Consider the following 72089-nt stretch of genomic DNA (forward strand, 5'->3'; position numbering starts at 1 on the left):
TACCTCCCAAAGTTAACCACAATATTTATTTCTAAATATTGTAGTATTGTAATCCCAGCACTTTGGGAGGCTGAGGTGGGTGGATCACGAGATCAGGAGTTCCAGACCAGCCTGGCCAAGATGATGAAACCCTGTCTCTTCTAAAAATACAAAAATTAGCTGGGCGCAGTGGGAGCGCCTTTAATCCCAGCTACTCAGGAGGCTGAGGCAGGAGAATAGCTTGAACTGGGGAGGCGGAGGTTGTAGTGAGTCCGACATCACACCACTGCACTGTAGCTTGGGTGACAGAGCAAGACTCTGTCTCAAATAATAATAATAATAATAATAATGTTTTTATCTGTTCCTGTACTTTGAAGAATAAGACTGACATAGATTTTGCTGCTGAATGTGTGCCTTCTCAGTATTTCATTTGTGAGTCATTTCTCATGTTGGCAAGTTTTCTGATTGTTTTCATTAATGTATATGGTATCTTATCATATGAATATATAATGATTAATTTATCCATTCCCTTGTTGCCAGGCATTTGGGTGGTTTCCCATTTAGGGTTATTATGTATAGTGCTGCTTTGAACATTTTGAAACGTATTTTTTAGTGAATATATGTCTTTTATTATTTCATTATGCTTTATAATGTAATTAAAACAATTTTAAGAAAGTAGTACTATATTTGTATTAATATTCTTTCATAATATATTACTGATATAAATGAAAGATATTAATTGAAAAAATAATTATCCATAGAAAAACACTAAGTGAAATAAAAGACTTAGAAATAAATATGTGAAATATCTTACAGTTCTAGGATCCACACAGTGGGGTATGAGATAAGCTGATTAATGCAAACCTGTCTGTCAATCACAGGAAAAAGGGAAGAATGCTCTTAGAATGCTAGTTGACACAATGAAGCTTAGAAAAACTTCCAGGGATGCAGCATTAGATTATGATAGGCAAGATTAACACAGAGGTATCGCCACTGAAAAATGTTATCAAATAGAATATTCATTGTAGCATATGAAGTCACTTGCCATATTAAATGAAACTGGGAAAATTCTGTGTTTAGCTTCTAAGAAGGAAAAATAATGTACTTCACTGACCTCTCAATAAGGGCAGTGATGCCAAATGAAGAAGGCATGCTATGAGTTTATGCTAACACTGGACTGTCACACACACACTCAGACACATACACACGTGTGTGTGCAGACATTTAATGCAAAAAATAAAGTCTTTTCAGGAATTTATATTTAAGGCATAGTTGAAATAAATCTGCTCATATAGAAAACCAAAAATTAAAAGAAGAAAAAATTTGCTCAAGAGCAAATGATCACACAATAAAAATGACTGAATATAGGAGGAAATTAGGTTGGAAACAGCTATGCCAGAGCACAGCATACAAGTATACAAAGACGGGGTTTGTTGTAGTTAATGGCCACAAAACATAATATAAATCTTTCTTGTATAAAATAGAAAATGATTTTGAAGTCAAATTACATTTAGTTTAAAAATTTTCTGGGCTGTTAGATAACAAAATAACTTCAATAAATAAATAAAATGATATTTTTATTAGAAACTCAGTGGATAAAACATAGTAGTGTTTCCTAACTAATCAGTGAATTCCAGATATCAACAAATTTACTCAAAACAAAGAAGAGAGAGACAAAGATATGGAAAAAGTTAAAGGGATATTAACAGACCTTAGAAATGGAATAAAAGGGAACAACATATGTCTACAAGACTTCAGGATTTATAAAATAGTGAGAAAATACATTTAAAGAGATAATAATTGACAATTTCCAGAACTATGAGAAATATTTAGAAAAAACATTACAACAGAGTAAAAGAGTTGCTTTCTAAAAGAGCCCTACAAAATATTACTTCTAATTAACAATAATTTGAAACACAGGACCGGGTGCGGTGACTCGCGCCAGCAATCCCAGCCCTTTGGGAGGCCAAGGAGGGCAGATCACCTGAGGTCGGGAGTTAGAGACCAGCCTGACCAACATGGAGAAACCCCGTCTCTACTAAAACTGCAAAATTCGCTGGGCATGGTGGCACATGCCTGTAATCCCAGCTACTCGGGAAGCTGAGGCAGGAGAACCGCTTCAACCTGAGAGGTGGAGGTTGCAGTGAGTGGAGATCGCACCATTGCACTCCAGTCTGGGCAAAAAGAGCCAAACTCCGTCTCAAATAAATAAATAAATATAAAAATAAAATAATTTAAAACACAGAAGACTAGAAGCCAGAAGAAAATAGAATTACATTTTTAAAATGCCAAATGTAAAATATTATCCTTGAATTCCATAGTTTTTCAAGAAAAGTGAAGTGGGGAGTCTTCAGTAGAATAAAACAAAATAAACTGCAATTTTAAAATGGCCAAGAATTTACTATACAGACACACTCACTTAAAGTAGTTGTAAATATTAATTTTTATTAAGAGGAAAGATGTTCCAAGAAGGAAAATTTAAAATCCAGGAAAGAATAGTGAATCAGGAAAATACTAACCTTATTTGTAAACTGAGATATTGTGTTAAAAATAGTACACATGTCTAATATATATAAGATGAAAAATAGAAGCAAGAACGAAAAACGTAGACCACAACATCATGTAAGTTGAAAAGAAGTATTGCTTAGTAGGAGAGAAAAGACACTGATTAAATTCAGACTTGGTAATAATAATGTACAGATAGATTTTTTGAGTAATTACTAAAATAGCGGGAGAGGAAAAGAGACAAAGAAATGTATTATTATTATTTTTTGAGACAGAGTCTCGCTCTATCACCAGGCTGGAGTGCAGTGGCGCGATCTGGGCACACTGCAACCTCCGCCTCCCGGGTTCAAGCGATTCTCCTGCCTCAGCCTCCTGAGTAGCTGGGACTACAGGCGCGCACCACCACGCCCAGCTAATTTTTGTATTTTTAGTAGAGACAGGTTTTCACCATATTGGTCAGGCTGGTTTTGAACTCCTGACCTTATGATCTGCCCGCCTCGGCCTCCCAAAGTGCTGGGATTATAGGCGTGACCCACTGCACCTGGCCAGGGATGTATTTTTAAAAAGAAACAATATCATTCCAAATAAAAGGCAAGAAAATAGGAAGGAAACATAAAAATTGGGCAGAAACAAAAATAAAAGCAAAAAATGATCATACAAGCCAATTAAAATATACAAGTTAAAACAAAATTAACACAATGAAGTAAATTCTTCAACAGAATAATGTAAATTATCATAAAGGTTTAAAATGCAGTTTGTCAAATGTGCTTTCACAGAAGATGCACCTAAACCATTGATTACACATACACACGAAAGTGAAACTGAAAGCATGAAAAGGATAAAGCAGGCAAATATGTTAGCATTTGAAGCAATATTGATTATTGTGCTTTAAATAATTAAATATTAATCGAATTTGCATGATAGAAACATTTACGAATTCTAACTTCGCATGGATGGAGAAGGATAGACAGAATTTGATCCAAAACCATCAAATGATCCAAAGCAGCATTAATAGACATATATAGAACAGTATAGTCAACAACTAAATTGAAGGAATTTATCATATTTTATAGTTAATTCTTCCACAGAATAATTCATTATAATTAACCTACCACAAATAAATTCTTCATCAGCGTCGAATAATCCACACCCCAATCTAGATCTGGGTTTTATACCCTTTACAAAAATTATCTTAAAATAGATCATAGACCTAAATGTAAAACATAAAACCGTAACATTCTTACAAGGTAACATTACAGAAAATCTAGATGACCATCAGTTTGGTGATGACTTTTTAGATATAACATCAGAAGTACCATCCTTGAAAGAAAGAGTCGATGATCTAGATTTTGTAAAATAACATTTCTTTGCTGTGGCAGGTAATATCAAAATAATGAAAAGACAAGCCACAGACTTGCAGAAAAGAGTGGCAAAAAAAATCTGATAAAAGACTGTTATCCAAAATATACAAGAAATCTTAAAACTGACAATAAGAAAACAAACAACATGAAATCAGCCTAAATGCCCATCAATGATAGATTGGATAAAGAAAATGTGTTATATACATACCATGAAATACTATGCAGCCATATAAAAGAATGAGATTACGTCTTTTGCAGGAACATGGATGGAGCTGGATGCCATTATCCTTAGCAAACTAATACTGCATGTTCTTACTTATAACTGGGAGCTAAATGATGAGAACACATGGACACTTAGAGGGAAACAACACACACTGGGGCCTTTTGGAGAGTAGAGGGTGAGAGGTGGGAGAGGAGCAGAAAACATAACTATTGCGTACAAGGCTTAGTACATGGGTGACAAAATAATCTGTGGAACAAATCTCTGTGACAAGAGTATACCTATATAAAAATAAAAAAGAAAAAAAAAATAGAAAGAAAAGAACCAAATTAAAGAAATAGGCTGAAGTCCTTAACGGACATCTCACCAAAGATGATATACAGATGACATGCAAGCCTATGGAAAGATTCAACATATTGCAGGTCACCAGAAGAATACGAATTAAAGCAACAATGATATACCAATGATATAACAGTATATCTATTAAAATGACCAAATCCATAACACTGGCAATGCCAAATGCTGATGAGGGTGTAGAGCAAAAGGAACACTCATTCATTGTTGTTGGGAATGAAAAATGGCACAGCCAACATAGACGACAGTTTAGCAGTTTCTCAAGTACTAAACATACTTTTACTGTAAGATACAGCAATTATACCACTTGGTATTTACCCAATAAAGAGTGAAAAATGTATGTCCATGCAAAACTCTGACATTCAGGTGCTTATGTTAAGCTCCTCTGCGTCACCAAACCTGAAAGCAACCAAGATGTCTTTCAGTAGGTCTATGCATAAATAAACTGTGGTATATTCAGACAATTAAATATTGTTCAGTACTAAAAAGAAATAAGCTATTAACCCATGAAAAGACATGGAGGAGACTTAAATGCATATTAGTAAGTGAAATAAGCCAATCTGAAAATACTAATAATGTATGACTACAACTATATGACATTTTGGAAAAGGCCAAGTTATCGAGATAGTAAACATGTGTTTGGGGTGTTGGAAGGATGAATAGGTGGAGTGCAGGCAATTTTAGGGGAATGAAACTATTCTATATGAATATTAGAAGAGCGCAGAGATGTCATTATACATTGTACAAACCCACAGAATATACAATACCAAGAATGAATCCAATTGAATCTCATTATAAAACCCTGTTGTATAACAAGAATACACCTTATGGACTTTCAATGATGATGTATCCATGTAGATTCAGCAGTTGTAAAGAATGAAACACGCTGGTGGGACAATGTTAATAATAAAGGAACTTATGTATGAGTAGGGCCAGAGGCAATATCAGAAATATTTATGCCTTCTGTTCAATTTTGCGAGAACTAAAATTTAGTGAGAAACTAAAAGTGCCCTAAAGATAGTCTGTTTTTTTTAAAAAAAAAAAAGACAAAAAAGAGGATAGAATGTAATACTATGCGAAAACATTTCTTGATTAGGTCAAAGTAATAAAGAAAATTGAGAAGAAAGTTATAGAGGAGACAAAGTAAACTGCAGTAATAGAAACTTAAATTCAAAAACCTTAATAACGTTAAATATAATTATACTACATTTAAAAGACAAAAGTTGTTACAGTAAACATTATAGGATGCTTTTCAACAAGCACTCTTCTGCAAAGGAAAATAATGGACTAATGATACACAAAACAGCATGATAAATCTCAAAAAAGTCTAGACACAAATGAATAAATGATCGTAATAAAGTTCACAATGGGAAAACTAAAATTGAATCATAAAAATCAGAAAAGTAGTTGTATCTGGGGGAATGAACTGAAAAGGGACATGACTTCTGAGTTGTTGAGTTTTCTACATCTTGAATTTGTTTTTTTGTTTTTTTGTTTTTTTTTTGAGACGGAGTCTTGCTCTGTCGCCCAGGCTGGAGTGCAGTGGCCGGATCTCAGCTCACTGCAAGCTCCGCCTCCCGGGTTCACGCCATTCTCCTGCCTCAGCCTCCCGAGTAGCTGGGACTACAGGCGCCCGCCACCTCGCCCGGCTAGGTTTTGTATTTTTTTAGTAGAGACAGGGTTTCACCATTTTGGCCAGGATGGTCTCGATCTCCTGACCTTGTGATCCACCCGTCTCGGCCTCCCAAAGTGCTGGGATTACAGGCTTGAGCCACCGCGCCCGGCCTACATCTTGAATTTGTTAGTGGTTACATGAATGCATACATGTGTCCAAAATCATCAAAGCATATACTTCAAAACATTACATTTCATTGTATGTAATTTTAACCTAGAGAAAATAATGTATTACAAAAAAGTGTTCATGTCTGTTCATCTCAAGAAAAATATGACCTTCAAATCCCACTTATAAGTGAGAACATGCCTTATTTGGTTTTCTGTCCCTGTGTTAGTTTGCTAAGGATGACGGCCTCCAGCTCCATCCATGTCCCAACAAAGAACATGATCTCATTCTTTTTTATGGCTGCATAGTATTCCATTGTGTATATGCATCACATTTTGTTTATCCAGTCTATCATTGATAGACATTTAGGTTGATTCCATGTCTTTGCTATTGTGAATAGTGTCTCAATGAACATATGTGTGCATGTGCCTTTATAATAGAATAATTTATATTCCTTTGGGTAGATACCCAGTAATGGGACTGCTAGATGGAATAGTATTTCTGCCTTTAGCTCTTTGAGGACTCACCACATTGTCTTCCACAATGGTTGAACTAATTGACACTACCATCAATGGGATTATCTTTAACAATGCCATGGCAAGTAAAGAAGCAAGTTACAAAAGACCACATATTGGATGATTATTTTTATGTCAAAAAAAGTCCAGAAATGCCAATCTATAGTGACAGAAAGCAGATTAGTGTTTGCCTAGAGCTAGGGGTGATGGTGGGAGAGAGGAATGAGGAGTGATTGCTAATGAGAATGGGGTTTTATTTTTTTGAGGGTACAAAGATGTTGTAAACTTAGATTGTGTTGATGATTGTACAACCTTGTGTATGAAACACCAGTTAAATTGTACACTTTAAATTGATGAATTATGTAGTATATGAATCATATCTCAGAAAAGCTATTATAACAAATGAATGTTAAATCTATTGATCATTTCTCTGTACTATTCTTACATATTTTATTAATTTACTGTCATTCTCCTATCACATTATATATAGCTATATTTTTTTATCCAAGAGATTATTATCATCAGATATCCTTCCTTTGCACACATTTCTGTTATAAAATATGGACATTAATATTCCATTATTTATGTATTGTATTTAGCATTTGTTCCAAAACATATTTTGAAACATCTCCTAGATCTCCAAGTACATTTTGCAAAGTAGGAATAGAAGATAGACTGACTTTCCCCACTACTCATCTAAATAACTGAGTAGCAGAATAGGGATTCCCCAAAGATGTTCTCATCTTAGTCCTCAGCACTTATCAATATATTTTGTTACATGGTAAGGTGATAAAGGCTGTAGATAAAAATTAGGTTTGCTAATCAGTGGACCTTAAAACAAAGATGTTATCTTGCACTATCCATGTGGGCTCAATGTATTCATAAGGTTTATTTAAAGTGGGAAAGTGAAGCAGAAGTTAGATTTGACGATGCTACACTGCCTGCTTTAGAGATGAAGGAAAGGGGCCATAAGGAAGCAGGTAGAGTCTAGAAGCTGGAAGAATTAAGGGAATGAGTTTTCCCCTACAAACTTCAGAAGGATTTATCCATTACAATGCCTTGATTTTAGCCCAGTGAGCCTCATTTTGGACTTCTCACCTGCAGAAATGTGAAATACTGACTTTGTATTGATTTAAGTCACTAAGCTTGTGGTAATTTGTTGCAGTAGCAACAGGAAACTAACACACTAGCTTAATCATGATGAATGTTTCCACAAACCTGGGCATAATTGCTTTTTTACTTCCTGCTCTTAATGGTTCACTCATTTCTTTTGCTAACTCCAGATAGTGAAAATGTAAGCAGGATCTCTTTGACATTTTGGATGTTGTTTGAAATAAAGAAAAATGTGAGATAAGGTAAGAAGAGTAAAGTAAAAAGTCAAGCATGGGGAAAGAAACTAATAGGAATAGGAAGAGAAAAAGCAAGATTATTATTAGTTTTCGTGAGTCAACCTTAAGGATTTACAATATAAAAGTAAATGAGTTGGGGTGGAGCAAGATGGCCGATTAGGAACAGCTCCAGTCTCCAACTCCCAGCGCGAGTGACACAGAAGACCGGTGATTTCTGCATTTTCGACTGAGGTACTGGGGTCATCTCACTGGGGAGTGCCAGACAATCGGTGCTGGTCAGCTGCTGCAGCCCGACCAGCGAGAGCTGAAGCAGGGCGAGGCATCGCCTCACCTGGGAAGCGCAAGGGGGAAGGGAATCCCTTTTCCTAGCCAGGGGAACTGGGACACACAACACCTGGAGAATCGGGTTAACTCCCACCCCAATATTGCACTTTAAGCAAACGGGCACACCAGGAGAATATATCCCACACCTGGCCGGGAGGGTCCCACGCCCACGGAGCCTCCCTCATTGCTAACACAGCAGTCTGCAATCTAACCGAAACGGCAGCAGCGAGGCTGGGGGAGGGGCGCACACCATTGCTGAGGCTTAAGTAGGTAAACAAAGCCGCTGGGAAGCTCGAACTGGGTGGAGCTCACAGCAGCTCAAGGAAACCTGCCTGTCTCTGTAGACTCCACCTCTGGGGACAGGGCACAGCTAAAAAACAACAACAACAACAACAACAAAAAGGCAGCAGAACCTCTGCAGACGCAAACGACTCTGTCTGACAGCTTTGAAGAGAGCAGTGGATCTCCCAACACGGAGGTTGAGATCTGAGAAGGGACAGACTGCCTGCTCAAGTGGGTCCCTGACCCCTGAGTAGCCTAACTGGGAGACATCCCCCACTAGGGGCAGTCTGACACCCCACACCTCACAGGGTGGAGTACACCCCTGAGAGGAAGCTTCCAAAGTAAGAATCAGACAGGTACACTTGCTGTTCAGCAATATTCTATCTTCTGCAACCTCTGCTGCTGATACCCAGGCAAACAGGGTCTGGAGTGGACCTCAAGCAATCTCCAACAGACGTATAGCTGAGGGTCCTGACTGTCAGAAGGAAAACTATCAAACAGGAAGGACACCTATACCAAAACCCCATCAGTACGTCACCATCATCAAAGACCAGAGACAGATAAAACCACAAAGATGGGGAAAAAGCAGGGCAGAAAAGCTGGAAATTCAAAAAATAAGAGCACATCTTCCCCTGCAAAGGAGCGCAGCCCATCGCCAGCAACGGATCAAAGCTGGTCAGAGAATGACTTTGACGAGATGAGAGAAGAAGGCTTCAGTCCATCAAACTTCTCAGAGCTAAAGGAGGAATTACGTACCCAGCACAAAGAAACTAAAAATCTTGAAAAAAGAGTGGAAGAATTGACAGCTAGACTAATTAATGCAGAGAAGGTCATAAACGAAATGACCGAGATGAAAACCATGACACGAGAAATACGTGACAAATGCACAAGCTTCAGTAACTGACTCGATCAACTGGAAGAAAGAGTATCAGCGATTGAGGATCAAATGAATGAAATGAAGCGAGAAGAGAAACCAAAATAAAAAAGAAGAAAAAGAAATGAACAAAGCCTGCAAGAAGTATGGGATTATGTAAAAAGACCAAATCTACGTCTGATTGGGGTGCCTGAAAGTGAGGGGGAAAATGGAACCAAGTTGGAAAACACTCTTCAGGATATCATCCAGGAGAACTTCCCCAACCTAGTAGGGCAGGCCAACATTCAAATTCAGGAAATACAGAGAACGCCACAAAGATACTCCTCCAGAAGAGCAACTCCAAGACACATAATTGCCAGATTCACCAAAGTTGAAATGAAGGAAAAAATCTTAAGGGCAGCCAGAGAGAAAGGTCGGGTTACCCACAAAGGGAAGCCCATCAGACTAACAGCAGATCTCTCGGCAGAAACTCTACAAGCCAGAAGAGAGTGGGGGCCAATATTCAACGTTCTTAAAGAAAAGAATTTTCAACCCAGAATTTCATATCCAGCCAATCTAAGTTTCATAAGTGAAGGAGAAATAAAATCCTTTACAGATAAGCAAATGCTTAGAGATTTTGTCACCATCAGGCCTGCCTTACAAGAGAACCTGAAGGAAGCCCTAAACATGGAAAGGAACAACTGGTACCAGCCATTGCAAAAACATGCCAAAATGTAAAGACCATCGAGGCTAGGAAGAAACTGCATCAACTAACAAGCAAAATAACCAGTTAACATCATAATGGCAGGATCAAGTTCACACATAACAATATTAACCTTAAATGTAAATGGACTAAATGCTCCAATTAAAAGACACAGACTGGCAAACTGGATAAAGAGTCAAGACCCATCAGTCTGCTGTATTCAGGAGACCCATCTCACATGCAGAGACATACATAGGCTCAAAATAAAGGGATGGAGGAAGATCTACCAAGCAAATGGAAAACAAAACATAGCAGGGGTTGTAATCCTAGTCTCTAATAAAACGGACTTTAAACCATCAAAGATCAAAAGAGACAAAGAAGGCCATTACATAATGGTAAAGGGATCAATTCAACAGGAAGAGCTAACTATCCTAAATATATATGCACCCAATACAGGAGCACCCAGATTCATAAAGCAAGTCCTTAGAGACTTACAAAGAGACTTAGACTCCCATACAATAATAATGGGAGACTTCAACACTCCACTGTCAACATTAGACAGATCAACGAGACAGAAAGTTAACAAGGATATCCAGGAATTGAACTCATCTCTGCACCAAGCGGACCTAATAGACATCTATAGAACTCTCCACCCCAAATCAACAGAATATACATTCTTCTCAGCACTACATCGCACTTATTCCAAAATTGACCACATAATTGGAAGTAAAGCACTCCTCAGCAAATGTAAAAGAACAGAAATTATAACAAACTGTCTCTCAGACCACAGTGCAATCAACTAGAACTCAGGACTAAGAAACTCAATCAAAACCGCTCAACTACATGGAAACTGAACAACCTGCTCCTGAATGACTACTGGGTACATAACAAAATGAAGGCAGAAATAAAGATGTTCCTTGAAACCAATGAGAACAAAGATACAACATACCAGAATCTCTGGGACACATTTAAAGCAGTGTGTAGAGGGAAATTTATAGCACTAAATGCCCACAAGAGAAAGCAGGAAAGATCTAAAATGGACACTCTAACATCACAATTAAAAGAACTAGAGAGGCAAGAGCAAACACATTCAAAAGCTAGCAGAAGGCAAGAAATAACTAAGATCAGAGCAGAACTGAAGGAGATAGAGACACAAAAAACCCTCCAAAAAATCAATGAATCCAGGAGTTGGTTTTTTGAAAAGATCAACAAAATTGACAGACCACTAGCAAGACTAATAAAGAAGAAAAGAGAGAGGAATCAAATAGACGCAATAAAAATGATAAAGGGGATATCACCACCGACCCCAAAGAAATACAAACTACCATCAGAGAATACTATAAACACCTCTACGCAAATCAACTAGAAAATCTAGAAGAAATGGATAATTTGCTGGACACTTACACTCTCCCAAGACTAAACCAGGAAGAAGTTGAATCCCTGAATAGACCAATAGCAGGCTCTGAAATTGAGGCAATAATTAATAGCCTACCAACCAAAAAAAGTCCAGGACCAGATGGATTCACAGCTGAATTCTACCAGAGGTACAAGGAGGAGCTGGTACCATTCCTTCTGAAACTATTCCAATCAATAGAAAAAGAGGGAATCCTCCCTAACTCATTTTATGAGGCCAACATCATCCTGATACCAAAGCCTGGAAGAGACACAACAAAAAAAGAGAATTTTAGACCAATATCCCTGATGAACATCGATGCAAAAATCCTCAATAAAATACTGGCAAACCGGATTCAGCAGCACATCAAAAAGCTTATCCACCATGATCAAGTGGGCTTCATCCCTGGGATGCAAGGCTGGTTCAACATTCGCAAATCAATAAACGTAATCCAACATATAAACAGAACCAAAGACAAGAACCACATGATTATCTCAATAGATGCAGAAAAGGCTTTTGACAAAATTCAACAGCCCTTCATGCTAAAAACGCTCAATAAATTCGGTATTGATGGAACATACCTCAAAATAATAAGAGCTATTTATGACAAACCCACAGCTAATATCATACTGAATGGGCAAAAACTGGAAATATTCCCTTTGAAAACTGGCACAAGACAGGGATGCCCTCTCTCACCACTCCTATTCAACATAGTCTTGGAAGTTCTGGCTAGGGCAATCAGGCAAGAGAAAGAAATAAAGGGTATTCAGTAGGAAAAGAAGAAGTCAAATTGTCCCTGTTTGCAGATGACATGATTGTATATTTAGAAAACCCCGTTGTCTCAGCCCAAAATCTCCTTAAGCTGATAAGAAACTTCAGCAAAGTCTCAGGATACAAAATTAATGTGCAAAAATCACAAGCATTCTTATACACCAGTAACAGACAAACATAGAGCCAAATCAGGAATGAACTTCCATTCACAATTGCTTCAAAGAGAATCAAATACCTAGGAATCCAACTTACAAGGGATGTAAAGGACCTCTTCAAGGAGAACTACAAACCACTGCTCAGTGAAATAAAAGAGAACACAAACAAATGGAAGAACATACCATGCTCATGGATAGGAAGAATCAATATCGTGAAAATGGCCATACTACCCAAGGTTATTTATAGATTCAATGCCATTCCCATCAAGCTACCAATGAGTTTCTTCACAGAATTGGAAAAAATGGCTTTAAAGTTCATATGGAACCAAAAAAGAGCCTGCATTGCCAAGACAATCCTAAGTCAAAAGGACAAAGCTGGAGGCGTCACGCTACTTGACTTCAAACTATACTACAAGGCTACAGTAACCAAAACAGCATGGTACTGGTACCAAAACAGAGATATAGACCAACGGAACAGAACAGAGTCCTCAGAAATAATACCACACATCTACAGCCATCTGATCTTTGACAAACCTGAGAGAAACAAGAAATGGGGAAAGGATTCCCTATTTAATAAATGGTGCTGGGAAAATTGGCTAGCCGTAAGTAGAAAGCTGAAACTGGATCCTTTCCTTACTCCTTATACGAAGATTAATTCAAGGTGGATTAGACACTTAAATGTTAGACCTAATACCATAAAAACCCTAGAAGAAAATCTAGGTAGTACCATTCAGGACATAGGCATGGGCAAGGACTTCATGTCTAAAACACCAAAAGCAATGGCAGCAAAAGCAAAAATTGACAAATGTGATCTAATTAAACTAAAGAGCTTCTGCACAGCAAAAGAAACTACCACCAGAGTGAACAGGCAACCTACCGAATGGGAGAAAATTTCTGCAATCTACTCATCTGACAAAGAGCTAATATCCAGAATCTACAAGGGACTCAAATAAATTTACAAGAAAAAAACAAACAACCCCATCAAAAAGTGGGCAAAGGATATGAACAGACATTTCTCAAAAGAAGACATTCATACAGCCAACAGACACATGAAAAAATGCTCATCATCACTCGCCATCAGAGAAATGCAAATCAAAACCACAATGAGATACCATCTCACAAGAGTTAGAACGGCAATCATTAAAAAGTCAGGAAACAACAGATGTTGGAGAGGATGTGGAGAAATAGGAACACTTTTACACTGTTGGTGGGATTGTAAACTAGTTCAACCATTATGGAAAACAGTATGGCAATTCCTCAAGGATCTAGAACTAGATGTACCATATGACCCAGCCATCCCACTACTGGGTATATACCCAAAGGATTATAAATTATTCTACTATAAAGACACATGCACACGTATGTTTATTGCGGCACTATTCACAATAGCAAAGACTTGGAATCAACCCAAATGTCCATCAGTGACAGACTGGATTAAGAAAATGTGGCACATATACACCATGGAATACTATGCAGCCATAAAAAAGGATGAGTTTGCGTCCTTTGTAGGGACATGGATGCAGCTGGAAACCATCATTCTTAGCAAACTATCACAAGAACAGAAAACCAAACACCGCATGTTCTCACTCATAGGTGGGAACTGAACAATGAGATCACTTGGACTCGGGAAGGGGAACATCACACACTGGGGCCTATCATGGGGAGGGGGGAGGGGGGAGGGATTGCATTGGGAGTTATACCTGATATAAATGATGAATTGATGGGTGCTGACGAGTTGATGGGTGCAGCACAGCAACATGGCACAAGTATACATATGTAACAAACCTGCACGTTATGCACATGTACCCTAGAACTTAAAGTATAATAAAAAAAAAAAAAAGTAAATGAGTTAAATTCAACCCATACTTACTCCAAGCATAGGCCAAACATGAACCTTATCCCACCTATTTCTCCATAAATCAGCATAGAATCAATTAAGAAGAAAAGCAATGTTCCCAAATAGCACAATCGAATATACTATTTTGTATTAAAATGTAGCTTTCAAGAAAGAACAATTACAATTCAATAAATAACATAAAACAGATATCTTAATATGTTATATCAAATATGGACTATTTAATGCACATAATGAAGCATATTAATTCAAAAAACAAGGTTTAGAATGATAAAATTATTACTTCTCTTTGCTGAATTGCTTTGGATTAGGGCCACAGTCATTAATATGAGAATTGATCGGTTTTTGTATTTAGCAATAATTTTTTAAATTTAATTTTAAAAAATTGAACAGACACTAGAATTAAAGTTCATTGGTAGGGCTGCAATTTGGTTTTGACTATGGAGGAAGACTTTGGGGAAAATCTGTCTCCAAGGTCATTTATCATTTTGCATCTTCCTCTTTAAATAGACCTATAAGAATAGAGAAAAGAGCATTTATTGTCAGAGACCCTGTGAAATGGCAGGTATCATTAGGCGAGAAAACCAGGAACAACAAAGACTCATTTCTACCAGCCTTTCAGTTTGAGGGGTCAGGTATTTTCTGGTACTAATTATTCACAAAGAATTCCTCAGACATCACTGTTACTTTGCTTTGGGCAGCTGTACCCAAATTAACTCAAGAAGAGATAGAAACATAAAGTGAACTCAAGCTCCGGAAAATACTGGTGAGTTTTTTTTTTAAACTAATACAGAATATTTGTGGAAAAAGATAATTGTTAGATTTTGAACATTTGTAATATAATTGATGGAGATTGTTCTTTGAAATACAGAGATAATGAAATTATTAAAACGATGATAGTGGAGATAATAACATGTACCTAAACATGACTATGGGGTAGGGTAGGATGGATACGAATAAGAAAATGTCAATAATTTCAATGACTCAAAGTGAGTCATTATGCCCAAAATACTCAGTAAAAGGAGGAAGGCATCCTTGTGATGGATATTGGCTTAAGAAGATAAACAGCAAGATGCTACTGCATCAGTTGGAGTCAAGAGAGGCCATGATTCAGGTTAGCAGCCTTTACTAGGATGCACATTCTGATAAATGGAACTTTAAATCTCAATCCTGCAATCAAGATAAATTAGTCCCTTAATAAAATATCTTGGTGAATGAAAAAAAAATTCCGCTAGAACATTGTGATATGGACGGTAGAGGAAAAATCCTCAGGCTTGTGTGCAAAAGCCCAGTTTCTTGTAGATGAGAGCCAAGCAACATAAATAATTGTTGCCCAAAACTGCTATGATGTGAGCTTCCTTAAGTTGAGGGGCTTTCTTAGTGGAGGATAGTATATTTCTTTAAATTCAGCAGGAAAACTGAAGAAGAATGAGCCTGTAAAAAAGCAGGGAATGTGCATCAGTCTGTACCTAAATCATATTATTACTATTACATTTATAATCATTATTTTGTAATGCACAAGAGATGGCACACCTGTAGTGACTACTGTGCCAACTCTAACATGAACACCTGAAGAAACGCAGCCCTGTAGTTTCCCAAAAGCTGGAAGTGTTAGCCACAATGTCACTGTACAGGGATAGCCGAGAGCACAGAGTTCAGTAGGTGTTGTCAGCATTCAGCTGGGTGGATCTTGAGAGGATCTACAGGTCTCTGCTACACAACCTGTAATTGGAGGAATCGCTTACATCTATGGTTGATTTGAGAAAGAGTCCTAACAGCTCCTTTAATCAAAACTATTCCACATACCCTTTTCCATCCAAACATACCAACGACCCCATTGTAGTGCCTGAAATTTCACCACTGAACATTGATCTATTTAAATAAATGTTGTGATTTTCCTAAACCCATTAAAATTATCATTCAGTGATGATCTCTTGCAGAACTATAAATCGAACAAACTGGGAGAATGAATACAGCTCGAATAAAACTTGAAAGATTAGAAAGATGTATGAAGCAATGTTGACATTAAGGGACAGTCTTCTCTTTTTTACACCCATTTTCTTTGTTTCAGTTGATAGACAAATGTTTAAAATACAAAGCAAAGTCAGTCCTGGAAAATCCTAAAGTATTCTGAGTCTGTACATGGAGAAATTACATAAGACTTCACTCCCCCTCCTTTCAAATCAAACAGGTCTTGCTTGCTCTCTAAAAGTTTCTTTTATTGCTTTACCTTCTCTCTGCCTTCCTATCAGGGTTTTATGAATATTTCATATTGACAGAAGTGATTTAATTTCATGGTTGAAATAACCATTAATATGATATGTAGTAGTGAAATTGAAACTGTCATTTCACAAATGGGGTAAGAGAATTTCTGTTAAGTTAAATAATTTACCTGGGGTTACAGCACTGTCATTTTAGAATCAAATTTGTGTAATTTTGCTCTTCTTTCTATAACGTCACACTACATCTTGACTATCAGGGCTCGAGACCACATTGGCGGAGGTGCAGACATCATGTGCACAAGGATAGAGTTTCATGAGAAGAACTTACAAAGCCCATGAGTAGATACACTTGCAGAGAAATTGCAGCGTATTTGTGAGTGGATGTGATAATCAGGCATGGCAATATTCAAAAGGTGAAATGTGGATGTTTTCACTTGCGGGTCTAAAATAAAGCAAACATTTCCAAATGTTTGCCGGTAGATAACACAGATGTGACCATATCCCAAAATACAGAAGTTGTTTCAAAACTCAATGTCTTGTACAAAATAAAAACGAAATAAAGTTTAGAAACAGCTAAATAAACATTGATAAAAGGTGAGAGAAGAGAGGCATATGGTAATATATATATGAGACTGGGGGTTTTACTTTCTCTGAATTTTGCTTTCTCACCTGAAGTGAATGAATGTGATTTAATCTTGAGGTAAGATGATCAAAATAGATGCACTACAATTTTGTTAAGTATGCATGCCAATTAGCATTTTTTCCCATTTTCAACTACTGTGATATTCCATTGGTTCTGTGCTAGAAATAGAAGAAATATAGTTCTTTTTATGTTTCCTTTTTTTTAGGTAATTTAATTGCCTCTTAAGAACTTGACCCATCCCATGGAAAAAATAAACAACGTAACTGAATTCATTTTCTGGGGTCTTTCTCAGAGCCCAGAGATTGAGAAAGTTTGTTTCGTGGTGTTTTCTGTCTTCTACATAATCATTCTTCTGGGAAATCTCCTCATCATGCTGACAGTTTGCCTGAACAATCTGTTTAAGTCACCCATGTATTTCTTTCTCAGCTTCTTGTCTTTGGTGGACATTTGTTACTCTTCAGTCACAGCTCCCAAGATGATTGTTGACCTGTTAGCAAAGGACAAAACCATCTCCTATGTGGGGTGCATGTTGCAGCTCTTTGGAGTACATTTCTTTGGTTGCACTGAGATCTTCATCCTCACTGTGATGGCCTATGATCGCTATGTGGCTATCTGTAAACCCCTACATTATATGACCATCATGGACCAGGAGAGATGCAATAAGATGTTATTAGGGACATGGGTAGGTGGGTTCTTACACTCCATTATCCAAGTGGCTCTGGTAGTCCAGCTACCCTTTTGTGGACCCAATGAGATAGATCACTACTTTTGTGATGTTCATCCTGTGTTGAAACTTGCCTGCACAGACACGTACATCGTTGGTGGTGTTGTGACAGTCAACAGCGGTACCATTGCTCTGGGGAGTTTTGTTATCTTGCTAATCTCCTACAGCATTATCCTGGTTTCCCTGAGAACGCAGTCAGCAGAAGGCAGGCGCAAAGCCCTCTCCACCTGTGGCTCCCACATTGCCGTGGTCATTATCTTTTTCGGCCCCTGTACTTTTATGTACATGCGCCCTGATACTACCTTTTCAGAGGATAAGATGGTGGCTGTATTTTACACAATTATCACTCCCATGTTAAATCCTCTGATTTATACACTGAGAAATGCAGAGGTAAAGAATGCGATGAAGAAACTTTGGGGCAGAAATGTTTTCTTGGAGGCTAAAGGGAAAAGTTGGACTTAATAATTTAAGCTAGATGATCTTAAAATTTCTCAGCCTTGCTTAACTCATCTGTGCAATGAAGGCAATAACAACCTCATGGGATTTGGAGTGGAAAAATGAGAGAATAACACATTCAAAAGAGTAAGGTATTATTTGTCATTATTATCGCATTTTTCTAATATTTCATAATTAGATAACTTCCTGACATATCTATGACAGAGAAACATTATTAAACATAGAATCACAAACATGCAGAAGAGAAATTCCTCCTGGCTTTCCATTGGGGACTGGTTTCGATTACCCTATCTTGCTATTCACTGGTCTTGCCGTCATATCCCGGAAAGCAGAAACTCACCATATGTTCAAAGTGGAGGAAATAAATTTTAAAAAATTTAGCATTTCCAAATGTGTGGGCAGTGTTTGCATATTTATGGGCTTAATTTTTGAGGTGTCAGGCACTATAGTATGACTCATATATTTCCTCCTAAAAAAAAAATCCTTTACCCTGCTGCTGCGGCTATGCATAGAGTAGTGGGGAATTGGTAAGATTGTAATGTGTGCTGGCTACTGACATCCTGGGAGCAGCGAGAGGAAAAGACCCCATAGTTCACAGCGTAGATTTCACTTATCCTTGTACATGCACGTTTCATCACTGTCCCCCACATTAATTCCAGGAATTATTTAGCTCAGTCTTTCAAAAGAATAAACCTCCAATCCTTTGTGAAATAATATAGAGGAATTCTTACCTGGCTGTGTAGAAAATGGCCCGTGGAAATGAAATAATTTTCATGTAATACAATGTATGTTTCACTCCTACATTCTGTAGAATCATATGCTACAAGCATTTAGCATCTCAGGAGTTTTGCAGGTGAACTAACTTGCTAGTTTTCTCCGTCCTTGCTCAGATGGCTGTAACTTCCCCCACAACACTGAGTCAACTACCTGGTAACACTGTTCTCTATTTTTCAAAAAATGTGTGAAAATCTTTCACCAGCTAATATTTCCTGCCTGCTTTTTTGTCATTGTGGATTAACATATAATTTCTATTTTACTCTTACTTTAACGACAATTCAGATGACAAAGGAAATATATTTTTGTGGACAGTTTACTATGTTTAACAGAAATTTTATTTTTTAAAATATGCACTTATTAGCTTTTGTCATAATACAATGACAAAAGAAAAGAAGAAAATGAAAAGTTACATAATATTACCATACAGATGTCTTATTTACATGAAAATATAAAGGAACACATGCATATTGAACTGTCTGAAAACTCAAACAGTTCAACAATGTAAAAACTGAAAGAAAAAGCATAATAATCACTTTCCTATCTTTTCTTAGAAACACACCATTGTTAGCAGTTTCTTATGATTCCTTCCATTAAAAATAATTTTATACCTATATTCACTTATAATTTCTATTTTATATTATGTTTGTAGTCACAGAAAGGAATAGTATAAACATTGACACATAACTTTTTCCTTTAGAGAATAATATGATCTGACCGTCTCTCCACGACAGCATTTACAAATGAAACCCCAGGGTCTAGTCAGATTGGATGTGGATGCTGTCGCCATAGCAGGTACACTGGAGACCATGCCAGAAAACAGTCCTCTCCCAGGGAAGGTCAAAGCAGCCAGCAGTGTGAGAGGGTGAGATGAATGAGGTAACAACCAGGGTTCGCAACTGATTGAGCATGTGGCCAGAGAGACTGGGAGGTAGTAATTGAGAATGTCCTTAGGATTGTGACCAGTCCTGTTTTCCGAACTAGACTTAAAGAAAAACACAACTGAGATAACTTCCTTAATGTTGCAGCAATTCCCAGAACCATAGCTGATAGAGAACATCTTCCTCTTCCAGCACCCATTTTCTCACCCTTGATTTCTTTCACCCTTGGCCAGCACTTCAGTTGGTTTGGGTTGTCTACCCTGTGGGGTGACTGAAAGCATTATTCGTAAGAGTTTGATCCCTAGTTGCCTTGTTCTTATTTACTGTAGTTGCTGCAATTGTCCAGTTACAGTTATCCCTGGTATGCAAGTGCTAAGAGAGATTCCACTACATTCTCTGTGTTCTGGATACAATCATCTCTGTCCTAATCCATTATGACAACACTAGCTACTCATAATAACCAGAAGCAAGTACTCTAGCCAAAACAGTAACTTTTTTTTTTCCCCTGCTGGTCCATTTGCATAAGGAGCACAAATTAGTGGTTCCTGCTGTGTTCCTGGAAAATATGTTTTTCTTTCTAGAAACCAGGACTTCGGTCCTTATGAATCTGAAGACTAAGAAAGTGAGTTTCTGGGAGTGCAAAAATTAGAAAACACTCTACTTTCACCCCTTGGATCTCAGAATGATGTATGGCAGGCAAATGGGGACTCCACACCACATAGCAGGCATCGGTTCAGCATTCAATGCATACGCTGAATCCTGAAAAGAGCATCCTGTCTCCTCCAGAGCTGACTTCTAGCTAGTCCCTTGATTGAGCGTTTAACAGTCCTTTCCCCTCTTCATGAAGCTAGATGCTTATGGGTGATGGGCTATACGGGAAGATCAGTGAATTCTGAGATCATGAGAACATTTTATATCTCCTTTGCCCCAAAATAGGTACCAGGTTCTAGGCAATCTTTAATGGATATTATGTCAATGTGTCAATCCATCTGCAAGCTGTCAAATATTGGTGTAGATGAAGGTACTATGGAGATGGAAGACAAATCTGCATCTACAGTGTTTATTGTTCCTGATTAGGACCAATTGCTTTCACTTTCAGGGTGGGAGAGGTTTTATATAATTAACACGTTATCAGGCACATGAATATTTTCCCAGAGACAGGCATCACATTGGGTGCTCAGGCATGGATTCTGCTACTGGCATGTTGGACACTCAGCGGGGGCAGATGGCAGATCAGCAGTTATGGTAAGGAGCTCGTTTCGCTGAGCCCAGGCATAAAACATCCTTGCCAGTATAGACACTCTGTTCATGGGCGTATTGTGCCATCACTGGAATATCCTTAGGGATGGACCATATCAGAGCACAGTTCATCCTCATTGTCTGGTTAGTTAAAGCCTATTCTCTTGTACATGCTTTCAAGTTAGGTCTAACTTCAATAGGTCTATTCACGTAACTCTTTTCCAGATCACTTGGTCCAGTCTTCTGAATTTCCAGGCACTTTATCAACAAACTAGGCATTTACCACTGCCTCGAGTCCATGTATATTTATTACCCAGGACTCTTCCCCTTCTACACAAAGTTGAAACCAAGAATATTATTCAGGGTTTTGTCCACTAGCAGAAATTCTCTATGCTACATACCTTTAAGCCACCATTTAGGGCTGGGATGTCCTTTTAGGTTAATGTCAATGTACTGTGGTGACTTGTATGTGAACCTGACCAGAATCCTTTCCTCCTCTGTCAGATGATCCCAGAGCCTTCCTGGTGAGGCCACATGTGTGACTTGAGGAAGAGGCACTGATTTAACAGAGATGAGTCCTATGAGAGTCAGAACTATCCATTTGTTCCTGAACCACTCTTGTCTTCTGATTTGCTCAGGCCAAGCTTTTACCAGTTCATGTATTTGTTGAATTCAAAAGATTGTTTTATTCCAAATACTATATTTTATATTTATTTCATATATTAACATTAAACCTTGAAAACATTTGAGTATTCATTTTTTTTTCCTGTTCCTTTCTCTAAATTAGTGTCAAGATTATCTCTTTTTGAAAGCAGCCTTCCCATGGAATATTGGAAAAAAATTTTTTTCCTGCATTTCAGAGGGAATACTTCAAGACATGATAAAAGGTATTAGCATCCTAGACAATATTATTCCCCAAAGTTTCCCTTATTTTGCAAATTGAAATCAATTCCAGTGTTGCAATAAATTTAACTTTTGGTTTGTCTATTTAGCCTACACAAACAGTAAGTTAATCTTCCTCATACTCAGTAATTAGATACAAATGAGGATGTGGAGGTGCCTCTAGCACACCAAAGATACGAGGGAAAAAGAGGAAAAATACAAATGGATGGTGGAGAGAGTGAGAAAAAACAGAAAGTCATTGGTTAAAGAAGATGTGGATCACCAAGAAATACTTCTGCTCCCACCAGTGATTTAAAGTTGCCCCTCCTTGCACTGGGAAATCAATTTTTCTAGCTTCCATAATACACTTATAATTTATTTGCAAGTAGTATGCAGGAAAGGAAGTATGATGTCTCAAAACAAGAGGTTCTACTCTGTGGGATATAGACATCTCCCTCCGAGAACCCTCATATTCATAGCAAGTGGTCTGAGGATTAATATGCACACCAAGAACTTAATCTCACTTTTTTCAACTTCATTTCTATTTGTTTTATTAACTCAAGTTAGTAAAATAACACTCATTACAACACATTTTTATTAACATAATTTTATTCTACCAAATATGTATTGAATGCTTTTTATATACTAGGTTCTGTTTATCACTTTGGAAAAGTTTGGTCTTTTAATCCCCATAACTATTCCATGAAGTAGGTAATAAAACCGAAAGAAAAATGAAACTCACAGAAGTTAAGCAGCTTGCCCAGGTTGCTCACTTATCTACCCTAAGAAAATGTTGAAAATGACAATTAATGGTCGGCATTAAATAATCAATTGCATATTTATTAAGTAAATTAATAAATATGACAAACAAAACCACATTGGAAGAGAGCTTGGGTAATACTTTATAATTAACTTTTCTGTAAAATTACCTATGCGACGGTTAAGGATGTAAATAAAAGATTCTTTCTGAACTACACTAAGACTACTCACTTAAAAGAACAGCAACGTAAGTGAGGTTGGGACTTGAGATACATCAAATGCTGCAGTAGAAATCTCTTTCACTGATACGACTTAGCACTTATAATCAACACACCAAATGAGATGTTGAAAATGTCAGGATTTGTCATAAATAGCTCTTATTATTTTGAGACATGTTCCATCAATACCGAATTTATTGAGAGTTTTTAGCATGAAGGGCTGTTGAATTTTGTCAAAGGCCTTTTCTGCATCTATTGAGATAATCATGTGGTTTTTGTCTTTGGTTCTGTTTATATGCTGGATTACGTTTATTGATTTGCATATGTTGAACCAGCCTTGCATCCCAGGGATGAAGCCCACTTGATCATGGTGGATAAGCTTTTTGATGTGCTGCTGGATCCAGTTTGTCGGTATTTTATTGAGGATTTTTGCATCGATGTTCATCAGGGATATTGGTCTAAAATTCTCTTTTTTTGTTGTGTCTCTGCCAGGCTTTGGTATCAAGATGATGTTGGCCTCATAAAATGAGTTAGGGAGGATTCCCTCTTTTTCTATTGATTGGAATAGTTTCAGAAGGAATGGTACCAGCTCCTCCTTGTACCTCTGGTAGAATTCAGCTGTGAATCCATCTGGTCCTGGACTTTTTTTGGTTGGTAGGCTATTAATTATTGCCTCAATTTCAGAGCCTGCTATTGGTCTATTCAGGGATTCAGCTTCTTCCTTGTTTAGTCTTGGGAGAGTGTAAGTGTCCAGGAAATTATCCATTTCTTCTAGATTTTCTAGTTGATTTGCATAGAGGTGTTTATAGTATTCTCTGATGGTAGTTTGTATTTCTTTGGGGTCGGTGGTGATAGCCCCTTTATCATTTTTTATTGCATCTATTTGATTCTTCTCTCTTTTCTTCATTAGTCTTGCTAGCAGTCTATCACAGCCAATATCATACTGAATGGGCAAAAACTGGAAAAATTCCCTTTGAAAACTGGCACAAGATAGGGATGCCCTCTCTCACCACTCCTATTCAACATAGTGTTGGAGGTTCTGGCTAGGGCAATCAGGCAAGAGAAAGAAATCAAGGGTATTCAGTTAGGAAAAGAAGAAGTCAAATTGTCCCTGTTTGCAGATGACATGATTGTATATTTAGAAAACCCCATCATCTCAGCCCAAAATCTCCTTAAGCTGATAAGAAACTTCAGCAAAGTCTCAGGATACAAAATTAATGTGCAAAAATCACAAGCATTCTTATACACCAGTAACAGACAAACAGAAAGCCAAATCATGAATGAACTTCCATTCACAATTGCTTCAAAGAAAATAAAATACCTAGGAATCCAACTTACAAGGGATGTCAAGGACCTCTTCAAGGAGAACTACAAACCACTGCTCAGTGAAATCAAAGAGGACACAAACAAATGGAAGAGCATACCATGCTCATGGATAGGAAGAATCAATATCGTGAAAATGGCCATACTGCCCAAGGTCATTTATAGATTCAATGCCATCCCCATCAAGCTACCAATGAGTTTCTTCACAGAATTGGAAAAAACTGCTTTAAAGTTCATATGGAACCAAAAAAGAGCCCGCATTACCAAGTCAATCCTAAGTCAAAAGAGCAAAGCTGGAGGCATCATGCTACCTGACTTCAAACTATACTACAAGGCTACAGTAACCAAAACAGCATGGTACTGGTACCAAAACAGAGATATAGACCAATAGAATAGAACAGAGTCCTCAGAAATAATACCACACATCTACAGCCATCTGATCTTTGACAAACCTGAGAGAAACAAGAAATGGGGAAAAGATTCCCTACTTAATAAATGGTGCTGGGAAAATTGGCTAGCCATAAGTAGAAAGCTGAAACTGGATCCTTTCCTTACTCCTTATACGAAGATTAATTCAAGATGGATTAGAGACTTAAATGTTAGACCTAATACCATAAAAACCCTAGAAGAAAACCTAGGTAATACCATTCAGGACATAGGCATGGGCAAGGACTTCATGTCTAAAACACCAAAAGCAACGGCAGCAAAAGCCAAAATTGACAAATGGGATCTAATTAAACTAAAGAGCTTCTGCACAGCAAAAGAAACTACCATCAGAGTGAACAGGCAACCTACAGAATGGGAGAAAATTTTTGCAATCTACTCATCTGACAAAGGGCTAATATCCAGAACCTACAAAGAACTCAAACAAATTTACAAGAAAAAAACAAACAACCCCATCAAAAAGTGGGGAAAGGATATGAACAGACATTTCTCAAAAGAAGACATTCATACAGCCAACAGACACATGAAAAAATGCTCATCATCACTGGCCACCAGAGAAATGCAAATCAAAACCACAATGAGATACCATCTCATACCAGTTAGAATGGCAATCATTAAAAAGTCAGGAAACAACAGGTGCTGGAGAGGATGTGGAGAAATAGGAACACTTTTACACTGTTGGTGGGATTGTAAACTAATTCAACCGTTATGGAAAACAGTATGGCGATTCCTCAAGGATCTAGAACTAGAAATACCATATGACCCAGCCATCCCATTACTGGGTATATACCCAAAGGATTACAAATCATGCTGCTTATAAAGACACATGCACACGTATGTTTATTGCGGCACTATTCACAATAGCAAAGACTTGGAATCAACCCAAATGTCCATCTGTGACAGACTGGATTAAGAAAATGTGGCACATATACACCATGGAATACTATGCAGCCATAAAAAAGGATGAGTGTGTGTCCTTTGTAGGGACATGGATGCAGCTGGAAACCATCATTCTCAGCAAACTATCGCAAGAACAGAAAACCAAACACTGCATGTTCTCACTCATAGGTGGGAACTGAACAATGAGATCACTTGGACTTGGGAAGGGGAACATCACACATCGGGGCTTATCATGGGGGTGGGGAGGGGGGAGGGATTGCATTGGGAGTTATACCTGATATAAATGATGAGTTGATGGGTGCTGACGAGTTGATGGGTGCAGCACACCAACACGGCACAAGTATACATATGTAACAAACCTGCACGTTATGCACATGTACCCTAGAACTTAAAGTGTAATAATAATAAAAAAATATAAAAATATAAAAAAGAAAATGTCAGGATTTTCAACATCTATTCTATTTCAGCACCTATTCTAGAGTGCACTATTTTTCATAATATAATATGGAATATAGTCTCAATAAGGAGAAAACATGCAATCTTTGGTGGTTATTTGTTGTTTTTCTGTACAATGTCTAAATACTTTTGCAGATGCATCCTGCCTGCCTCATAAGAATACTAACGTCAAGGTGTGGAAACTGTCTTGTTGGGCTCTGAACTCTCATTTTCCTCTAAGTAGCCGTAACTTTACCATTTTCAGCATATTTGTGTAATGTTTGGATTGTGTTATTTCTTCCCAAGTGTGTGAATATGACTCTCACTAGATTGATTATAAAATAAGTCCCCTAGGAGTTAATGATTGGATTGAAGCATTATTAGCAAACAAATGCAAAGTCAACACATTTTTCTGGAGAGGTTAAATGCATAGGTCAAGTGTTTCTCTAGTGTGTAATTTATTGGAGCCTTCACTAGTCTTGCCATCGTATCTGAAACCAAAAAGCCTCCATTTATGTTTAAAGTCTAGGAAATTAAAACAAACAAACAAATAAACAAACAAAACCCAGTTATTTGGAATCTCCAAATGTGTGGCCAGTGTCTGTATATTTTTGGTTTATTTTGTGGGCCAGCAGCCAGTGTAACAGTCATATATTTTCTTCTAGAAAAAAAATCCTCCACCTTCTTACTTAGCATATGTGCATAGTAGTGGAAAAATAAGGAGTTCATGATGTATGCTGGCTGCTGACATCCTGGGAGCAGCGAGAGGAAAGAGCCCCGTAGTTCAGTGTAGATTTTCACTTATTCTTGTACATGCTGCTGCATGTTTCATCACTGTCCTTTACATTAATACCAGCAAGTGTTTAGCTCAACCTTTCAAAAGAATAAACCTCCAATCTTTTGAAAGATAGCATAAAAGAAATATCACCAAGCTGTGTGGAAAAAGATCTGTGGAAATAAAATAATGGCCATGAAATGCAATGGATACTTCACCCCTACATTCTGTAGAACCTGATGGTCCAAGCTTTTAGCATCTCAGGAGTTTTGCAGATGAAATAACTTGCTAGTTTTCTCTATCCCTACTCACATGGCTAAAACTTCCTCCACCCTGCTAAATCAGTTACCTAGTAATATTCCTTGATGTTTCCAAAAGTGTGTGAAAACCTTTCACCAGCTGGTATTTCCTGTCTCGTTCATTTTGTCATTGTAGATTAACACATCATTTTCTATTTTACTCCTATGTTAATAACAATTTAGATGGCATAGGAAATACGTTTTTACAGATATTTCACCATATTTAACAAAACTTCTACTTTAAAAGTATATATTTATTAGTTTTTGTCATAATATAATGACATAAAAAGAAAAAAAACAAAAGTTACATAATGTTACCATGCAGATGAATTATTTACACAAAAATATAAAGGAGCACAGGCGTAAGTTTTGAAAATTCGAACATTTCATTAATGTAAAGAATGAAAGTATCTAATCATCTCTTTTTGATTCTTAAAAAGATACTCATTGTTAGCAGTTTCTTATCATTCTTTCTATTAAAAATAATCTTCTGCCTTTATCCACTTGTTTCCATTTTACACTGAAAAAAAGATAGTCTAACCCTTGTCACATAACTTCCTCCTGACTATCTTTCCAAAGCAACACTTAGAAATGAAACTCCAGGATGTAGTCAGTGGGTGCTCTGAACCCACCGCAGATACACTGGAGACCGTGTCAGAATGGGCGTGGTGGCTCACGCCTGTAATCCCAGCACTTTGGGAGGCCAAAGCGGGCAGATTACCTGAGGTCAGGAGTTTGAGATCAGTCCTGGCCAACATGTAGTGAAACCCCATCTCTACTAAAAAATACAAAAATTATCTGGGCATGGTGGCACATGCCTGTAGTCCCAGTTACTTGGGAAGCTGAGGCAGGAGAATGACTTTAACCCTGGAGGCAGAGGTTGTAGTGAGCCAAGATCACACCACTGCATTCCAGCCTGGGCAACAGAACAAGACTCAGTCTCTCTCTCAAAACAAACAAAGAAAAAAACACTTCAGGAGACCGAGGCAGGCGGATTGCCTGAGCTCAGGAGTTCAAGACCAGCCTGGGCAACATGGTTAAACCCCATCTCTGCTAAAATACAAAAAATTGGACTGGTGTGACAGCGTGCACCTGTGGTCCCAGCTACGCAGGAGGCTGAGTCAGGAGAACTACTTGAACCCAGGAGGTGGAGGTTGCATTGAAAGGAGGTGGCACCACTGCACTCCAGCCTGGGCGACAGAGCAGGACTCCATCTCCAAAAAAAACAAAAACAAAAACAAAAAAACATAGTCCTCTCCCAGGGAAGGCCAAAGCATCTGGTAGTGTGAGAGGACGAGATGAACGTGATAGCAGCCAGTGTTCTCAATTGAGTATGTGACTGGAGTCTAGGTGGTAATAATTGAGAATCCCCTGAGAATTGTGACCAGTCATGTTTCTCAAACGAGATCTAAAGAAGGACACAGACCTGAGATACGTTCCTGATTGCAACAATTCCCACAACCATAGCTGATAGAGACCATCTCCCCCTAACACCTCTCATTCTAGATTTCTCTCACTCTTGGCCAAAACTTCAGTTGGTTTGGGTTGTCTGCCTTGTGCGGTGACTGAAAAATTTGTCTACAGGAGTTCTGTCCCTTGTTCTTATTGGGTTGTAGTTGCTGCAGTTGTCAAGTTACAGTTATCCTTGGGTGTATAAGTGCTAAGAGATATTCCACTATGGTCTCTGTGTTCTGAATACACTCATCTCTGTCCCCATCTATAGTGTCAACCCTAGCTACTACTCCCAGCAACCAGAATCAAGTACCCCAGCCAGAACAGGAACTCTTTTTTTTTTTAATCTGCTGATTTACTTGTATAAGGAACACAAAAGAATGATTTCTGCTGTGTTCCTGGTAAATATTGTATTCTTCTCTAGAAACCAGGACCTCTGTCCTCATGAAACTGAAGACTAGGAAAGTGAGTTACTGGAAGTAACAACAAAAGAAAACACTCTACTTTTATCCCTTGGATCTCAAAATGATGTAGGTAGGCAAATGGGAACTACACACCATGTATCAGGGATCAGATCAGGATGCATGTACAGAATCCTGAGAACAGTATCCCATCTCCTCCAGAGCTGACTTCTAGCTATTCCCTTGATTGAGTTCTTAGCAGACCCTTCCCCTCTTCTATGAAGCTGGATGCTTAAAGGTGATGGGCTACACGGGAATATCAGTGAATTCTGAGATCATTGGAACATTTTATATCTCCTTTGCCCCAAAATGGGTACCAGATCCTAGGCAATGTTTAAGGGATATTACATCAATATATCAGTCCATCTGCAAGTTGTCAAATGTCGGTATAGATGAAGGCCACGTGGAGATGGAAAGCAAATCTGTGTCTACAGTGTTTATTGTTTCTGATAAGGAGAAATTGCTTCCACTTTCAGGATGGAAGAGGTCTTATATAATCAACCCACTATCAGGCACATGACTATTTTCCCAGGGAGTGGCATCACACTGAGTGTTCTGGCATGGAATCTGCTACTGGCAGGTTGGACACTCAGAGGTGGCAGAAGGCAGATTAGCATTTATGGTAGGGAACTCATCTTGCTGAGGCCAGGCATAACTCACTTTCTTGTTATACAGACACACTCTGTTCATGTGCCTTTTGTGCTGTCACTGGATATTATTACAATGGATAGATAGAGCACGGTTCATCCTGATCATCTGGATAATTAAATCCTACTCTCTTGTACATGTTTTCTAGTTAGTTCTCACTTGTATAGGTCCACTTACACAAGTCTTTTCTAGACCACTTTGCTCAGACTTTTCATCTTCCAGATGGATCAACAATCCAGGCACTTGCCACTGCCCCTGAATCAATGTACATCTATAATCCAAGACACCTCTCTCTCTTTATACAAGGCAGAACACAAATTTGTAATTAAGGACTTTGCTCAGTAGCATAATTTTTCCATGCTACTTATCTTTGAGACCACTTTTGAATTATGCTGTGATGGGCAACTGTTCCTTACAGGTTAATGCCCATGTGTTGAGATGACTTGTCTGAAAACCCAACCAAAATCCTTTCCTCCTCTGTCCATTCATCATAGAGTACTCCCAATGCGGCCATACACATGAGTTTGGAAAGAAGCATTGATTTAACAAAAGTGAGTGATATGAGAATTAGAATCATTCATTTGTTCATGAATTATTCTTGCCTTCTGACCTGCTCAGGTCAACCTCTTACCATTTCAGGCTGTGTATCCATCAGAACTTAAGATTTGTTGAATCCTGTAATATCCAGTTCATAATGTGTAAATTGAGGTTGCAAAGATTTTTAGCATTCCTGGTCGGTCACTCAATATCTTTTGTATGGCTATTTAAAAATGAGCCGATTTTGTCTTCTGTATTTATAAGGATTGAGAAGTATGCATTCACCTGCTGTCAAAATTTCTGTGATCAATCTAAATGCAAAGTACTCAGGAAAAGGAGCTGTGATTGAGACACCATCATTATCCACTATAGTCCATTTGGTTTTAGCAGAGACCAGACAAGTTAATAAAAGAGACAAAAGGTGATAAGACATCTCCATTGCAGAAATATACTTTTCATCCAAACACCTCCATTGCTCTAATCAAGTTCTTTTCTTCTGCATTATTTGAAAATGTCACTAAAATAATTCATATCTGTGTTGCAACTATTTCTGTTTCAAATCCTAAAATTATTTTCTGGGGTTATCACATTCCTTGTTTAATCTGTTAATATTATCAAAGTTCCTACCATCAACTTTTTGCACTCTTTATTTGTAACCCACATAAATATCTCCACCTTAACTTGAGCTATGTATCTTGTAGTCATAATAGCCCTCTCTTTTAAACAAATTACTATAATTGTTATGATTCAAGAGAAACATTAATGCTTCCCCAAATTAGAAGAGATTCCATTAAAAGTAAAAAGTAGATTTTACAAAAAGCATAATTATATGACTACAACTCTAGGAGTGAGAGCCTTCCTAATATCAAGAGCTCTTCCAGAAGGGTGAATTTTCTGTCTGGGTTCTGTCACTGTTATAGAAAGATCTAGGTAAACTTATGAACACTTATGATAAGATTTCAGTATACCTCTCAAGAAATTGAAAGGGAGATTACTTACATCATATATACTTCCCTTACAACAAGAAGTTTCTACACTTATTTAAATCTGGTACTTTCTGCTGAGTCAGGAACAACAACTAAGTTGGTCATCTGACATGACAAAACCAAAATATCTAATAAAGAAAACCATTCAGAAGAGGTAAAACTTGTCAGACTGTGAGTATATAGACGGGTAATTATTAGCAGGGAACTCCAGAAGAAGTCAACATGGAGAAAAACAGACAAACCTCAGACCAAAGCCATAAATAACATTTGGTAGTCAGGAGAGCCAGAAACATGGCAGTAAAGGAAATGAACTTTATGTATCTCTTTGTACCTCATCATGTCTCTTCCTCACATAAAACTGACTCAACATTACTCAATGTTATTTATCCACACTGTCTCTTTTCCTGGAGGAACTAACACTCATGCTCCAAGATAGAGCTACATTAAATCAACAATAAAGAGATAATATTCTCTATTGACTTCTTCCAGGTCATTCCAAACTATAATGAAGAATTTGGGACCTTCATTCATGTTTTTACATCTGAGATCAATTTCTTGCTCCACAACTTTCTCATGGCACTTTTCACTTCTGCATTCCTCAGTGTATAAATCAGAGGGTTGAGCAAAGGTGTTCCAAGTGTATAAAACACAGCTATCACCTTATCCATGGGGAATGTGGTTGCAGGGCGTGTGTATAAAAATATGCAAGGTCCAAAGAACAAGATGACCACAATGATGTGGGAGATGCAGGTGGAAAGGGCTTTCTTTCTTCCTTCAGCACTGTGGTTTCTCAGAGAATGCAAGAGGATGACATAGGAGAACATCAGTATGACAAAACTCAGTGTACAAATGGCCCCACTGTTGGAAACCAGGAGTAGGTTGACCACATAGGTGTCTGAACAGGCTAGTTTCAACAAGGGCTGCAAGTCACAGAAATAGTGATCGATCACATTGGGGCCACAGAAAGGCAAACTGAGGGCAAGAAAAATCTGAGCTAAAGAATGCACACAGGATCCCACCCAGGCCACAGCCACCAACACACCACACACCCGGTGGCTCATGATGGTCATATAGTGCAGGGGCTTGAAGATGGCCACATAGCGGTCAACAGCCATGAGGATAAGGATGAAGATCTCCAGGCAGCCAAAGAAATGGGATGTAAAGACTTGGATCATGCACTCACTGAAAGAGATAGTGTCATTCTTTGAAAGGGCATCCACAATCATTCTAGGGGCTATGGAAGCAGAGAAACAGGTATCAGATAAGGATAAGTAGAAAAGAAAGAAGTACATTGGACTCTGAAGTGTCTGGCTGGTCTTGATGGTGATAATAATCAACAAGTTACCCAACAATGTCCCCAAATAGAAGAAAAATATACTAACAAACACAATTTTCTTCCAAAAAGGATCCTGTGTCAACCCGAGCAGAATGAACTCAGTAACACTATTATTCAGTTGCATGGTTTTCATGAATGAGAAGAGGCAAATATGAAATTTTTTATCTGAAAAAATAAAGGAATTAATTTTTTGTATGCTATGTGACGTTATTAAGCATTTTACGCAAAATTGAATATTTCTCATCAGAGACATTTTATTAGTGGTTTCTTAATAAGTCACTTCAATACTTTGTTTTTTCAATTTTAATGACCATTTCATAGGGCTACTATGAGTCTCAAATATGCTTACGAATACCATGCTTTACTTTAGCATTCTTCACATACAAGCCCTTGTTAACTTTGACATCATTCTGATTACTTTTTCCAACTCAATGTATGTAAAAAGGTATGAATCTCTTGTAAATTAACTTCATTTTTTTTCCACTTTCAATAAATATTAGCATCTATTTTTTGCATGGTTTATCACTCAGCATTTAGGATATAGTAAGCTGCCCTTGGAGATCCATGATATGAAGTCCCACACCACCACCATCCCACACAGAATGTTTTATTTATATATAGTTTATGATTACAGATTCATATAGATATACATTATTGATAAATATATAATAATCTCAACTTCTAAGCAAAATTTTCCCCAGGTTAAAAAGAGGCTAAGGAAACACCCACAACCTCTAATTAATATGCTCCTACTTTGAAGTATCATTATGATTGTACTGACATATACTAATAAATAAAAATGAATATCCTTTGAGAGTTGGTAATATCTTAAATTTCCCATTTCTAATTTTCTCCTTCTTATCTATTAAAACACCTCTTGGAACACTCAGAATTCCTGAGTTTACATTTATGTGAAAATAAATGAGAATGGGGTACTACTACTCACTAGTTTATGATTTCACAATTTAAGTTTTCAGCTTGAGCATTTTGTAACTGGGGTGGTTTGGAAGGATGTCATCAGAAAGTTGGTGTAGGCCTGGGTCATAGCCGTAATCCCCAGCAGGTGTTTTATTATCCACATATCTGAAAACCCTGTGTTCCTAGAGCAGAGCAGAGATTCAGAAGAGGGAGGAAAATGTGGTTTTAGAGAAAAGAGAGATTATAGTTAGTCGGTAATTGACTTCCATTTTTTTCTTTCCCAGAAAAGTCAGTGATCATTCAACTTTGAAATGTCACTTCTTTCAATGAAGATTTGTTTATTTTAATGTGGAAAAAATATTATCATGAGGCTTCACTTTCAAGAACAAAATCTTTTCTCTAGATCTTTCTTCTTAAGATGATATTGGAAGGTATGTATATACACATCAAAATATAACTGGAAGTGTAATTTATTTAAATATAATCTAGAAGACATACTTAACTCATTGTATTTCTCCCCAGTTCCATTCTTACCTTCAAAACGTCGTGTTGAAAGTTGTGAGCTGGCCAAAGCAAATAGTATGATAAACAAAACAGATACAGAATTCCCCTTATATATATTTATTCTTCTCCCTGGATAAATTTTCCTCTCCTGAACAGATATGAAATATACCTTATTTTCCTCCAAAAAAAGAAAAAAGAAAATGATGAAGTTATTCATTTTGGAGTGCTCAGAATAAAAAAGTATATGCATCTTTGGATTCTACAACTTCTGTCAAGTGCCTTAAACTATAAGGGAACTGAGTTGGTATGTTAATCATTACAATAAGCTTATTTTTCCCTTATTCATTTAAAACAGCAATCCACCAAAAAGTGTTTGTACTTGAGAAAAACATGGTAGACTTTGGAGGCAATGGTCATTTTCACCTCTAATATTACATGATTTTGAGCATTCTGTTGAGTGTACAGCTGTTGGTCTGCATATTCGCAATCCCATCAGGTTATCTATTTCCAGAACAAGGTTATCTATATTATACATTTGGACATAGCATTTTTAGGTAAATAAAAATTATATATATAATTTAATTAACTTTATTTTTTATTTTTTACTTTATGTGTAATTTAAAATTATATATATAATTTACTTATAGTTAACTAACTATAATTAATTAACTAATAATTATAAATTCTCTTCAAATATTTGTTCAATAGTTTAATCAATAGTCAATATCTGTCTTCTCTGGAATTCCTTTCCATTTCCAGCTACTTCAACCATCTTGAAACTTCAAGACCCAACTATGAAGAAACCTCCTCTAAGCGGCCTTCAATAATTGTTTTGCGATAAAGAAAATTACCTCTGCTGCTTTTTAAGGCCTACCATTATACTTTTTCTTATATCATTACACATAATTGCTTAAAGACAATTATTTGTGTACTTCTTTTAACTTTCCTCCTAGAATAAGAATATTGGAAAGCTAGGTGTTCCCCAGATATTACTTTCCACTATACCAAATCCAGAGTCTCATATAACATAGGTGCTTGGTGTTTTTGATTTGAACATTCTCTCTTATCTCTAAAAATGTAATAGTAGTATCTGGTTATTTTAATGTTATTCTGATTACAAAACACATTCACATCATTAATTTACTTGAGCTATTAAGAATAGTAGACTGACAAATATGCTCCTCACTTAAAAAGCCAAACAAAACAAAACAAAACAAAAACAAACAAACAAACAAACAAAAACCAGCCTGAGATCAATTTTAAATAACTCAGTCAAGTAGCTCCATGACCTGGAGTAGAGGATGTACTCTGCACGGCACCACATGGCCATGGAAGGCTTTGGGACTCTGACTCCCATAAAAATGATAATCTCAAGAACTTCTTTTCTTTATGTGAATCCTTGGCCCTTAAGAGATGCAAGGAGAGCCTTTACATTTTTCATAGCCTCCTGATAGTAATGCACACTTTTGTGCCTGTGTGTGTGTATGATTCTACATTCATTTTTTTTCCAGAGGAGTATTAACAGCTTTCATCAAGTTCTCAAAGGAATCAGACACAAAAGTGGGTTATAATGGTCTGGAGACAAAGCAGTATTAGTAATATATCGTATCTTCTAATAACTACTGCATTTGCTTCAATTTCTCAAACAAGATTAGCTAACTTTAAGATGACAGGCTACACTGGTCAAACGATAGTAAACAGGCAACTGAGGTGTTGGAGGTAACAGAGAAGAGCTGAAAGAAAAGCAACCAGGACACCGTGGAGGACAGATGAGGGTAGAATTCAGGGTTAGGAGGCTCCTTCTATGCTTCTATGTGGTATTGCAGCAGCCACAGCGAGTAGCAATGTTTTCCTTAAGGATTCTCTTAAACTACCCAGCCCTCCCTAAATCAGTTATACTAGACTTCTATATTTGAGAGAATCCCTATTCTCATTTATTTCTATGAATAATTTACCATTCCCTGCAGTAAAGAAAACAGGTTGTCCCAAGCTGCTGTATCCTGCAAAACGCCAAATTCAAGCTTGAATTCTGTCCTCCTTGGCACCTCACTGTAGTCAGTGAATCCCATGATTCCGGCTATCCAGCTAAGGGATGCCCTGACAAACAACCCAGCCTGAGAAATGAAAGGCTGTCATGCAATTCAATGCCCGTTACCTATGCTTCCTGTATCAGGTTGTTATTCCAAATGTCATAAAATTAATATTTAATTTCTTCTCTTTCCAAATCTTACTAAATAGAGAGGAGGAGAAAAATGGAGTTATGAGGGTGCTTAATATGACACGTGGGCGAAGGCTGGGCAGGGACAAATGTTGACCAAGAGGGAAGATTTTTTTAACCCAAAATATTATCAATAACATTCCTGCCACATATATAGCATATTACTTTTCATCTTCAATATTTAACATTAGCCTCCACATTTTCAGGTTTGCTCTAAATATTTCCTGAGGAGTAGTTATTTAACTTTTCATATGAAATCTCAAATGTATGTCAATTACAAATTATACTGTGGTACCTTTCAAGAAACAAGGAAGGGGCAAAAATTCTATGCTGTGGTATACAGTATGCTCTTCAAATCTGTCACTGGGAGGAAAGTTTGGCATTCTCCAGAAACTATGTTAGGGTTGCTATTCTCTATTAGCCTTTTTGCTAATTGTTTAACAGGCATAATCTTTCCTAAGTCTCCAGTACTCATCAACCTTTAGTGAGTGTTTATCTTGCCCAGGTACCTTACATTTTAAATAAAATGGTGGACTTTAATTCACTCTGCCATCTTGAGAAACTGTACTAAACCTTAAGACATGGAAAGTATCCTTTTCTCCCCACACAAAAATGATGGGTTTTCATATGACTAGCTCTCATAAAATATTTTTTGAGTTCAAAAGATGACTTTATTTCCAAAGATGATGTTTCATTCCACATTAACAGTAAACCTTTAAATTTTGGGTTATTTTTTCCTGTCCTTTTTTTTCCTCAGAAAATCTAACCACTGTACAGTTGTAAGACACAGAAATATATTTTTAAATTATTTTGAATTAATCTGTAATAACTCTCTGAGCTCACAAAGATGAAAATAACCTGTCACTTACATGTCAGAAGAGTCTCTAAATGAGTGCTGCCTGTACATCCCTTTTTGAAAGCAGCCTTCACAGAGAATATATTTTAAAATGTTTCTTTCTACAACCTTGAGGGAATAGTTTAACACATAATGAGTGAAGAGATGAGCATCGTAGAGAGAATTATTCCCTAAAGTTTTTCTTTAGTTTGCCAATCAGAAACTTCTCAGGTGTTGTGATAAATTTAGTTTTTGCTTTGTGTATTTAGTCAAAACAAAAGTTAAATTAACAAGTTAACAGCAAGTTAACCCTTCTCATATCCAGTAACCAGATAGGTGCAAGAATGTGGAGGTGTTAGTGTTTCAGACACACCAAAGGTACCAGTGAAAAAGAGGAGAAATGTAATATAGGTGATGGAGAGGGTAAGAGAGAACAGGAAGAAGAAAAAATGGTATCGCTGGTTAAAAAAAAAAAAAGTGGTTTACCAAGAAATAACTCTGCGCCCTAACTTGCCACTCCCTAAATTAGGAAACAAACATTTTTAGCTCCTGTAACACACTTGTAGTATATTTGCAATTACAATCTAGAGAAGGCACAGTGGTGTTCTGAAACTAGAGATTCTATTCTGTGGGCTACAGACAAACCCCCACCAATGAACCACAGATATTTATAGCAAGTCAGCTGAGGATTGACACATATGATCAGCACTGAATCTCATAATTTTTTTTCAAATTAATTTCCATTTTATTTACTAACTCAACGTTAGTAAATAAAAACATGTATTAAGGAATAAACTTAATAAATAAACTTACTTTATTTAATATGAATTTATTAATTCATATTTATTTAATAATATGAAATAATATTACTTCACCAAATTTTTATTGAATACCTTTTATATATTTGGCTCCATGCTTGTCATTTTACGTAAGTTGTATATTTGAATTCACGTAACTATCCCTTGAGGTATGTGTTAATGTTGACCACAAGAGTCAAACTCTGTAAAATATTTTAAGAGATTTATTCTGAGCCAATTATGAGTGACCGTGGCCTGTGACACAGCCCTCAGGAGGTCCTGAGAACATGTGCCCAAGGTGCTTGGGGTACAGCTTGGTTTTATATATTTTAGGAAGGCATGAGACATCAATCAAATACATTTAAGAAATACATTGGTTTGGTTCAGAAAGGCTGGACAACTCAAAGTGGGGACTTCCAGGCTATAGGTAAATTCAAACATTTTCTGGTTGGCAATTGGTTGAGTTTATCTGAAGACTTGGGATCAGTAGAAAGGAATGTTCAGGTTAAGATAAAGGATTGTGGAGACCAGGTTTTATTGAGTGAAGGAAGCTCTCAACAGACTTCAGAGACAGCAGGTTGTGAAATGTTTCTTATCGGACCTTAAAGGGTGCCTGGCTCTTAGTTGATTATCTCCTGTATCTGGAAAGGAAGTAAGGAAAATAAAAGTAAAAAGGATTTTCTTTATAGAATGTAGATTTTTCCCACAAGGAGCAGTTTGGCAGGGCCATTTCAAGATACGACAGAGAAACAAGTTTGGGGGTAAAATATTTTGATTTTCTTCCTTGTTATATCAGAGTCAGATTGGAAAGTAAGTCATGACATACAGTGTCAAATAAAACCCATCTGATGAGAATTTATGGTTTGTAGGGCATGACTCCCCAGACCACTTAGATAGAAATTTGAGTAAGATGAAAATATCAGAGCTTAGTCCTCCGTAATAACATTTCACATGAGAGAAAACTAAAACTCACAGAAGCTAAGCAGCCTGCCCAGGTTACATATTTAGTAAGTTCAGTATTAAGATCCATATTAATTACTGTTTTATTCTGTGTTTTTTCCTCTTTCCACATTTTTTTCATGCTAGCCTAAGACCACAGAGTACTAGAAAGTGATGATGAAAGATATATAGAATGGCTGAGTAGTGGTATCTCAGGTTGAGAATCTTAGAATAAAAGTAAGGTAATGAGGACAGGTTGAAATTCAGGCAACCATGGCATATACAAGTAAAAATATTCAGTAGACAGTTGAATTTTTTACAGTATAAATTTCAAGTCAGTACTGCAGAATTTGATTTGGAAATCATTATTTGTAAATGACAGTTTAAATCTTGAGGTTGTTTGAGGTCATCCAAAAGAAACAGAGAGATTGAAGAATTGAGCCGGAACCAAAATGTTGTGTTGCACCAAAATTTAAAAGAACCCCCGGAGGTGGAGAACAGTCTCTCACACCCTGCCTCCAGGCTGACCCCATGACAGAGGCTTTATGCAAATCACTGTGGCTCTAGGTATCATGACATCATGATTCCAGTCTTCAGAAATACTCCACAGACACAGGCTCCATGCCTTCCCAGCAGCAGGTCAGCCCCAGGCTCTGGGCTTGTCCCAGTGCCCCCAGGTTCCAGTGACCCCAGGGGCCAGGTATGTTCTAGCAGACCTAGGCACTAGGACTACAAACTAGACAGTAGAACCTGGACGGTCTCCACCAACCAAGGCTCCAGGACCACCCATTCAGATCCAGGTTCTAAGCCAGCTCCCTAGATGAAAACATAAGCCCACCTCTGTAGACCTCAGATCCATGCCCACTCCAATATCAGGCCCATTCCCATGGATTCAGGATCCAGATTCAGCCTAGTAGACTAAGGATCTAGGCTCAGGTACTGGAATCAGCACCTCAATGTCTCTCGCAGAAGCAAGTTAAACACCAGGACTGCTCTGTGGAATCCCCCTGGTCAGACTCCATGTCAACAGGTCCTGGAGTCCAGTCTGGAGTGGATCCAGACTCCAAACCAATGGCATGGACCAAGTTGCCAGATCTGTTGACTTGCTGACTCAAGCACCGGAAGAGTCTACCTGAGGAATCCAGCAGCAAGTCCACCTGCAGATCATGCAAAATGGCCTAGTCAGAATCTCTGGATAGGTTGATTGGTCAAGCCTTTCTCAGACAAAGCCAGTCTTCAAAGACTGAAATAAATCTCTACTTCTTCAAATGCACAGACAACAATGCATGGTAGCAAGTATCAGGAACAACCAGGAAAACATGACATTACAAAATAAACAAATAAAAACGCTAGTAGCTGACCCTAAAACAATGGAGATGTCTGAACTGCCTGAGAAATAATTTAATGTAATTTTAACAAGATCAGTGAACTTCAAGAAAATACAGAGAAATAATTTAACAAAATAAAGAAAACAATACATGACCAAAAAAAGAAATTTAACAGATTGAATTTCAAAAAAAAACAACAGAAATTATGGAGTTGAAAAATAAAATGAACAAAAGAAACAATGCAAGAGAAAAACATCAACAAAAGGATTGATCAGAGGGACTCTCTTGAACTTGAAGGCAGGTTATTTGAAAATATACAGTCAGTTAAAAATAAAGGGAAAAATGAAAAGGAATGAAAAAGCTTACAGGACTTATGGGACATCATCAAAAAAGCAAATTTTCAAGTTATAGGAGTTGGAGGAAGAGAGAGAGAGAAAGACATAAAACTTATTTTAAAAAATAATAGCAGAAAATATTCCAAATGTAGAGAAAGCTATAAATATTCAAGTACAGGAAAGTCAAAAGCCTCCAATTAGCTGCAATTCAAAGAAGATGATACCAAGATATAATCAGTACATCCAAAAATCACAAACAGAAAATCTCATAGTAGGAATAATTTAGTAAGACCAGCAACAGATTTCTCAGCAGAAACCTCCCAGGTCTGGAGATAGTGAGATGATAGATTTAAGTGCTAAAGGAAACACACACATACAGACACAAACACACTCACACAAAACTGCCAACCCGGAATAACTTACCTAACAAAGCTATCCTTCAGAAACAAAGGAGAGATAAGCTGAGGGACTTCACCATTACCAGATTAGTTTACAACAAATGCTAAAGAGAGTTCTTCAAACTGAAAGAAAAAAGCACTAACCAGTAACATGAAAACATATGAAAGCATAAAACTACTTAAAGTAAGTACATAGCCAAATTTAGAATACTCTGGAACTACCATGATGATGTGTAAATCACTGATATCTTTACTATGGTTTATTGACAAAACTATTAAAATAATAGTTATGATAATTTGTTTAGGGACATATAATACACAGTGATGTAAATCATGACACCAAAAAATTGTGAAGTGTAAATTGAATAAAAACACTCATTTCATGTGAGTGATGTTAGGTTTTTATCAGCTTACGATAGGCTATTATAACTATAAGATGTTTTATTCAAACCTCATCATAACCACAGAGCAAAAACCTACACAGAAGATGAAAAAGAGAGAATCAAAGTATACAACTAGGGAGAAATCACCTAATCACAAAGGAAGACAATAAGAGAGTAAAAAGGAACCAAGGATCTAGAATACAACTAGAAACAATTTTTTAAATGGCAGTAGGTAAGTTCTTATCTCCCAACAAATACCTCAAATATAAATGGATTAAATTATCCAGTAAAAAGACATGACATAGAGTGGCTGAATGGATGAAAAGGAAAATTAAAAAAAAAAACAAGACCCATTTTCTTCTGCTGATAAGAGACACACTTCAGCTATAAGGAAACATACACATTTTAAAATATGGGCCCTTTGACTGTGTATATTCCTATTGTGTTGCTTTTTTTCTGAGGCTCCAATTATATGCATATTGAATCTTCTTTGTTGACATTTCACTTATTTTTTGTCTATCCTTTTCCTTTCTTTCTTTAATTTTAATTTTCTTGATTGTTTTCCTAATTATTTTTTGTATACTTTATTAAATTATATTTGTGTTTAGTCTCCCTTTTCTACTTTGTAACTGTGTCTTGATTTCTCCAATGGACTATTTCTTCAATTTGTTTATTAAGGCTCCCCAACATTTTTTAGGTATAAGTTCTTTTTATCTATTTATATTTTATTTAAAATTTTTAGTTCAAGATATTTTTAACATTTAAAAAAATTATTAACTTTAATTCAATCTGAAGTGTTATAGTATAATTTCCTTCTGTTCTTTTTTGTATTGTTATATGAAAACGTCATTTTCATTGGTTGGAATATTTTGTTCTTATTTGCTGACTCCCCTCCCACCCTTATAGTAGCATTGCATGGATAGAGATTTTTTTGTGTGCTAACTTTGTGTACTATGATGAGGGTTTTGTGTGGCTTAGAAAATTCCTGGTTTTAGATTGTTATATTCTAACATTATAGTGTGTATGTGTCCCTGTGTGAGTTCCTGGTGTATGTGTGTATGTAGAAAGATAGGTATATATGTAGTTTGATTGATAGATTTATACACAGATGTCTATATATAGGTAGATAAGTACAGTCAGCCATATTCAGTCTATGAGTTCCACATCTGTGTATTTAATTAGCTGTAGATCAAAAATATTCAAGAATAAAATTGCCTCTGCACTGACCATGTATGGATGTTTTTTCTCAGCATTATTTCCTAAACAATACAGTAAAACAACTGTTTAGATAGTATTAGGTGTTATAAGTAATCTAGAGATAATGTATAGTATACCTGAAGATATGCATAGGTTATACGCAAATACTATGTTATTTTATATCAGAGATTTGAGCATCTGCAGATTTTGATATCCAAGGAGGTCATGAAACCAGTCCCCCATGAATACCCAAGGATAACTACATATACACACACATATAGCTGTGTATATATCTGTATCTAAATACATAAATATACACAAAAATATTTATAAAATACTACCACCAACAAACTTTGTTGTAGTGTGTGTGTGTGTCTGTGTTTTGTTTTAGGAGAATCCTCAATTTATTTGCATTACTTCCTCTTTCTTAACCATTACAACTCTACAGGGCAATGTCTTCTTTCTACTCTCCTCCTTTTCCCTGTAAATAATTTTTCTAGGCTTTTCACAACAAGTTTCATACAATTGGTAGGCTTTTTTTTTTTTATTTTTTTTCTAGGTAATGCTGTTTTCTATCAGGTCTTGATTTGGTTTTTAATTTTTTGTTATGAGAGTAGAACTTTCTTATTGATTTTATCTGTTTGACCCCACTAGTAGGATTTCTATTTTCCTTTTCTCTTTTCTAAGCTGTCTCTTCAGACCTTACTCTACATGGAATTATGACATTTTGAAATTCAGTTCTTTCCTTCTGAAAAATATTTCCCTGCTCATATTCAACTTTCACTTCATAGGGTCATCTGTCTTACAGTGATGCACAGATGTGTGATTTATTTATTTACTTTCTTTGATCTGAGTGGTTTTTGGGAGGGTGGATAGAAAGAGTAACTTTTAAGTGCTGTTATTAGCTTAAAGCTTTTTTCTGTCTTTTCTATAGAACTTATTATTTATCTTCATTTCATTGATATAGCTACGCACTATCATCAAATTTATTCTGGTAATTGTCCTATGTATATCTTCTATAATAATTTTGCAATTTTGATCTGGATTATCCCTGTATTATTTTTAATGGCAAGCTTTTATATTTTTAAATGAAATGTCTATTGTTTAGTAAAATATTGTTATTAATTTATGCTTTTATTCTGTCTTCAAGGAATTCTATTTGCATATATTTCCATTTTTGTTGACTTTACAGTTTTTAATATGTTAAAATATAGTCATGTTTTATGACTGCTCATGCGTCTGTAACAACTGTTTTCTTATTCCTGGTACCACTCTGCCCTCTAGTGGCTATTCTATTTTTGCCACTTGTAACAGAAAAATTTATTCTCTCAGCTACTCTTTAGGAGGTGGAGTTTGTACTTCTAGACTATATGAAAACAAAATTCTACCGATTACAATTGACTGAGAATGACACAGCAATTAGACAAGAGTTGACTTGGTAATACTGATGAAAAGTAAAATATTTTGTTCTCATTGTCAAACTAGGATAAAATTTTAAAAAAACATTTCTTTACGCAAGAAAGAATATTGAAGTAAGAGTTGACTTGGTAATATTGATGAAAAGTAAAATATTTTGTCCTCATTATTGTCAAACTAGGATAAAATTTTTAAAAAAACATTTCTTTATGCAAGGAAGAATATTGAAGTAAGAGTTGACTTGGTAATATTGATGAAAAGTAAAATATTTTGTTCTCATTATTGTCAAACTAGGATAAAATTTTAAAAAAACATTTCTTTATGCAAGAAAGAATATTGAAGTAAGATTTATTTGTCAACGTCTTATTTAATTTGTTAGGTTTCCTTGGAAAATCGTTAAAATATTCAAGTTTTGGTTAACCATTTGTAATATTTTTGAAAACCTTATAAATACATTCAGAAATTATTTGAGAATTAAATGGTATAAAAGTTTGATTTGTAAACACACAGTTTTGCAAAATGGAAAGGAAATGCAAAATGCAAACAGTATGTGATATATAGGTATACTTAAAATACATATATGTGGTTTGTGCATAATGTATGTATATGTTTCTGTATTGCTCGATCCTTCTCTGTATGTATCTACGTCCATCAATCTATCACCCAGCTTTCTATCCACTTGTCCATCATCCATCACCCATCTGTATTTAAATTAGTGCTTCCCTTAAGCCTCTGTTTCAAGCATCAGGCATAAAGAGGATTTTATTGCTCAGAGGCAATAGCTCCGCATTTATTTCTCCCCAAGTCCCTGGGAAGCAGTAATGTTTTTGTCTCTATAATTTGATGTTTCTAGGTACCTCATACACATAGTATCTTGCAATATTTGCCTTTTGTGTTTGGCTTATTTCACTTAGCTTAATGTTTTCATGGTTGATCCATGTTGAATCATCTCTCCATGGACATTTGGGTTGTTTCTACCTTTGAGCTACTATGAATAACACTGTTAAGAACATTGGTGCACAAACATATGTTTGAATCTCTGCTTTCAATTATTTTGGTACATACTGGAAGTGGAATTGCTGGGTCATGTGTATTTTCCTGTCTAATTATTGGAAGAACTACTCTAGGTTTTTCTAGAGCAGCTTCACCATTTTACATTCTCACCAGTAATATTCAAGGGGTCCAATTCGTTCCATCTCCCCTAAAATTTGTTATTTTCCACTTTTTTCTTCTTTTTCTTTTTTTTTTTTCCTTTTCATAATTACCATCCTAAAGGGTGTGAAGTGGTAGCTGTTTCGTTTGTTTATTTTAGTTTTTTTTTTGTTATTATTGTCATAAGACCAAATACATGAGCTCGACTTTCAACAGAATTTTAATTTTATGCAATATGGTATAAAAAAAACCCTCTAGGCACAATGTTGTACAGCAGAACTCTAGAATCTGTTCATTTTAAATACATGAGTTGCTGTTCGTTGTGGTTTTGATTTGCATATCCCTAATTATTAGTGATGGGGATATTTCCACAGGCTTTTTGGCATGTTTGTAGCTTCTTTGAAGACATGCATATTTAAGTTCTTTGCCTATTTTTGAATTGAGCTCTTTTTGTTTTGTTGATTATAGGAGTTTTAAAAATATATATTCTGTATCTTAATCACTTAGAAATAGAATTTCAAAAGATTTTCTCCTATATTTTGGGCTGCTATCTTACTCTGTTGGGAGTGTTGTTTGAAGTTTTTATTTTGATGAAGTCCATTATATGTATATATATGTGTGTGTGTGTGTGTGTGTGTGTGTATATATATATATATATATATATATATATATATATGCAAACACTTTTGGCATCATATACAATAAATAATTAACAAATTCAATGTCATGAAGTTTTTCTGCTAAGTCTTCTCCTGACAAGGTTTGGATCCGTGTCCCCTCAAAATCTCACGTAACCTCCAGCGTTGGAGGTGGGACCTGGTGGTAGGTGATTGAATCCTGGGGGCAGTTTCTCATGAATGGTTTACCACCATCCTCTTGGTGCTGTTCTTATGACAGTGAGTGAATGAGGTCTTATGAGATCCGGTATCTAAAAGTGTGTAGCACCCTCCTCTCCCATCTCACCCTCTTGCTCCAGCCATGTGCCTGCTTGCTCTTCGCCTTTCGCCGTAATTGTAAGTTTCCTGAGACCTTCTCAGAAGCCAAGAAGATACCATCATCATGCTTCCTGTACAGCTTGCAGAACCATGAGCCAATTTAACCACTTTTCTTTATAAATTACCCATTCTCAGGTACGTCTTTATAGCAATGTGAGAATTGACTCATGCATCTCCTAAGAGTTCTATAGTTTTGGCTCTTACCTTTAGGTCTTTGATCCATTTTAAGTTAATTTTTTGTTCATTGTGTAAGACAAGGGGTCAAATTGATTATCTTGCAGGAGGCTAGTTTTCTGAATACCATCTGTTAAAAAGACTGCCCTCTTCCTATTGCATGATCTTGGCACTCATATGTAATACATTTGACTACACATATGTATGTTTACTTCTGGGTTGTCTATTCTATTCTATTAGTCTCTATACCTTTCTTTATACCAGTACTTGACTGTTTTGATTACTATAGCTTTTTGGTAAGTATGAAATCAGAAACTGTGAAACGTCCAATCTTGTTTTCCTTTTGCAAGAGTGTTATGGCTATTTAGGGTCTCATGTAATTCTGTCTAGATTTTAGAATGGATTTTTTTCTTTTTCTTTTTTTTTTTTTTGAGACGGAGTCTCGCTGTGTCGCCCAGGCTGGAGTGCAGTGGCCGGATCTCAGCTCACTGCAAGCTCCGCCTCCCAGGTTTAGGCCATTCTCCTGCCTCAGCCTCCGGAGTAGCTGGGACTACAGGCGCCCACCATCTTGCCCGGCTAGTTTTTTTGTATTTTTTAGTAGAGACGGGGTTTCACTGTGTTAGCCAGGATGGTCTCGATCTCCTGACCTCGTGATCCGCCCGTCTCGGCCTCCCAAAGTGCTGGGATTACAGGCTTGAGCCACCGCGCCCGGCCTAGAATGGATTTTTTTCTATGCAAAAAACGTCATTGGGATTTTCACAGAGTTTTAAACGGATTTGTAATTGCTATGGGGAGTACTGACATCTTACCATATAAAGGCTTCAAATCTATGAACAAAAGATGACTTTTCATTCATTTATGTCCTCTTTAATTTCTGTCAGCAACATTTTATACTTTTCAGTGTATTATTCTTTTGTCTGTTTGGCTAAGTTTATTCGTAAGTATTTCATTCTTTTCTATGCAAATGCAAATAAATTGTTTCTTATTATTATTATTATTTTTTTTGGAGGGGACTTGTTCTTTGAAAGTAAAAAATGCAACAGATTTTTGTATGTTTAATTTGTATCCTGGAATATTGCTGGATTTGTTTATTAGTTCTAAGAGTTATGTTGGGTAAATGTGTTCACCTGAAGTCAGGAGTTCAAGACCAGCCTGGCCAACATGGTGAAACCCCATCTTTCCTAAAAATATAAAACATGAGCCAGGTGTGGTTGTGGGCGCCTGTAATCCCAGCTATTCCCAGCTATTCAGAAGACTGAGGCAGGAAATCTCTTAATCTCTTGAACTAAGAGGTAGAGGTTGCAGTGAGCTGAGATCGTGCCATTGCACTCCAGCCTGGGCAACAAGAGTGAAACTCTGTCAAAAAAAAAAAAAAAAAAAAAAAAAGTCATCTGCTAAAATTCTGATTTTTTTTTCTGTCATATTTGGATGCATTTTGAAAACCTTTGTTGCCTAATTGCTCTGGCTAGAACCTTTAACACTATTTTGAATGAAAGCAGTGAAAGCAAACATCCTTGTCTTATTCTTTATCTCTGAGGAAAATCTTTTAGCCTTTCTATCTTTGAGTATTAACTGTAGGCTTTTCATGTATCACTGGCCTTTAACTTGCCGAAGATGTTTTCTCTATTCTTAGTTTTTTTAGTGGTTTTATTATGAAAGAGTGTGGACTTTTGTCAAATTGCTTTTCTACATCAATTGAGAAGATCATGTATTTTTTCATTTATGCTGTTAATGTGGTGTATTACACTGATGAATTTTAATGTGGTAAACTGTACTATATTACATTCCAGGAATAAATTCCACTTGCCATGTGTTTAATTTTAATGTCTTTTTACGTGCTGTTGAATACAGTTTGTGGTATTCTGTTGAGGAATTTTTGCATCTCTATTTGTAACGAAATTCACAATTAATTTCAAGAATCACCAACATACATATCTAATAAATTAAAAAATAGTGCATATCACATTTACTTAAAGAAAAGATGAACAGGCATTTATATAAGTTTAATAGCTATTTGTTACCTAAATTGAAGCTCACACTACAATTTTATATGAAAAAGGATAATACACAATATAGCTGTGATACTTACTGTATAAGCTTTGTTTCAGATACACAGAAATACATATATACCCACATAGTGGTGAAAAAACCAGAAATACAAAAACAATTGAGAGTAGTTATCTCTGGATTATTGCCCAATAGCTGATTTTTTTCTTTTTTGCATTTTTGTATTTTTCAGGTATGTTAAGTCAAAATATATTGTCTGGTTCAACATATTTAAAAGAAGATCATGGGATTAAACTTTATAATGAAATTATTCAGCAGTCATTACAAGAAATTACATGCAACCAGGATATCACATGGGGCATTGTTTTATCTGATTGCTTTATTTGTGGCCTCCTAGGGAATACCTCAATTATATTCTCTAGGGTTAACATCCCTAAGGCCTTTGTGGCATATATATGTGTGACACAGTTTGGTGTTAGAATTTAGCCTTTTGGTCTCCTTTCCTCTCTGTTATCACTGAGATTATTTTGAAAAAATTAGGGGAAAAAGTTATTTTCTTAAAACATTTATTGAAATCTAGTATAGACTCCTGTCACTTTTATTGTGATTTGCTTGTTTTTTTATTTAATTTGGATTCTCCTCGGGCACTTCCCTGGAGTCTATTAATCTTTGCAAAAGAAGCGTCAGTAAATGAATAAGTCAATTCCTTCTGCACTTAAGTGAGTTATTCAATTCTTACTTTATATAACTTTAGAAGGAAAATAGTGTGTTCCAATAATCTTTGCAGGAGGCAAACCCATGTGTAAGTCTAACTGCTATGATAATCACTTAGTTCCATTAACTAGGAATATTTGATTCATTATCTTTCATCATATTTATTATTATTAATTAGCCTGTATTTCTAGGAAATACTTTTATTCTTTTGATCACAATATTCTTCTTCTTTTTATGTGCACAAACTTTAGTTTTAATATGTAATAAGAATTGTATGCTATATTGTATAATTTGCAGTTACAAGCATTATTCCTCGGAATAATTCTTAGAAGAAAAAGTTTGGAGGTCAAGGCCAACATTTTATAATTTTATAGTTTCTAAAACGCCTATTACAGTTCTGAGTACATAGCAAATGCACAATTGGAAAGCCACATTAGGTGTCACTACAAAAGAGGGAAAGCCTCTGCACAGTACCTTAAGCCCTCATTCAGCTTAACAAGGGTGACACTTCCTGGGGTTAAACGGGAGATTGTGAACTTTGGCCCCAAGTCTTTTGGTAAAGAAATAGAGTATAGGAAGTGGGTTGAAAAGTGCCACACATAGAAAGGATGTTTAGGTAACAATAAGTCAAATATATATTACAAAATACAGTCTTTGATGCAAGTGATTTTCTTTTCAAGCCCAGCCTTCTCAGAGTTTGTTAGAACGTCCTTAGGAAAGCGTACAGATATTGGAAAATGCTTGAAAAAGTGTGTTCCATTAGGAACTTTGCACTCAATGAGTTTTGTGTTAAACTAAAACATACATTGAGAAAAATAACAATAAATGTAGAAGATCAAATCACAGGTACCAAATGAAGTGAATCTAAAGGAGCAGTTAAAGAAAGAAACCACATGGATATGTAAGTTGTACATAAAATAATTTTATATATAACCCCAACCTTAACCTATATAATTCTATATGTGTAATCATATATATATATTTTTATATACACATATATACTGCATGCACTTGTGTTTTCTGCAAAATATAAGTGCATGCAGTATATTGTCTTCCATGCTAAACATTGTAACAACTCAGTGTAAACTATAGAGTGTTTAATTTCAGCTAATGATAAAGCATAGAATTTTTACAGAACGCTGTGTGGAATTGTGCTCTTTTTAATGCCTATTGCTATTTTAGCTTTCGGTAAGCAGTCATGACATGGTTCTGGATTAAACTGGCACAACAAGGTAGTTGAGTTATTTCGAATAAACTCAGAACATTAAAAAAAATCCAATGCCTCATTTACCCTTCTAACTCTCCTTGTTTTATTCTAATTCAGGATGCTTAGGTTCGTGGGGTTTCACTATTGCTACTTCTTCTGTAGGACTCAAGATATGACTCAGTGCATTGTGAGTTTACAATGTGGTCTTGATTTAATAGGCATGTTCAACTTCTTTAATATTATTATAAACTTTTACCCCAACACATGTATAATATGTGGCTACATTTATTCAGTCATATATACATTCATTTATTCAATAAAGATTGTGGAGAACCTACTATGTCCTGGCCTTCCATGTCTGCCCTCATTAATAGTATTTTATTGTAGAAAAACAATTTGTTGAAATGTAGAAGAAAACATGAGTAAAATATATATTACAGATGTTGCATAATATTGATGTTTTTCAGGTTTTATAGTTACTGATAATGACATAGTTAATACTATGACCATGATTCTGATGAATGAGTCAAGTTGAGATAAAATTGTTAGAAAAGATGAAGAAACTAAAAGAATAGGGTATCGGAAAGATTATCTGTGTGTCTATTGTAAGCAATTCAATGCAAACAAAACAAAAACCTCCTAACCAAATAAAAATCATTGTAATTTTTCTGGAAGTGATGCTTCATCTTTGGAGGTTTGGAGGTAGACTGAATTTTGACCATCTGAGAATGATATGGCAGAAAGTACTTCAGAATAATAAAAATGATCTGGATGTATCATTATTGTTTGTTTCCAGCCCAAATCATTCTAAATATCTGATGTTATAATATTTCAAGAAAAGCTAATAGAGTTTTACAATTTTCAATAATTAGATAAGTGTGACTGACAAAGTGCACTACTCACATTAGACAGGAAGAATGTAAAATCTATGGAGAAAAACGTGTGATTAAATGTAGGGAGGTCACTGGAAAGGTAAATTCAGAAATAGATATAGAAACAATTGTTACAAAAATGTAATGATCATTTTACTGAGTCATTATTTTTTGAGTTCCAAGTTCTCATCATTTAATAGGTGAAGAAGTGAAAAAATTACTGAAACTCAAAATAAGCATTGTATTGAAATGAAATAAAATGGAAATCTTCCTCCAAGACAAGCATTTTCACTAGACTCTGACTCATGCAAAAGGTAGACTGGCCTTTCTCATGAAGCCAGTTGCCTCTGAGGCTACTGAACCAGATCGTTTAAAATATACCAGAGCCAACTGCTCTTCCCCTCTCAATTCTCATATTTTATTATTACACTGACACACATTTTATATGTACTGTATAATTGTGATATTAGTAAATTTTAGCGTTTGAAGCAATGTAATGGTTAAAACGAAGCATTTCCATGACACTCTTTATAGATAATCACTACATCTCTCAACATTTCCTCATTTTACTTGGCCTTGTCCAAATATTTCTTCTTGCATCTCTGAATCAACTGTCCTATTTTGTCCCAGGAACCAAGAAAATCAGACTTCTGAAGTTACCTTCATCCTCTTGGGCTTCTCAGAATATCCAGACCTTCAGATGCCCCTGTTCCTGGTGTTCCTGACCATCTACACAGTCACTGTGCTGGGGAACCTGGGCATGGTCATGGTCATCAGGATCAGCCCGAAACTCCACACCCCCATGTACTTTTTCCTCAGCCACTTGTCCTTTGTCGATTTCTGTTATTCCACCACAGTTACACCCAAACTGCTGGAGAACTTGGTTGTGGAAGACAGAACCATCTGCTTCACAGCATGCATCATGCAATTCTTCTTTGCCTGCATATTTGTGGTGACAGAAACATTCATGTTTGCAGTGATGGCCTATGACCGATATGTGGCGGTGTGTAACCCTCTGCTCTACACAGTTGCAATGTCCCGGAGGCTTTGCTCCTTTTTGGTGGCTACATCATACTCTTGGGGGATAGTCTGTTCCCTGACTCTTACCTACTTTCTACTGGAATTATCCTTCAGAGGAAATAATATCATTAATAACTTTGTCTGTGAGCACACTGCCATTGTTGCTGTGTCCTGCTCTGACCCCTATGTGAGCCAGGAGATCATTTTAGTTTCTGCCACATTCAATGAAGTAAGCAGCCTGGTGATCATTCTTTCTTCCTATGCTTTCATTTTTATCACTGTCATGAAGATGCCTTCCACTGGGGGGCGCCAGAAAGCGTTCTCCACTTGTGCCTCTCACCTGACCGCCATTACCATTTTCCATGGGACTATTCTTTTTCTCTACTGTGTTCCTAACTCCAAAAGTTCATGGCTCATGGTCAAGGTGGCCTCTGTGTTTTACACAGTGGTCATTCCCATGATGAACCCCTTGATCTATAGCCTCAGGAACAAACATGTAAAAGAGACAGTTAGGAGGTTACTTATTACCAAATTATCATGTCTCGTATTATAAAGTCTAGAAGATGTACTTATTCCTATTCGAGAATATTGTGCAGAACTGTCCAAAATTTGTAGAATTGCTAACAATTCAAATTCCTTTCTCAAACAGTAAAGCAGTGCATGTACTTAATGTAACCCCTAGTTAACTGGTTATTTGACATCTGTTTAAATTCTAGTAGATTAGCTAACAAGTAACACAGTAATTTAATCTCTAATGATTTAAGTTGTCATTAAACCGGAATTTGTCATATAAAGATTTCTGAGTTAATATCCGTTACCCTTTTGTTGCTCAGTTCACCTTCTGTTGTTCTTTTTCAGTTGTTGGAGGATGGGCTTGTAGATTTGTTCTGAAAATTTATAGCTTACTGTGAAGGAAGATATAGCAAACGCAATACAGTAAACTAAGAGATGTTCAGCATTCAGACACTAAGTTTAAAAGAAATATTTATTTAATTCCACATAAGGCACATTGGTACATTATAAGTGTGTATAAGGCATAAGTCTGCCCACAAAGTCCAGAATATTGTTTAGTAAAATTGTGTTGGTTAACATACAATTTTATTTGGTTATTGTACACAATATATCAAAAAATGAAAATAGCCACATATTTTAGAAATAGACATTTTGAAATCTGAATTTGTCATTCATGACAATGTTGATTTGTATGTTATAAATTTGATCAATAACAAAATACCATAAGTGTCAGTGATACATAACATTAGGTAATTATTAATTTTGTCAACTGACTTGGCAGTCCTGCTAATATCAGCTGGTGCTTCTTGGTTAAAGTTACCTAGTCTAACGGGTCTAACGGGAACTCATAGACCTACATAGCAATTGAGTAGCTCTGCCTCTGTATCTGTGGTCCTCTGAACCACTGGGCTAGCTGGAGTATTTTCTTCCAGTGTTGATGGGTGAGTCACAAGGGGAAATGTACAACAACAAAAGCTAGTTCAAGATTCCATTCAGCTCATGTTTGTTAGCATTATTTTAGGCAAAGAGAATCACATTGCTGGGCTCAAAGTTAATGACTGAAGAAGGATATTTGCCTCTTATTGTAGAATTGAAAAGTTACGTGGCAAAGAACGTGAATACAGACAGAAATGAAGGATTCTGCCTATGTTTCTATATATCTAAATTGTTGGGAAATTTTAGTTAATGGGAAATTATCCTTCTTATTCCAGATAAATTTTTGTCCTAGTTTGACAAAAGTCTTCTATAAATTGATGAGGCATTTAATTGACTTAACTAAATGACTTTTTGTTGATTGTCACTTGCTGTTCATAGTTAATGTTTAAGAGGAAAGACGAAGTCTTGGTAAATTTCCATATATCATGGTTCCTGTATTCCTGCCTTTCATGTTCAAATAAAAATGGTGATTTCCTTTATTATAAAGCTTTATTATAAAACTATTTAACCTAAACCATTTATCTGATTGTTTAGCAATACATAAAAATATTTTTAACAAATCATGTTATATAACTATAGTATTGCATAATTTATTTAACTTCTAATTGTTCATCAGAGGACATATACCCTTAAGTAAATGTTTGGTCAAGTATATTAATAGATTGTGTGTATGTTAATAAAAACGTTTTAAGAAAAAAGAAAAATGTGTTTACACAATGTGAACACAGTATAAAATCAACTATATTTGGCACATTCTAAAGGTCCTTGGATTTAAAATCCTATGTGAAAAAAATGATATGATAGACATTAGGTAAATTATAATTTATAAACTACAATTAGCTTTCTATATTGTAAGAGAAAACAAAATAACTTTGAAGAAAATGGGTTTATTACAGTAAGACAGCTGTGAACATTTCTGTCAGAATCTTTGTAAAGGCACATACAGCACTTTTATTTCCTTTTACAAGTATCTAGGAAAGATAGCCGAGTCATATGGTAAGTGTACGTTTAACTTTTTAAGAAACTTCCAAATGATCTTTGAAGTGGCTGTACCATTTAAAATCCTACTGGCTGGGTATGATAATTCTGATTGTTCCCCAACTTGGATAAATAACTACATGGTAATTTTTTTCAATCTTAGAAATTCTTGTAAGTATGTAATGGTATCTCATTGTGATTTGTGTTTGCATTCATCTAATAAGTAAGTTGAATATATTTTCATGTGATTATTGGTTATTTGTATTTTTTTGGTAAAGTCTATGTTCAAATACTCTGCCTATTTTTAATTGCACATCTTTTCTTATTATTGGGGCTTGATAATTATTTATATATTTTGGATACAACTCTTTTTTCTATTCAAATTTGTGATTTGAAATATTTCTACGAATATGTGGCTTGTCTTTCACCCTCTTTACAGTGTGTTTTGTAAAACAGATATTCTGGATTTGTGTAAAAATGTATATAGAAATGCAAAGTAAGTGAAATATCCAAAAATATTTTTAAAAGAAAGTGATTGGAAGAATTGAAGGTTTACTATAAAATAAAAGGAAACAAACCAGTGTGGTTTACGTGTAAAGATAGACAAATTGAGACTATAATAGAATAAATAAAATAGAACCCAGATATAATCCAAGAAACATATAATCAATTGATCTTTGAAAACATATCTGAGAAAAACTGGATAATTGAATGGAGGAAAATAACCTCATCTCCTACCTCTCTCCATAGAAAATTAATTCGATATTTATTATCAAATTAATTTACCATAACAGTACTAAGGCCTCTGGAATAAAGAACAGGTGATTATCTACAGGAAAATTAACAAATGAGACTGTCAATAATTAAAAGCTTCTTATCATCAAAATAGATCTTTCAAAAGAAGAGACAACCCATAGATGAGAAGTAATTATCTGTAGACTGGGAGGTGTATATTAACAATATATAGAGTTGTCAATTACTAAATATATATATATATTACAAATAATAAGAAAATTAAATTAAAATAGACTAATGTGCAATTACTTTGTAAAAATGTATGGATGGATAATAATCTCACAAAAATATTCCAACATTATATGTTTTCAAGGGAACGTAAATTAAATATCAGTTTACACACTATGATTGCTTGAAGTTTTAAAAATAATGAATTTTTTAAAAAGGCACAAATACTAGTTTTCAAATGTTTTCATTCCCTGGGGTCATATCATCTACTAATATATCGCTTTCCAGAACTTTTAGATACATATTTTGAAGTGTTCTCTCTAGCTTTTTTTATGTTCTCTGTATCTCTATCTTTGCTGCAAGTTGTATCAGTTCCTCATAGATGTCACAAAATTTATTAAGTTTTTGTAATAACTTTTTGGCCTTAGAAACACCTTTCATAGTCTGGTGAAGCATATGAGATCTTCTTTAGAAAAACATTTAAAAATAAAATAGATATAAATAGAAATCAAACATATTGTATTTATATAAAATTACCAAATATTAAGAATATTAACTTGTATGGACTTGTATAATATTTGTGCTTTATTATTCATATTAGATAACATCTACATACATGCATATTAACTACTATAATTTGGAATAAGGATAATCATAGTAATATTTTTAGATAGGTTATAATATATAAATAATAAAAATATATCTGTGATTTCTATGGTTAGCGTATTGCTAACAGTACCGTGCTTCATGGTCTACCTTCATAATTAAAAACACGCTAAACTTCAGTTAGAGTTAAACAAAAATAATTTTGTATTTTTTCCATGTTATTTCATCATAAACCAGCAGATCATTTAAAATACATTGTACACCACGTTGTGTAACAACAGATCTGTAGAACTTATTCATCTTGCATAACTGAAAATGTGTACCCCTTGAACAAGAGCTCCCAATTTCCTCCTTCCCCTAGGCCCTGGCAAACACCTTTCTACTCTCTGCTTCTATGAGTTTGGTTCTTTTAGATACTTCATATAAGTAGAATCATAATAATGTAGGACATTTTCTTGACCCCTTAACAGGCCTTGCAATGGGGGTGCCTTGTTTACTCAGCCTGCCCTACTCAACCCCTTGCTGAAAGGAGCATGCAAGTGAAAGAGTGCAGCAACTGGAGCGAGTGAGTGCAGGAACTGGAGCGAGCAAGTGCAGAACCAGCTGCTTTGGTGCCAGCTGGAGCAAACTCCATGTGAGCTGCATGGCAGTATCCAGGTGGGGTACGTGTGATCCCAGGCCACAGAGGGTGTGCTAAAATGCTCTCTTAGCTATGCTTTCAGCAGACAGCTGTGTTACCAGCTCAATGGGCCCTTTGCCTCATCACATGAGGAAATTGCCTTCTACCAGTAAGGGCAAAGGGCCAGGGTGACAAACCTTTTGGGTACCCACATCTGGTGCATCCTGAATTTTAGTCGGGTGCCCAAGACGAATGAGGTCATGTGGACAAATTGAAGGATGGTGAATGTGGAGAATTTTATTGAATGATGAAAGCTGCTCTCAGTGGAGAGGGAGGAGCTGGAAAGGGGATGGTAAGGGAAGGTTGCTGTCCCCTGAAGTCAATCTGCCTCTCTGCCTTTCTTTTCCGAAGTCTAGTTACTTCATCCAGCCACTGTCTCTGAAGTCAAAGTCACTTCTCTCTGATGTCCAGCCACTTCTTCCTGAGGTTGAGCCACTTTTCTCCTCTGCTAGCTGGGTCTGGGGTCTTACAGGCACAGGATGGAGTGGGGTGAGCCAATAGGTAGTTTTGGAAAAGACAACATTCAATTGGTAAAAAGACATTATTCAGAAAGAACCAATCAGGAGAGAGCAGACACATAGGGATGGAAGTTCTCACTTTGGGCCAGGGGTTTCAGGCTTTTGGGCTTGAAGGTGAGGTTTTGCCAAGGACCTGCCCCTGTCTGCCTAGAATTTCTCTGCCTCCTGTCATTATCAAGAACATATTTGTACTTCTGTTGCTCATTTATCTAATTTGGCATAAGGCCCTCCAGGTTTATTTCTGTTGTCACATATAGCAGGATTCCCTTCTTTTTAAGGCTGAATAATATTCCATTTTATGTATATGCCATATTTTTTTGTTTCCATTCATCTGTCAGTGGACATTTAGATTGTTTCCATATTTTGGGTATTGTGAATAATGCTGGAGTGAGCATGGTAGTGTAGATATCTCTTCAAGATCTGGATTTCAGTTCTTTTGGTTATATAGCCAAAAGTGAGATTGCTGGTTTGTATACTAATTCTAGTTTTAATATTTTAAGGAACGTTGATGTGTTTCCCATGGTGGCTGCACCACTTTATATGCCCATCAACAATGGACAAGCATCCTATATCTCCACATCCTTGCAACACTAATTATTATTATGTTTCATCATAGCCATACTAAAAGGTATGAGGTGATATCTCATTACGGTTTTGTCTTGTAATTCCCAGATGAATAGTGATTTCATCATCTTTTCATGTACATGTTGGCCATCTGTATGTCCATAATGGAGAAATGTCTATTTAAGTCCTATGCCTGTTTTAATTGGATATTTCCCTTGTGCTGTTGAATTGTAGGCGTTCCTTATATATTTCACATATTAACTTCTTATGAAACATATGATTAGCAAATATTTTCTTCCATTTCATAGGTTGCCTTTTCACTCTGTTGATTGTTTCTTTTGCTGTGCAACTTTTCAGTTTGATACAGTTCCACTGATCTATTTTCACTTTTATTGTTTGTGTTTTTGTTGCCATGTTCAGGAAATAATGGACAAAACCAATCAGAAAGATTTTCGCCTATATTCTCTTTGACCGTTAATGACCCTAAATTTAATTTTCAATCTATTTTGAGTTGACTTTTGTGTATCGTGTCAGAAGAGGGTCTGACTTCATTCTTTTGCATGTGGATATCCAGTTTTCCTAACAGGATTTGTTGAAGAGACTATTCTTTTTCCCATTATGTATTCTTGGTACACTTGTTAAAGGTTAGATGTCTGTATGTGTGTGGGTTATGTCTGGGCTTTCTATTCTGCCCAATGGTCTATGTGTCTGTTTCTATGCCTGTATAATACTATTTTATTTATTGCGATTTTGTAATATATTTTGAAATCAGGAAGAGTGATGCCTCCAGCATTTTTCTTTTTTATTTCTTGTTTAGCTGTTTTGATCTTTTTTATGTTTACAAAAATTTTAGTTTTCTATTCTACTTTGTGATAATAGAAAATAAATCCAAATCTATGTGATTTTAACTGACATTTCATTAAATCATTACATATATTTGAGTAGAGTGAATATTTTAACAACAATAAGTTTTCTAATCCATGAACATGGGATGTGAAGCATAAAGTTAACAGAAAGATGGGAATAATAAATGTTAGAACAGAAATAAATGAGATAAGTAATATAAAAAACAATAGAATAAATCAATAAAACTCAGATTTTTAAAAAACATAAACATAACTGGCCAAATAATAGGTGGACCAAGAAAAAAGGAGACTCAAATATAATCAGAAATGAAAGAGGAAACATTGCATCTAACCTACCGATGCCTTAGAAATTAAGAAGGACCAAAATTGACTACTATGAACAATTGCATGCCTACAAATTGGATGACTTATAAAAAATAAGTAAATTTTTAGAAATATACAACCTACAATGACTGAATCATGAAGAAATACAAACTCTGAACAGATCAAAAGCTAATAACAAGATAGAATCAGTAATCAAAAACCTCCCAAGAAGGAAAATGCGGGACAAGATGGTTTCACTTATGAATTCTACCAAACATATAAAAAGTACCAACACTCATATACAGGGAGGGGCGGAGCAAGATGGCTGAATAGGAACAGCTCCAGTCTCCAACTCCCAGCGCGAGCGACACAGAAGACTGGTGATTTCTGCATTTTCAACTGAGGTACTGGGTTCATCTCACTAGGGAGTGCCGGACAATCGGTGCTGGTCAGCTGCTGCAGCCCCACCAGCGAGAGCTGAAGCAGGGCGAGGCATCGCCTCACCTGGGAAGCTCAAGGGGGAAGGGAATCCCTTTTCCTAGCCAGGGGAACTGGGACACACAACACCTGGAAAATCGGGTAACTCCCACCCCAATACTGCGCTTTAAGCAAACGGGCACACCAGGAGATTATATACCACACCTGGCCGGGAGGGTTCCACGCCCACGGAGCCTCCCTCATTGCTAACACAGCAGTCTGCAATCTAACTGCAGCTGAGGCTTAAGTAGGTAAACAAAGCCGCTGGGAAGCTCGAACTGGGTGGAGCTCACAGCAGCTCAAGGAAGCCTGCCTGTCTCTGTAGACTCCACCTCTGGGGACAGGGCACAGCTAAACAACAACAACAACAACAACAACAAAAAGCAGCAGAAACCTCTGCAGATGCAAACGACTCTGTCTGACAGCTTTGAAGAGAGCAGTGGATCTCCCAACACAGAGGTTGAGATCTGAGAAGGGACAGACTGCCTGCTCAAGTGGGTCCCTGACCCCTGAGTAGCCTAACTGGGAGACATTCCCCACTAGGGGCAGACTGACACCCCACACCTCACACAGGTGGAGTACACCCCTGAGAGGAAGCTTCCAAAGTAAGAATCAGACAGGTATACTCGCTGTTCAGCAATATTCTATCTTCTGCAGCCTCTGCTGCTGATACCCAGGCAAACAGGGTCTGGAGTGGACCTCAAGCAATCTCCAACAGACCTACAGCTGAGGGTCCTGACTGTTAGAAGGAAAACTATCAAACAGGAAGGACACCTACACCAAAACCCCATCAGTACATCACCATCATCAAAGACCAGAGGCAGATAAAACCACAAAGATGGGGAAGAAGCAGGGCAGAAAAGCTGGAAATTCAAAAAATAAGAGCACATCTCCCCCTGCAAAGGAGCGCAGCTCATCGCCAGCAACGGATCAAAGCTGGATGGAGAATGACTTTGACGAGATGAGAGAAGAAGGCTTCAGTCCATCAAACTTCTCAGAGCTAAAGGAAGAATTACGTACCCAGTGCAAAAAAACTAAAAATCTTGAAATAAGAGTGGAAGAATCGATAGCTAGAATAATTAATGCAGAGAAGGTCATAAACGAAATGACAGAGATGAAAACCATGACACGAGAAATACGTGACAAATGCACAAGCTTCAGTAACCGACTTGATCAACTGGAAGAAAGAGTATCAGCGATTGAGGATCAAATGAATGAAATGAAGTGAGAAGAGAAACCAAAAGAAAAAAGAAGAAAAAGAAATGAACAAAGTCTGCAAGAAGTATGGGATTATGTAAAAAGACCAAATCTACGTCTGATTGGGGTGCCTGAAAGTGAGGGGGAAAATGGAACCAACTTGGAAAACACTCTTCAGGATATCATCCAGGAGAACTTCCCCAACCTAGTAGGGCAGGCCAACATTCAAATTCAGAAAATACAGAGAATGCCACAAAGATACTCCTCGAGAAGAGCAACTCCAAGACACATAATTGCCAGATTCACCAAAGTTGAAATGAAGGAAAAAATCTTAAGGGCAGCCAGAGAGAAAGGTCGGGTTACCCACAAAGTGAAGCCCATCAGACTAACAGCAGATCTCTCGGCAGAAACTCTACAAGCCAGAAGAGAGTGGGGGCCAATATTCAACGGTCTTAAAGAAAAGAATTTTCAACCCAGAATTTCATATCCAGCCAAACTAAGTTTCATAAGTGAAGGAGAAATAAAATCCTTTACAGATAAGCAAATGCTTAGAGATTTTGTCACCACCAGGCCTGCCTTACAAGAGACCCTGAAGGAAGCACTAAACATGGAAAGGAACAACTGGTACCAGCCATTGCAAAAACATGCCAAAATGTAAAGACCATCGAGGCTAGGAAGAAACTGCATCAACTAACGAGCAAAATAACCAGTTAATATCATAATGGCAGGATCAAGTTCACACATAAAAATATTAACCTTAAATGTAAATGGACGAAATGCTCCAATTAAAAGACACAGACTGGCAAACTGGATAAAGAGTCAAGACCCATCGGTCTGCTGTATTCAGGAGACCCATTTCACATGCAGAGACATACATAGGCTCAAAATAAAGGGATGGAGAAAGATCTACCAAGCAAATGGAGAACAAAAAAAAGCAGGGGTTGCAATACTAGTCTCTGATAAAACAGACTTTAAACCATCAAAGATCAAAAGAGACAAAGAAGGCCATTACATAATGGTAAAGGGATTGATTCAACAGGAAGAACTAACTATCCTAAATATATATGCACCCAATACAGGAGCACCCAGATTCATAAAGCAAGTCCTTAGAGACTTACAAAGAGACTTAGACTCCCATACAATAATAATGGGAGACTTCAACACTCCACTGTCAACATTAGACAGATCAACGAGACAGAAAGTTAACAAGGATATCCAGGAATTGAACTCATCTCTGCAGCAAGCAGATTTAATAGACATCTATAGGAACTCTCCACCCCAAATCAACAGAATATACATTCTTCTCAGCACCACATCACACTTATTCCAAAATTGACCACATAATTGGAAGTAAAACACTCCTCAGCAAATGTACAAGAACAGAAATTATAACAAACTGTCTCTCAGACCACAGTGCAATCAAACTAGAACTCAGGACTAAGAAACTCAATCAAAACCGCTCAACTACATGGAAACTGAACAACCTGCTCCTGAATGACTACTGGGTACATAACGAAATGAAGGCAGAAATAAAGATGTTCTTTCAAACCAATGAGAACAAAGACAGAACATACCAGAATCTCTGGGACACATTTAAAGCAGTGTGTAGAGGGAAATTTATAGCACTAAATGCTCACAAGAGAAAGCTGGAAAGATCTAAAATTGACACTCTAACATCACAATTAAAAGAACTGGAGAAGCAAGAGCAAACACATTCAAAAGCTAGCGGAAGGCAAGAAATAACTAAGATCAGAGCAGAAGTGAAGGAGATAGAGACACAAAAAACCCTCCAAAAAAATCAATGAATCTAGGAGTTGGTTTTTTGAAAAAATCAACAAAATTGACAGACCGCTAGCAAGACTAATAAAGAAGAAAAGAGAGAAGAATCAAATAGACGCAATAAAAAATGATAAAGGGGATATCACCACGGACCCCACAGAAATACAAACTACCATCAGAGGATACTATAAATACCTCTACACAAATAAACTAGAAAATCTAGAAGAAATGGATAATTTGCTGGACACTTACACTCTCCCAAGACTAAACCAGAAAGAAGTTGAATCCCTAAATAGACCAATAGCAGGCTCTGAAATTGAGGCAATAATTAATAGCCTACCAACCAAAAAAAGTCCAGGACCAGATGGATTCACAGCTGAATTCTACCAGAGGTACAAGGAGGAGCTGGTACCATTCCTTCTGAAACTATTCCAATCAAAGAAAAAGAGGGAATCCTTTCTAACTCATTTTATGAGGCCAACATCATCCTGATACCAAAGCCTGGAAGAGACACAACAAAAAAAGAAAATTTTAGACCAATATCCCTGATGAACATCGATGCAAAAATCCTCAATAAAATACTGGCAAACCGGATTCAGCAGCACATCAAAAAGCTTATCCACCATGATCAAGTGGGCTTCATCCCTGGGATGCAAGGCTGGTTCAACATTCGCAAATCAATAAACGTAATCCAGCATATAAATAGAACCAAAGACAAGAACCACATGATTATCTCAATAGATGCAGAAAAGGCTTTTGACAAAATTCAACAGCCCTTCATGCTAAAAACGCTCAATAAATTCGGTATTGATGGAACGTACCTCAAAATAATAAGAGCTATTTATGACAAACCCACAGCCAATATCATACTGAATGGGCAAAAACTGGAAAAATTCCCTTTGAAAACTGGCACAAGACAGGGATGCCCTCTCTCACCACTCCTATTCAACATAGTGTTGGAAGTTCTGGCTAGGGCAATCAGGCAAGGGAAACATATCAAGGGTATTCAGTTAGGAAAAGAAGAAGTCAAATTGTCCCTGTTTGCAGATGACATGATTATATATTTAGAAAACCCCATTGTCTCAGCCCAAAATCTCCTTGGGCTGAAGAAGCTGATAAGCAACTTCAGCAAAGTCTCAGGATACAAAATTAATGTGCAAAAATCACAAGCATTCTTATACACCAGTAACAGACAAACAGAGAGCCAAATCAGGAATGAACTTCCATTCACAATTGCTTCAAAGAGAATAAAATACCTAGGAATCCAACTTACAAGGGATGTAAAGGACCTCTTCAAGGAGAACTACAAACCACTGCTCAGTGAAATCAAAGAGGACACTAAAAAATGGAAGAACATACCATGCTCATGGATAGGAAGAATCAAGATCGTGAAAATGGCCATACTGCCCAAGGTTATTTATAGATTCAATACCATCCCCATCAAGCTACCAATGAGTTTCTTCACAGAATTGGAAAAAACTGCTTTAAAGTTCATATGGAACCAAAAAAGAGCCCGCATTGCCAAGACAATCCTAAATCAAAAGAACAAAGCTGGAGGCATTACGCTACCTGACTTCAAACTATACTACAAGGCTACAGTAACCAAAACAGCATGGTACTGGTACCAAAACAGAGATATAGACCAATGGAACAGAACAGAGTCCTCAGAAATAATACCACACATCTACAGCCATCTGATCTTTGACAAACCTGAGAGAAACAAGAAATGGGGAAAGGATTCCCTATTCAATAAATGGTGCTGGGAAAATTGGCTAGCCGTAAGTAGAACGCTGAAACTGGATCCTTTCCTTACTCCTTATACGAAAATTAATTCAAGATGGATTAGAGACTTAAATGTTAGACCTAATACCATAAAAACCCTAGAAGAAAACCCAGGTAGTACCATTCAGGACATAGGCATGGGCAAGGACTTCATGTCTAAAACACCAAAAGCAATGGCAACAAAAGCCAAAATTAGCAAATGGGATCTAATTAAACTAAAGAGCTTCTGCACAGCAAAAGAAACTACCATCAGAGTGAAGAGGCAACCTACAGAATGGGAGAAAATTTTTGCAATCTACTCATCTGACAAAGGGCTAATATCCAGAACCTACAAAGAACTCAAACAAATTTACAAGAAAAAAACAAACAACCCCATCAAAAAGTGGGCAAAGGATATGAACAGACATTTCTCAAAAGAAGACATTCATACAGCCAACAGACACATGAAAAAATGCTCATCATCACTGGCCATCAGAGAAATGCAAATCAAAACCACAATGAGATACCATCTCACACCAGTTAGACTGGCAATCATTAAAAAGTCAGGAAACAATAGGTGCTGGAGAGGATGTGGACAAATAGGAACACTTTTACACTGTTGGTGGGATTGTAAACTAGTTCAACCATTATGGAAAACAGTATGGCGATTCCTCAAGGATCTAGAACTAGATGTAGCATATGACCCAGCCATCCCATTACTGGGTATATACCCAAAGGATCATAAATCATGCTGCTATAAAGATACATGCACACGTATGTTTATTGCGGCACTATTCACAATAGCAAAGACTTGGAATCAACCCAAATGTCCATCAGTGACAGACTGGATTAAGAAAATGTGGCACATATACACCATGGAATACTATGCTTTTATATAGGTATACTTTTATACCTATATAAAGTCAAAATTCAGTATTAAGATTAATTAAGTAAAGTTAGTAAGACAAAAATGTCAAGGGCTTTAGAAAAGCACTATACAAACAAGATGTCACATGGGACAGTGTTATATCTAATTGCACAAACTGTAGCCTCCAAGGCTATGCAGCCATAAAAAAGGATGAGTTTGTATCCTTTGTAGGGACATGGATGCAGCTGGAAACCATCATTCTCAGCAAACTATCAGAAGAACAGAAAACCAAACACCGCATGTTCTCACTCATAGGTGGGAAATGAACAATGAGATCCCTTGGACTCGGTAAGGGGAACATCACACACCGGGGCCTATCATGGGGAGGGGGAGGAGGGAGGGATTGCATTGGGAGTTATACCTGATGTAAATGACGAGTTGATGGGTGCAGCACACCAACATGGCACAAGTATACATATGTAACAAACCTGCACGTTATGCACATGTACCCTAGAACTTAAAGTATAATAATAATAATAATAATAATGCAAACACTAATATTTCTAAAAACATTCCAAACATTAAAGAAGTGAGAACATTTTTGAGACTCATTTTATGGAACTGGCATTATGTTGATAACAAAGACAGGCAAAGATACTACAAGAAAAGGAAACCACAGGCAAATATCTTCAATGAACAGATTCCTATTGCTTTCTATCTGTAGTTCCTTAGTTGTGTCGTGTCTGAGACAGCATCAGCTCTTTTGCCCTTGATTTCCCTATGTGCTATATGAAGTCCTCTGCAATGAAATGAGCTTTTCTCTGAAAACACATTGAAAAGTTGTTGCATGATTCCCTCTTCCTCACATGCAAGACACAACCATAACCTCGGACGCACCATGACGGTAGTGAAATATAAGTAGAAAGAAATACGGGCCCTTGAATTACTACATGTAGCAGAGATGCCCAATGTTTAGGAATGCATTTTGGACCTTGCACTAGGGAGAAATAAGCTTTTATTCTTTAAAAACATGCTAGATAGATTGCCAAAATTAATGAATATATCATCTTCTCCATAAAGTGGCATTTTCCATAAACTGGTTTATTTTTAGAAACATATACCCCAGTTTTTTTCAGATCCAATAGTCAACATAAACATCTGAAGATCATTTAGCCATATTTTTAAAAAGCCAACACAAATTGTTTTCTATTAAATAAAAACAATGGTGTGGCTACCAAATGAAGTTTATGTTGCTAACAAATGATAAATAAATGATGTAGCATTATTTAGGCAGCTCTGTATTTGGACATGTAATAACATAAATATACCTTCATAAAAAGAGAAAATAAATTCCTCATGAGGTAATAATATCCATGTCTAGACTATTGCTTTACAGCTGATTTTTCGCTTTCACATTTCTGTATTTTATACCTATATAAAGTCAAAATTCAGTATTAAGATTAATTAAGTAAAGTTGGTAAGACAAATGTCAAGGGCTTTAGAAAAGCACTATACAAACAAGATGTCACATGGGACAGTGTTATATCTAATCGCACAAACTGTAGCCTCCAAGGTAATACTTCAGTGATATTCTCTAGTCTTGAGGTCCTCAAGGTCTTGGGGGCATATATTTGTGACCCAGTTTGGTGCTAGGACTTAGTTTCTAGATGTGACCTTATCTCTGCTATCTATGAGTTTTCTTAATAGATTGGGGAAAAAAGTAACATTTAAAATCTTCAAGGAAATATACTCTCGACACTCCTACTGTTGTTTTCAGGTTTGTTTCTATTAATTAAATACTAAGCGGGAGCATTATTGGAGTTCATTAATTTTAGCAAAAGATCCTTCAGTAAATGAATCACTCAAATGCCTCTGTATTTAGAATTGAAAGTTTATATTTTTTGCCCAAGCCTAGATTCTTATTTAGAATTAGTTTTGCTCTTAGTGTATTTCTAAAGCAATCCCATAACAAAAGATTTTCTTCTGAAATCTTGTACGTTAAGCAGTATTCTTATACCTGGAACTCTTCCTCAAACACTTAAACTCACCTAATAAAGAGGTTAGACAATTATCATCTTTGATCTTTTAAGATTCCTATCTTAATTGTACTCTAAGGTCTCTTCTTAATTTGTCTGGGGTAGATCTCCAATGTAAGTGTTTGGAAATGTATAATCTTCATTTTTGCGTATTCAGTTAAATGGCAAAAGACATTATTAAAAAATTCATTGATGTAGCTTTAAAAATCATGTTATTTACATGTTATTGGTAGATGTATACATGAAACATTTATGAAACATTAAATCATTATGAAAATAAAGGTGACATATGATGTTAGGGTATCTCAGATAACCACTGTTTCCCAGATAACCCTCTTATGAAACTGAAGTAAGCTTTCCTACTCACTAACTTTGCGCTGTTAATATGTGTTGAAATTATATTACCATCTGTGTCAACAATCATAGATGTGTTTACTTTAAATTCAGGCATTCAGTTATTTTTAATTGTGCTCGATGGTATATACATAACATCATTGTCTGATAATATGTATGCCATCTAAGAAAATTAACAAGAAACCTATGGTACAAATCAAACTCATGCTCTCCATTTAATGCTCAGTTTATGAGTAAATACAGTATTTCTCACAGTTGTATTCAATTATCATCATTTATTTTTGTTTATTTGTTTCAGAGCAGCTTCCTAGCCTACACTGCTATACAGATTCTGGTTTATTAGGTTTGGTATTGACCCATAAAATTAAATTTTTCAAGATGCCCTACATTACATGGATTATACTTTGACAAACACTAGCTTGGAAGGCTCTCTCAGACTTACCTAATTAAATTCCTTTTCTAGCTGTGATTGTTTCATTCTCCTTATTTCTTGTTTTTAAAGGGGGCTTATTTTTAATTGACAAGTAAAAACTGTTTATATTCATGGAGTACATAGTGATGTTTCAAAACATAATATGTAGTGACCAGGTCACACATACCTATCATCTCAAACATTCATCATTTCTTTGTGTTGGGAATATTCAATATCCTCTATCTAGCTGTTTGAACCTACACAATAGGTTCAAACCTATTATCTGTTATTGTTAACTACATAATATGTTATTGTTAACTATGGTCATTGTACAGTAGTACAGAACAATAGAACACATTCCTTTTCTCAAGCTGTAATTTTATATCCTTTAACGAATATCTTCTTACTGTTACATAATGAAACAAGACAGATATTTGCATGGGGAAAAGAAAAATAATACGTTTTTCCTAGCAACAGAAACCATCTCTAATATCACCTGTCAAGTTACAGATTTTTAAAAAGTAATAAAATCTATTATAGATGTGCCATATCACTCACTGATAATCAATATTATCAGGTATTAGGACAAAATAAATGGCATACAGTAGTCCCCTATTTTTTATGGTTTTACTTTCTGTTGTTTCAGTTACCCTTGGTCAATCAGTCTAAAAATATTACATGGAAAATTCTAGCAATAGACAATTCAGAGGTTTTAAATTGTGCATTTCCGAGTATTGTTATAATGGCTCCATTTTATTAGTAGTTATTGTTGTTAATCTTTTACCGTATCTCATTTACAAATTAATGTTTATCACAAGTATGTATGTATAGGGAAAAAAGTGTATATTGAGTTTGGTAGTATCTGAAATTGCAGGTATCCTCTGGGAGCTGTAGATTATTTAAAAGATAAGGAGAGACTACAGTAATTCTTTCCCCCACTACGTGTTCAACTTGATAAAACAAAATTTTGAGAGAATTGGGCTATACACGTTCAACCTCAACTTTTCATCTACTCTTTTATTTGTTCAACACAAATTGATTAAACATCTATTAGATGGCAGGCACTATGTTTTGTGTGGGACTACAAATATGAAAATGATATCATTTCTCCTTTCACACTACTTAGAGTTAATTGCCTGTTTCAAGATTCAAATTTTGTTTCAGCTTTTTAATATTCTTATATTTGGTGAACTAATATGTATAGTGATCACAAATAATTGCTATAGGGGCTATTGTTGAAAATATTACAGGAAAAATAGATATTTAATAACGGCTTAACTGAATTTACATTTTCCTACACATGTATTTTGGTTTCTGTCAATCAACTCTGTTTTTATTTTTCATTAACTATTGTATTTTAACTAATGTTAGCTTAATCATAGTGTGAACAGTTAACACTTAAGAAATGTATAGTGATAAAATATTAGCTAAACTACAGACTTACTAAATTTCACCATATTTTTCCACTGAAGTCCTATTTTCTCTTTCAGGATCCAATCCAGGGTGCCACGTTGTGGTTAGTGTCATGTCTCCTTAGTCTATCGGAGTCTGTTCCTGTTCTATATTCTTTTCTTGTCTTTCATAACTGTGATATTTTAGTACTTGTCAAGTATTTTATAGGCTATCCTTCAATTAAACTTTGCCTGATGTTTCCTACTGATTAAATTGAGGTTTTTCATGATTGGGAATAGTTCCTGAGAGTCAATCTGTATACCATTTTCCATTTTCTCACAGGGTATATGTGTTGATAGGTAATACTATTAGTGATACTAAATTTGATCACTTAAAGTAGTGTGTGCTGGATATTTTTACTGTAGAAGTATAATTCTTTCTTTGTATTTGTTAAGTATTTATCGGGGGAAAGCTAATTTAGACTATGTAAATATTCCATGACTACTTTTTTACCATTCATCAATGTTTGTTGCTTATAGCAATTATTACTGTGCAATTTTGGTAGAAATTTACTATTTCCTTTACTCTTTCTATATATTGGAATTCTGTAAGGAAGAGTTATTTCTTCTCTATTTATTTATTCAGTCTTCTATTTAAATCAATACACACTCATAATTATTCTACTTTTTTTTGGGGGGGGGGGACCAAGTCTCGCTCTGTTGCCCAGGCTGGAGTGCAGTGGCACGATCTCGGCTCACTGCAAGTTCCACCTCCCGAGTTCATGCCATTCTCCTGCCTCAGCCTCCCGAGTAGCTGGGACTACAGGCGCCCGCCCCCACGCCCGGCTAATTTTTTGTATTTTTAGTAGAGACAGGGTTTCACCATGTTAGCCAGGATGGTCTCAATCTCCTGACCTCGTGATCTGCCCGCCTCGGCCTCCCAAAGTGCTGGGATTACAGGCGTGAGCCACCGCGCCCAGCCAATTATTTTACTCTTTGTGTTATCTCATACTGACATCATTTATTCTGTTGCTCAAATCGTTCTAGCTTTGCTAATAGAATCACCATCAAATTGGCTCCTGGGCTCTTTGCTCTTTGAACATGTCCCTGTCTTTTAAAATTATTTTTGTCATTGGTGTTTTGTTTTTACTCTTTACACTCTAGCAACACAAAGTGTTCCAGGTCATCTTGTATTTTCCTGGATTCAGCTCTAAAATTAACCACTTCTCCAAGGATTCTTGCTTTTATGAACTACGGCATTTGGAAATCAGGATCTGAACAATATAATACCATTATATGTGTACTTGTATTTTCCCTTTAATAAAGATTCACACGTTTTGAATACTTTTACATTCTCAATATTTTGCAATTACAACTTTTCAGATAAAGACTTTATGCTAAAGTAAAAAATGTTTATATTTGGAAGCCATAATTCTGAATTTGGGTCCGAAAACATCATATGGTTAGTGACCACATGAAAGTTTCTTATGTCATATCGTCAATGTCCATGTTTGCAAAGTGACAATACTATACCTGCTTCATGTGTCTGTGAATATTCAATTACATATTATATATGAAGCATTTAGAATGATACTGAGGATATGATAGGTATTCAATAAATATCTATCCTATATTGGTAATACACGTGACTTTACAATAATCTATTATATTTATACATCCCCATTTATTCAACCATTTTCTCTACTGTTGGGTATGTCCATTAATCATAGTTTTAACTTTGTTTTGTTTTTTTGTTTTTTGAGATGGAGTCTTGCTCTGTCGCCCAGGCTGGAGTACAGTGGCGTGATCTCCGCTCACTGCAGCCTCTGCCTCCCAGGTTCCAGCGATTCTCCTGCCTCAGCCTCCTGGGATTACAGGCGCCCACCACCATGACCAGCTAAATCTGTATTGCTAATAGAGACGGGGTTTCACCATGTTGGCCAGGCGGGTCTCACACTCCTGACCTCAGGTGATCTGCCCGCCTTCGCCTCCCAAAGTGCTGGAATTACAGGCATGAGCCACCGCGTCCGGCCTTTAAAATGTTTTTTAACGCAAAATATGCATGGATTTATTTTCTTCAAATAAAGAAGCACAATTCTGGGACTAAAACTATAACTTCTCACGTCACACTACTGTGAGGCATTTTAGAATGGTTGGACAAATGTTTATTTCTGTGAACATAGTCCCTGACCATCAGTTTCATAGCCTTGCTTACATTCACCATTTATATCTTATCAAGTTCCACATTTAATGGAACTTGATAAATCAAAGATATTGTTTACTTACTATTTATATCACAATCTCTTCAAGTGTTATTGAAAGCCTTATTTAAAAAGAGTAGCTTTTTTATAATTGCAATATAGTTTGAAAAATATCTAATTTATTTTTTTATCTATTTACTTTGCAATGTCAAATATGCAAGTGTGTGATAGGTAAAAAAAACAATTCTATGAAATAATTAACTTCTCAATTTGTTAAACTAATAAAAACTGAGCACTTACTTATGTGACAGTCACTTTCCTAGTGTGTTCGGAATTGGTGAGTTCTTGGTCTCGCTGACTTCAAGAAGGACGCCACAGACCCTCGAGGTCAGTGTTACAGTTCTTAAAGATGGTGTGTCTGGAGTTTGTTCCTTCAGATGTTCAGAGGTGTCCGGGGTTTCTTCCTTCTGGTGGGTTCGTGGTCT

The 72089-nt window shown here is 36.4% G+C and overlaps 4 protein-coding genes across 4 annotated transcripts in view; 3 read left to right on the forward strand and 1 right to left on the reverse strand.

Annotated features, from left to right (window-relative positions):
• The first annotated feature begins 17505 nt into the window (after positions 1 to 17505).
• LOC104672891 (olfactory receptor 4S2) lies at positions 17506 to 18450 on the forward strand. Its single transcript, XM_010376756.1, has one exon. It carries the CDS (start codon positions 17506 to 17508, stop codon positions 18448 to 18450), a length of 945 nt encoding a protein of 314 aa, XP_010375058.1.
• A 13534-nt stretch (positions 18451 to 31984) lies between these two features.
• On the reverse strand, positions 31985 to 32917 carry LOC104672890 (olfactory receptor 4C16). Its single transcript, XM_010376755.1, has one exon. It carries the CDS (start codon positions 32915 to 32917, stop codon positions 31985 to 31987), a length of 933 nt encoding a protein of 310 aa, XP_010375057.1.
• An 11098-nt stretch (positions 32918 to 44015) lies between these two features.
• LOC104672889 (olfactory receptor 5D13-like) lies at positions 44016 to 52755 on the forward strand. The gene is made up of 2 exons (XM_010376753.2): positions 44016 to 44083; positions 51813 to 52755. The coding sequence occupies exons 1-2, from the start codon at positions 44016 to 44018 to the stop codon at positions 52753 to 52755; spliced, it is 1011 nt and encodes a 336-aa protein (XP_010375055.2).
• Positions 52756 to 65529: 12774 nt separating this feature from the next.
• Positions 65530 to 72089, forward strand: part of LOC104672887 (olfactory receptor 8K3) — a 19847-nt gene continuing 13287 nt past the window's right edge. The window contains exon 1 of the mRNA XM_010376752.2: positions 65530 to 65558. The gene's annotated coding sequence lies outside the window, so the exon portion shown is untranslated. The remainder of the gene's footprint in view (positions 65559 to 72089) is intronic.

The sequence above is a fragment of the Rhinopithecus roxellana genome, chromosome 15 (genome assembly GCF_007565055.1).
Source record: "Rhinopithecus roxellana isolate Shanxi Qingling chromosome 15, ASM756505v1, whole genome shotgun sequence".
NCBI lineage: Eukaryota > Metazoa > Chordata > Mammalia > Primates > Cercopithecidae > Rhinopithecus > Rhinopithecus roxellana.

Bases quoted from the DNA above. Each gene is read 5' to 3' on its own strand.
- LOC104672890 (XM_010376755.1), bottom strand. From the start codon at position 32,917: ATGCAACTGAATAATAGTGTTACTGAGTTCATTCTGCTCGGGTTGACA.
- LOC104672889 (XM_010376753.2), top strand. From the start codon at position 44,016: ATGAAAACAAAATTCTACCGATTACAATTGACTGAGAATGACACAGCA. The intron at 44,084-51,812 runs GTAATACTGATG...ATTTTGTCCCAG, and splicing joins ATTAGACAAGAGTTGACTTG to GAACCAAGAAAATCAGACTT.
- LOC104672891 (XM_010376756.1), top strand. From the start codon at position 17,506: ATGGAAAAAATAAACAACGTAACTGAATTCATTTTCTGGGGTCTTTCT.